A 72,089-nucleotide genomic window follows, 5' to 3' on the forward strand; every position below is an offset into this window, starting at 1 on the left:
CTTGTGTCCCAGCACAATCCCTTCCTTAACCATGAAGTGACACTTCTCCCAATTCAGCACAAGGTTGGTGTCTTCACATCTCTGTAGGACCCTGCACAAATTTGACAAACAAGCAGAAAACAAAGATCCGTAGACAGAGAAATCATCCATAAACACCTCCACAACATCCTCAATTAGATCAGAGAAGATTGACAACATGCACTTTTGAAAGGTGGCTGGAGCATTACATAGACCAATTGGCATTCTTAGATATGCGAAGGTACCATAAGGACATGTGAATGTTGTTTTCTCTTGATCATTCGGATGTATGGAGGTTTGGAAGAACCCTGAATATCCATCAAGAAAGCAATAAAATGGGTGATTTGCAAGTCTCTCAAGCATCTGATCAATAAATGGTAATGGGAAATGATCCTTTCTAGATGCAGAGTTTAGTTTTCGGTAATCAATGCACATTCTATGACCTGTGATGGTTCTTGTTGGTATCAATTCATCCTTGTCATTTCTAATTACAGCGATACCACCTTTCTTTGGTACAACATGCACAGGAGATACCCATTTAGAATCTGAAATAGGGTAAATAACACCAGCATCTAAGAGTTTAAGAATCTCTTTCTTTACAACATCCTTCAGGTTAGGATTTAACCTTCTTTGATGCTCGGTAGAAGTCATTGATTCATCCTCAAGATGTATCCTATGCATGCACAAAGAGGGTGATATTCCTTTGATGTCATCAAGTGAGTAACCTATTGCTTTTCTAAATCTTTTAAGTGTTTTCAAAAGTTCAGATAGCTCAGTTTCAGTAAGTTCACTACTCACAATGACAGGATAAGTTTCATTAGGACCAAGGAATGCATACCTTACACCATGGAGGAGAGGTTTAAACTCCACTTTAGGCGCCTTAAGCTCGCTCCAGTCATCTTGCTGGGTGTCCTCATGTTGAGTGACTGGGCTTCTTGATGAACCACTTGTGGCAGCTCCTCATACTGATCCTTACTAACAAACCCTTTGTGTGAATCCAGGATCATCCCATAGGCAGTACTCTCCAGGTTCTCAATCAACTCAACCTCTCTCTTTATCGTCAAAGCATGCTGTAGAGGGTCTTCTAGTGACAACTTTTCAAGGAGTTCATCAGCAAGGGCGTCCATCTCTTCAATGTAGAAGACTTGCCCTTGAACCGTTGGTTTCTTCATTACCTCATTGATGTCAAAGTGGAGAATGTGCCCTTTACCCAAGTGGAGATCAATCTTGCCCTCTTTCACATTAACAATAGCTCCTGCTGTAGCTAAGAAAGGCCTTCCAAGGATTAAGGGATCTTGAGCTTCCTCACCCATCTCAAGCACCACAAAGTCTGTAGGGATCTCATAGTTTCCAACCATCACGGGGAGGTCCTCCAAGATACCCACAGGGTACTTCACTGAACGATCAGCCAATACCAGAGAAAGTCTACACTTCTTGTACTGAGTTAAACCAAGCTTCTTAGCAACAGATAAAGGCATCAAGCTGACATTAGCTCCCAAATCGCAGAGACATCTCTCAAATACCATAGGTCCAAGAGCACAGGGTAATGTGAAGCATCCTGGATCTTCAAGCTTCTTTGGAACAACAAGCCTCTGGATGATGGCACTGCACTCATGAGTGAGAATCATCATGCCCTCCATCTCTTTCTTCTTTGCAGCTACATCATCTTTCAGGAACTTGCTATATTGAGGAATCAGCATGAAAGCATCAATAATGGGCATTGTGACTTGAACTTCACTCATCTGCTTCTCAAATAGAGCTTTGTACTTCTCTAGCAGCTGCTTCTTGAATCTACCAGAGAATGGAAGTTTGGGTTCATAGGGAGGAGGAACAAAAGAATTCTCACTTGCTGAAACAACAACTTCACCATCTTTCACTGTTTTCTTCTCTTTCCCAACCTTTCCTTTACCTTTGGCTTCCACAATCTTCTCCAAAATCTCATCATTGATCTTCTCATCAACAATCACCGCTTCATCATCTATGTTGATGGCCACCCCCTCACCTTATTTCTCAGCATCCTTGGTGAGAGCTCTATGAGGTAACTCCTTACCACTCCTGAGGGTGATAGCTTTCATGGTGTCTTTGGGGTTTTGCTCAGATTTTCCAGGTAAAGAACCTTGTTGGCGATTTTGGTGAGTGTTTATGGCAGCAAACTGGTTCCCCAAAGCTCTGAACTTGTTGTTGAGATCATTGTAGCTCCCATCAATCTTTGAGTGAAAGTTCTTCAACTCATAACCAACATGCTTCTCACTTCTAGTCTGAGACTCCAAGATTTGTTTTAGTAGGGCATCAGTGCTGCTTTCTTGAGGAGTAGAGGTAGAAGGATTAGCTTGTTGTTGGGAAGAATGGTGTCCTTTGTTGTTGAAACCAGGAGGTGGGTTTTGCTGAGGTTGATAGCTGCCTTGCTGGTTGTTCCTAGGCTGATAACCGCTCTGTTGGTTGTTGGAATAGAATTTCTGTTGGTAGTTGTTGTACTGAAAGTTTGGCCCTTTTTTATACCAGCTACCATTGTTGTTAATGAAACACAGCTCTTCTTGACCTTCCAAACCCTCAACCTCATGGACAACAGGTGGTGTCTCTTGGTTTGGGTTACCAACAAAGTTCAGCTGCTCTTGGGTGGATTTATCAGCAATGGGTATGTCTATCTTATCCTGTAGAGCCTTTAACTCCTTCCTCGTCTGCTTGTCATCTGTTCTACTGCCTCTGTCGTGGTCTCCACTGTAGACTGCGTCACTCTTTACCATGTTGTCAACCAGCTCTTCTGCATCTTCCTCAGTTCTTCCCAAGAAGAACCCATTGCTAGCTGTATCCAATCTGGCTCTGTACTTAGGAAGAGCACCCCTGTAGAATGTGCTCAGCAAGCTTTCTTTAGAGAAACCATGGTGTGGGCATTGAGCTTGCTAGCCCTTGAATCTCTCCCAGGCTTCACTGAATCCTTTCAATTTCTTCTGTTGAAAGCTGGAAATCTCATTTCTCAGCTTAGCAGTGCTTGAAGTAGAGAAGAACTTCTCCAAAAATGCTTTCTTGCTGTCATCCCAGGTGGTGATAGAGTCGCTGGGTAGAGACTTCTACCACTGACGTGCCTTATCCCCCAAAGAGAAAGGGAATAGCTTGAGCTTTAAGGCATCCTCGGACACACCATTGGTTTTTGACAACCCACAGTAGCTGTCGAACCTGTCCAAGTGATCAAATGGGTCCTCTACAGCCAAGCCATGATACTTGTTGTTCTCGATCACATTGAGGAGTCCTTATTTGATCTCAAAGTTGTTAGCTACCACAGCCGGCGGATTCCCAGTCTATGACCATGAATGTTTGGGCGGTCATAAGTGCCAATGGGTCGAGCTGCTCGCTGTGGGTGTTGTGGAACGTTGTGGCTCCATTGGCGTTCGCATCATCTTGAGGTTGGTCTCCCATATCAATATCCAATCTCTGCAAGTGAGCATGTTGCTCTTCTTCTCTTCTCTTTCTAGCACACTCTCTCTCTAAAGCTCTGATGTCTGCAACTCTGGGAACTAGGTTTGATGGACCCCTGCTCCTCAAGTTCATACACCTGAAAGTTAAAGGGAGGTGAAGAAGGAGAATCAGTAACAAAAGAAAAAAATAAAAATGACTTAGTCTCAAGCAAGTAACTAAATCTCAATGTTCAAATCTACTCAGAATTTGGCAATGGCGCCAATTTGATGTTAGGAGTTTTCAAGGCTCCTAAGACAAATGATGTAGTATAAAAGATTGTCGAACCAATTCTAAGGGATTTCAAAGCACTGAGAATGCAAGTACTCACTTAATCTAAGTGCGACCGGTGATTTAAAAGATTTCTAAACTAATGATTAATGCTAATGCAGTTGCAGAATAATAAAAGCGATAAATGAAGTAACTTTCTTGACTAAGGGAAAAGAGAACTCATGGGTATAGGGATTAGACCTTGGGTGATCAAGTTTCGAACTAAGGATGGCAAACGATCAATCAAACTATCAACCTTAAGCTTAGACACAGTTCTAAACAAGCTCTATATCTAGATGAATGTTCATTTACTAACATATTTCAAACATCAAATGTCTTTGGTTGAATAATATGAAAGCAATCATTACTAACAAGTCTAATGGCTATCTTAGCACCTCTAACAACAAATGTCTTTGGCAAAGTATGCTAAAAGCTTAGAAGAGTTGTCTCAGGCATTTCATCAAACACCTTTTGGGTGGAAAATGCCTAAAGATCAACTTTTGAGAGGTCAATTCAGAAGATGCATTATGAATACTCTACTAGCAAGGACTAAGAATGATCTACACTAAAAACATCCTAGCTCTAACCTAATCCCCCTTAATCTCCCTAACCCATGAATTCAAAAGGTGATTACTCACTAATCTCCATGATTCCTCATAAACCCATATTGGATTTCAGATTAATCATGTACAGAAATACAGAGAATCGATATGAAAACAACAGGATTGCAATTACAAAAATGATCAATTGAATCAAAGAGATGAACTTTTCAAGAGGTTTTTGGTGGTTTTCTTAAGATAAAAGATAATCTGCCTCCAATGGATTACAAAAGGTACTTAAACATAGGTTTAGAAAGTGTAAAACATGCATAACAAATGACCAAAAGGCCCTTGATTAATCATAAGTTCGACCAAATAATTGAAGCGCAGCGACCTCGGCACGTCGCTCCAGGAGGTCGCTCTGGGTGTTGGGAGCGACCTCAGGTCGTCGCTGCGAGACGTCGCTCCGGGTCTATTTTTGCACTCCAAAACGATGAAATGGCGAGCGACCTCGTGAGGTCGCTCTGGTAAGGTCGCTCTGGGAGGTAGGGCACAGCGAGTTCATGGCGTCGCTCCGGTAGGGTCGCTCTCATGCACGGCTCGTCCAATGATCACCTTTATCACCTCTTTTGAACTCCAAATGCACCCAAATGTCTACAAGAACTCCATGTGGTACTCCAATACCTAATAAAGACTCATGTGTGAAAAATGCAACCTAAACATGGCTAAATCCTAGTCTATATGATCAAAATGCACATGGGTGAATGGATAACACAATGGAAATATGCATGATATCATCAACTTTATAATATTTTAGTCAAATACAAAACTAACTTATTCAATGCAGTCAAAGTTTTGGTCAAATGCAAAACTGACCTTTTGTAGACTTCCCTAGCAGTCTACATAATGTAGAATTCATGAAAAGTCAAAAGTTTTCCAAAGTTTGGTCAAATGCAAAACCTAAACTCTTTTGCGTAGATTTCTTAGTAAGTCTACTTACTTTTTTGTTTTTGTTTTCAAAGGTTAAGACGCAGACTTCCAGGGAAGTTTATTATACAAAAAAAATTATTTTGGTCAATTGAAAAAATAACATGTGCGTTGAAAAGTAGACTGCATCGTAAGTCTACACATATGCGTAGACGTATAAAACAGTCTACTATCGCGACACAGATCTAAAAAATAACGAAAACCATGTAAATAGTTACTTTTTCTGGTGTAAACTCGTTTCCACCCTTTACTATCGTCCAAGCTCCAAATATGAGCAAAAAGAGCCACCTTTCTCGACTCACAACTGAATAAACTCGAAAATATGAAAATTTTATTATAAAAATAGAAGTTATGGGAGTTTTCTAAATGAAAATGGAGAGGAAATGAGAGAAATAGAGATTTGTTGGTTTAGAAAGAGAAAAAATGGTTATAAATTGAATTCTTGAGCTTTTAAGAGCTCAAAAATGGTGGTTCATGGTGGTTGAAAAATTGATGATAATGAAATTGTTGTAAATAAAAAGAAATGTTTAGGGTGTAATAGGTTTTTGCTATTTTCGAAATAATTAGATAATTAATTAATAATAGTAATTTTGTAAATAATTCAAAAACATAAGGAGAGTTTGAAACTTTCAAGAGTGAATAGTAATGACAAAAAAGAAGTTGGTTTTGGAGTGTACTCCAAATTGTAGGTTAGTTTTGAAAAAAGCCCAAAAATTAAACAGTAATAAAGAAAATAATAAATAGACTGGATTGTCCAGCGCCACATGTTTTCAGTTTTTAATAAAGTTATAAATAACAATATAGATTATTCAAATTAACAACTTAGCTAAAAATAATAAAAAAAAATTGAAAAATAAGCAAATTAACTAAAGAAAATGATTGAGAGCAAGACAAATAAGTAAAATTACCTAAAATCATAGAGAACATATAAATAAGCAAAATCACTTCTCAAATAATAGTATAGATATGAAATCTCTCAATATGTATTCATCATCGGAATAATATACTATCTAAGGATACTCATAAAAAACTAAAATACCAATTGTTGGGGAAAAATCGAGGAAAAGATTACTCCAGCTTCCGAGCAAGACGCCGACCTTCCGATCGTGCTCGGAGAAATCCCAGCTCAAATTCGGCTCCATTCCTGCATTCGGATAAAAATGAAAAAAATTCTACTAAATGAGATTCTTCCATATTTTTGAATATGGAACTCTGACCTAATAACTGACTACGACAAAGCTATAAGAAGGGAGCCCAAACCCTAGAACAAGGGATCAACATTCATAAACTAAGAGAATAGAGCTAGGCGGCTAGAACTAGAGTTACACCAAACGTTGTAGTTCCTATTTGATTGATCAAAAAAGCATCTCTTTCAGTCTCAATAAAACATCTCTTTCAGAATTAGGGTTTATACACCAAACATTGTAGTTCTTTCAATCAACATGCTAAAAAAGTGCATGTAGGATGTCCAAGGAAGATGGGCTGAAGAGCTACATGGAGTCTTGTGAGCCTATCGAACTACAACTAAGACATCCACCTGGGAACCGCCTTACTCCTTGGTCTACGGCATGGAAGCGGTTCTCCCAACTTAAATACATGTCAAAATGGCTGTGTTTGATCCTCCCTCTCAAGAGGAAAACGACTAGTTAATGACTCTAGACCTTGATATACTAGATGAAAGGAGAGAGGCGGCCAAGATAAAGAACTGGTATTACCAGCAAAAAAATCGCAAGAAGTTACAATAAAAGGATCATAACCAAGACCTTCCAGTAAGGGGACGGGGAGCACGGGCCTATAGGCTGCAAGGCAACAACAGCAAGACCCAGTCAAACTACTGGAATGCCCTGCACTTTAAAACCTACTTCTCCTAATAAGATCTTAGGATCACATTTTCTATTACTATTATTTAATTTTGGTTTCCTACTCCTATTTATGCTCAACATCTCCAGACTATTTTCATCTAATAAAATATGAGTTCGACTAAGGGAATAGCTGGAATACCAATACTTAAAGGGGCATATAAGTTGGATCAAGTCTGAACTGACTTTCGATCATGTCAAACCCTTCATCTGAGTGGCACACCCACAATGACAATCATAACGGTATACGAGTTAAGTAGGAATAGACATGCGCAAGCTTCAGTATGGTGTCAAAAATACATGGCTCATGCGTAAAGTCCACAAGCCAAAACACATGCAGGAACCCTCCGTACGAAATGTGCATATTCCTGCATTAAAACGCTACGTACTAAAAACAAATGCAGGAAACATGAAGTACACGCTTGTAAAGTACTGTAAACGAATCCCATAGTCTATACATGGAGCAAAATTTAAAAATTCTGGATCACATGAGCACCCTAAAAATCTCTGCTTATCCAGACGTGAAAAGCAGTAAGACTGGCGCTTGAATCATGATATCACACAAATTACCTTATAAGTGATTTTTACTCTCTCAAATAAGAGGTCGAGTTGCAGTGTCGCTTGTTTGTCCTGAGAAAGTAGGGGTGGGGATTTCGGTTATTTTCTCGGTTCGGTTCGGGTTCGGTTTGGTTTGGTTAGTTTGGTTCTAGTTTTTTTTTAACTGAAATAAACCATAGTTAGTTTGGTTTGGTTCGGTTCGGTTTGGTTTGTATTCGGTTCGGTTTATATTTGGTTCGGTTTGTATTCGGTTTGGTTCGGTTCGGTTTGTTTTTTTGGATCAGTTTAATTAGGTTCTTCTAAGTTAATTTTTTGTAAGAAAAATTCTGTTTTAAAACATAAATTATGTAAATATAAACTATGTGAACTAAATTCAATATAAAACTAAAACAAAAACCTTTAAAAAAGTCACAAAAGTATATAAAAATTAAAACAATTAAAAAAAACCCAACATCTTTAGTAATGTTTCTTTTATCATTATTAAAAAGCGAATCATCTTTCATGTGACGCTGTGGAGAAGAACTTTTGTTTTTAATAAAATTTGCTTTAGGTTTTAGGTTTAGATTTAACATCCAAGTTTACATATATAAGAATATAAAAATATAGATTTTTCTTTTTTATTTAAATCAAATATTTTGATGATTACTTATTAGGTTAGAAGAATATATGTTAATGAATAAAAATGAAAAATATGTGGTTTGGTATTAGAATTTTAGTATATTGGTATTACTAATATTTTTAATTTAAATAATTACAAAAACACATCGGTTTCTCGGTTCGGTTAAAAACCAAACCGAACCATTCGGGTTGGGGAAATTTTCATCCGAATGGTTTGAAATAGACTTTAGTTCGGTTTAAATCGGTTTCGGTTCGGTTGGTTCGGTTTGACCCGGTTCGGTTTGGTTTTTTTGCCCAATCCTATGAGAAAGTATCGAACAATACCAACAATGGGTTATCGGTCGATACACATTTCAGTCCGTCGATCGATGCAACTAATGAGTTGTCGATCGATGAACCTTCCAGGGAGCGTTACACATGGGTTTGACGTGTTCACTAGGTTTAACTAAATCAGCTTCCCGCTTGTTTCTAGCAATCCTAGCACAATCCAAACTAATTCAAACAGAGAACCAAGCTTCCGCTTGCGTCCTAATATCTATAGGTAAGGTCCTAGTTAGCTACTCTAGAACACATGCATTAGGAACAGTTTAATTGATGGATATCCTAATACTTTGATCTTCTCTGAAGGGGTTCTTTGAATATAGTAAAAAAATGAGTTCCAATCACAAATCTCTGAAGGGTTTCTTTGATCTTTTCTCCAAACCTAAGACTCTAAGTATTTTTCTGTATGAGAGTAAGAAATCATGTGTCGCCTAGAACAATGGCAGATCACATAAATATTAGGTAAAAACTCATCAGGGGTAATCTGGTAATTCTTGTGAGACTTGGGCTTAAAGTCGGCTGGAACCAATCTGGCCTTTGCGCGATTCGCCTTCGATCGATAACACAGAGTGTGTGTCCATCGATTATCATCCTCGATCATCGATCGCTAGGCTGGTCGATGGTCAGCTACGGGTCTATCATTTTATCTCCAAAATACACCAAAATCACCACTTTCCTCCAAATCACTCCAAAACCTGAAAACATACTAAAAAGATTCCAAACAACTATAATGTATTTAAAAACATCTATATACCATGGCTAAAAGTGGATAAAATCCATGGTATATCAACACTCCCAGACTTACTATTTTGCTTGTCCTCAAGCAAAACAACAAACAGTCTCTCTCGAAGCGGTTTGGAAACAGCAGGAACTCACACAATTTAAGAACTTACTATCATCACCTCAGCAATATTGCAAACCACATCAAATCAATCCTAACTTAGAAGTACTTTCTATGCAATATCCTAGTTTAGCAGCCAATTCCATTCATCCAACAACTTAACCAATCATGTCTGACTAACCCCTCTACTGACCTCATTCTCATTCATATAAATAATATAGGTGTAAGCTTTAACTTGGGAGTATCGATCACTGAACATATGGAATCAACTCAAACAAGTATCTGGACCTACAGATAAACCTTTTTCTGGTTCCCCTTCTCTCTTCTCTCTTCTCTGAATCCGTTTTTTTTATTTACTGGGCAAAGTTGTAGGCGAAAAGTGGGGTCGTCGATAATGTATCTACCCCTTGCTTCCAAACAATGTGTGATCATTTTATTAGAGTAGAATAGTGGGGTCGTAAGAGACACTCCTACCCCTATACATCGCAAGAAATCATTTCAATCTTTTGTAAATATATATGGATGCCAAAGAGAGGTGGAAGGAAAACCAGGGACACTAAGTCTAATACCTTCCAGACTTGCAGGAGGATTCCGATCCAATGTATACCAAGCTCCAAGATAAGCAAGTTGAGCTCAATTTGGTTGGAGGTCAGCTTGGTTCTTTCAAACATTCTCAGCAAGTGTGAATAACTGGCAGGATGATCCACTTTAGCATCTATAGTACAATATGCAGTCAATAAATCTAAGAATGGTGCTAAAGAGTGGTTAGATAAGTAAGGAAAATTGTAAAAGTTCATTGTCCCTTCTTGACTCAATAAAAACTTTTTGAAATCTTTTATAAAACTCATAGGTAAACATAATATCAGTAAACCTCCCCCCAGACTTAAATTACAATGTCCCATGTGTACATTTAGTCAGAGTTTGGTGAAAACATAAATCATATGGGCAATATGTAACAAGGAGTACGATATACCTGATCGCTGATGTAGATGTCGATCGACACAGAGAAGTGTCTATCGATCATTTCTGGTGTTGTGCTGTCGAACGATGTCGACTAGATCTCATCGGTTGATGGCAATAACGGCTTCTTGGGTCTCTTTTTGTTTTTTTCTGGTTTTTCTATTATTTTTTATGACCTGTAATAGAATTAAAAGCGAAAATAAATAATTGTAAACACTAAAACTTTAAAGAAAAAACATAATAGTGGGTTGCCTCTCACTCAGCGCTTTGTTATAGTCATTTAGCTTGACTTTGGAGGTTGTTTTTAGCTAGTAGTGATCAAAGTGACCACTTTGTTGTATGAAAGTGTCCACTTCATCTTTGCTCATCTGAAACCAAGTGCTAATGAAGCTTCTTATGGCCTCATCTCCTTTGGTCCACTGATTCTTTAATATTTCTCTAGCAACCTCACTTGCATTCATCATATGCTGAAGATTTCCAATGTTGCGCTGTTGCATTCCAATTCTTGCATTTGTCGATTCTGAGATGTCTTTCAATTCCTGGTAGACATCTTCTTTCAGCAAGTCTTGAGAGAAAGTGATCTCATCAAGATTATCCTATAAGGCCTTCTCGGTTACCAGCTCGCCTCGTAGTGATAGACGCTCGATGTCGATCGATGGGCATGTCCGTATGTCGATCGATGGTAACGGTTCTGATTGAAAATCTAATTGTCTATGAATCGTGTATATCTCCTGCTGCAACGCATTCATGTGTGTGGTCAATGAATCGATATCGTCACGGAGCGGGTAGTAGACACCATCAAGCCTGTAGGTGAATGATTGAAGCCTATCTTCGAATGATGCAAGTCGAATCGTCGATCGATGTTCAAGTGTGGGCGTCGATCGATGGCCGAGTGTGATCGTCGATCGTTTTCAATGCTCCTGCGCCGACTGCATGCTGTTTCTGAATTATGGCTATGTCTTGCTTCATCTCATATGTGTGTATGGTCAACCAGCTGATAATGTCGTTGAATGTATAGTAGATGTCATCGATCCTCTTTGAATGATAATCATCTGAAGTTTGAATAGCTCTGTAGATCTCTGCTACCATCTCATCAATCTCTGCTTTGTTGTAACTGGCTTCGTCTGGCACGGTAGGTATGGGTATCTCTGTGTACTCCCAGCGAGGTTTCCGTTTCTTGTTCTGATAAAGTGTTCCTCGTCTGACGTTGAACTGATCGTCAATCGATGGTGCAGCTGCATCGTCGATCGATGGTGCAGCTGCATCGTCGATCGATGGTGGATCCTCAGCTCTGTTTTGCGTGTCCAAGAAGTTTCTGGACCAATTCATGGCAATGATTTCAGCTATGTCCTCCTTGGATATGTTGAGAATGTGTCCATCCATAGCTTGTGTTTGGCCTTCTTGATCACTGAAAATATCAAATTTGATATCACTTAAATTATCCTATAAGTGATTTGTACTCTCTCAAATAAGAGGTCGAGTTGCAGTACTTAGGAATCGAATTCACAGGGAGCTAAGGCACACAATAGATGTATATGTGGTTAAGCTAGGCAAACAGGTTTAAATGTAAATAGCAAGGTTTTGAACAAGTAATTGTTCGATTGATTGATTGGGGTTTTAAGACAGATATGGAAAGGTGTTAGACTTAGGGTTTCTATTCAGACAATGATGATTATAGAGATATAGATACTAAGCATATATTGGATATTCTAGAACTCAAACAATAAGAATAGTCGATCAACTTCCGTATTTTTAGATTATCTATCGCCGGATCTAGGACCTCAGATATTGCTTGTTGGTCATGAGAAAGTGTTGATCGATATCAACAACGTGTTATCGGTCGATACACCTTTCAGTCCGTCGATCGATGCAACTAATGAGTTGTCGATCGATGAACCTTCCAGGGAGCGTTACGCAAGGGTTTGACGTCACTACAAAAAAAGTCCACATTGATAGCACATTATTATAGCCCGTTTTATTGAACTGCTATCGTAGATGAGTTTAAAATTTTTGTACTATATAATAGCATTAGATAAACGGTATGGTAAAATTTTACTAAACGGAAACAAAAATCTTAACTCTAAATTTAATTTTCAAACTTAAATCCATAATTTTGAAATAAACTCCAAACCCTATTTTCTAAACCCTAATAAAGTACTAGACCACACAATTTATAACACTAAACTTCAATTAATTATAAATTCCAAAACTCAAATCCTATTTCTCAAACTACAAATTCTATATTATAAACATATAACATTAAACCACTAAACAACATACGTTTTAAAAATTCTATATTATAACCGAATCTGACGACATGGACTAAGCCATCGAGTAAGTTCCTCACCGGGGCTCCAATTAGGGTTTAGATTCGGAATGAATATTCATTCCTTTTGATCCATTAATGGTTAATACGGATCTTATGTCATTCTAATATTATTTATGTATGTTCTTATAATTTTATTCCTACCACAGAAAGGTGGAATCTTGAGGAAGGTGGAAGAGACAGATGAAACTTGATGAAGGTGGAGGAGTCACAGAGCTTGAGGAAGGCGGAGAAGGTTCGGAATGTGCGGCCGGAGCTTATGGAAGGCGGCAGCTGAGAAGGTTCGGAATGCTACCAAAGAGACACACAGAGCTTGAGGAAGTTTAGGTTTAGGTTTAGGTTTAGGTTTAGGCGGAACGTAGGTTTAGGTTTTGGTTAAATGTGGTTTAGTCTACTTAATTTTTTTTAATTTTGGTTTAGTTTTGTAAACTGATATTTAATTTTAATAAAATATATTTTTAATTGTAAATTAATTCTGATTTAAATTTTAATTATTTAATTAAAAAACAGTTATAATCGAATATTTAAAATCAATAATAGGAAAAAAAAGAAGGTTATTGTATTATAACATCATATCATTTAAAATTACCTATAAATTGGACAATCATAACATCTGAAGCTATAACCAAATTTAATATAGGAATTATCAATAGCTATCGTAGAATGACATATCATAGCTCGAATTATGAATCGTAAACAATTTGTGTCGAAAAATAGTCGTGTTATAGTTACGTTAATAATTGCATTCATTTATCGCTATTGTATCTGTACATTTTATAGCGTCAAAAAAATGCTATCGTAGGGAGAGTACCTATGATGGCAATCGATGACATAGCATATGAGAAAACGCTATGAAAGCCCTACTATAGCATTTTTCATAAGCTAGGAATGTACATATTTCTTGTAGTGATAGTTTTTTTTTTGTCAGCAACATATACAGACTCATATAGACTCTGTAAACCAAACTGGTAACTCTGCATCCATGTGAACGACGAAAGACGATAGTTGTCTGACACTGCGTGCTAGACTATCCGCCCTTTTATTTTCCGTTTGAGGTACATGAATGATTTCTGAATTCAGAAAACTCCCTTGTAAGATCTTGATATCTTCTAAATAATTTGCAAACGCTGGCTATTCCTCTGGTTCCAAAACCATCTTCACCAACTGAGAACAATCCATTGCAAATGTAACATGAAACTGGCGTAAATTCTTCATACACTCCATTGCCCATATTAAAGCTTCCACCTCCGCATGGAGAGGTGAAAGACTTGCTCTAGTATTCTTTGTCCCCATCAATCCATCGAAACCCTCCAAAGTGATATATCAACCTTGTCCTGAACGAATATCCTTATTTTTCCACGAACCATCTATGAAGCACCATCTTCCTGGAATTGTCGGAAGGGTCTTGATCCCCACTTGGTATTGTAGTGATAGTAAGTTTCTACCTTTTGGTATAGGTAGAGGAGCGTGTCCTGGCATGGGACTGGCCCATATTGTATTGAGCTCAGTTTAGGGTCGCTGATCCAGTGTTTGATTGGGAGAGGGATGACGACGTGGCAGTTGACATGCCATAAGGAAAGGGATGAAGACTGCCTTTAGTTGCTAAATTAACATGCATTGCATTGCTGATAATAAAGAACATTTTTATTTGTATTTCTTAAAAAATTGAGAAATTTAATTTTTTAATCATCGTTTCTAGGTCCATGAATCGAGATTGCTCACTCGATTTCTTCTAGACATTTCTTAAATCCCAAAATTATTATGCCTAGTCGCAAATATTGAAAGAAAAACGCCTCTATATATTTCTTTTCTTGCTCCATTAAGATTCCACGTAACAAAAAAAACATTTCAAACTCGTGTCCTAAAACATTAGTGTATCTACTTTTCTATAAAGTTGTATAGTGCAAATAGATCGTCTTCAGTTAGGAGAGGAAATCAGGAAAAGCGACAAGATGTTTAATTTGCTTTCATTCGCTCTAGTCCTCGTATTATTTGTAGCGGCTTATCTTCTCCGAGCAAAGCAAAATTTACCACCAAGTCCGGTGGGTTTTCCGGTGATCGGACACCTCCACCTGCTCAAAGATCCTGTTCACCGTTGCCTAAGTGACCTTTCTAAGAGCCTCGGTCCCGTGTTTTCTCTCAGGCTTGGCTCTTGTCGAGCCGTAGTCGTCACGTCAGCTTCCGCAGCGGAGGAGTTCTTATCACACGAAAATGATATCGTTTTCGCAAACAAGCCCATCACTACTTTGTATGCATATGTTCTTTACAACAACACGGCGGTTAGCGTAGCCCCCTACGGAGACCACTGGCGTAACCTCCGCCGTATCTGCACCGTCGAGATCTTTTCTGCCGCTCGTCTCAAAGAATCATTCGAGATCCGGAGAGACGAAGTGAGATCTATGCTTCAGACAATCCACGCCGCGGCGACATTACGAGGAAACAACTCTGTCCGAATGGAGCTACGACCGTTGCTTTCAGGGTTTACGTTGAACGTCATCATGAGAATGGTTGCTGGAAAACGTTACTACGGCGAGGAAAACGCGGAAGCTAAGGAATCGAAGGAGCTGATCAGCGAGACGTTCGAGCTCGGAGGGTTTACTTACGTCGGTGACTTTCTTCCGATTGTGAAGCTGTTTGATTTCGATGGATACGTTAAGAGGACCAAGAAACTTGGCTTGAAATTAGACAAGTATATGCAGAAACTGGTCGACGAACGCAGAAGAAACAGGGGAAAAACAGAGTTTAAGAACACAATGATCACTCATTTGCTTACTCTTCAAGAAACGCAACCCGAGCTCTACACCGACCAGATCATCAAAGGGCTCGTACTGGTTCGTGAATATTTTATATATTTCTTTGATTTAAACTCATTTATTAATCAAGATTGACTCGTACATTATTTGCAGGTGATGTTATTCGCCGGGTCGGATACAACGTCGGTGACATTAGAGTGGGCTATGGCTAACCTTCTAAATCATCCAGATGTGTTAGTGAAAGTCAAGACGGAACTAAACAACATCGTCTCAAGAGAAGGGCGTTTGGTGGAAGAATCTGATACGAGCACTTGTACGTATCTCAATAATGTGATCTCAGAAACTCTTCGTCTGTATCCTGCAGCTCCATTGCTTGTCCCACACGCGTCGTCCCGTGACTGCAAAGTTGCTGGGTATGATATTCCACGTGGCACATGGCTATTCATCAATGCGTGGGCTATTCAGCGAGACCCAAAGATGTGGGATGAGCCAGAGGTTTTTAAACCGGAAAGGTTCGACAGTGAAGGGTGGAAGACCCAACATGGTAAGTTTCTACCTTTTGGAATGGGTAGAAGAGCTTGTCCTGGAATGGGGCTTGCACAACTTGTATTGGGCTTGGCTTTAGGCTCATTGATACAATGTTTTGATTGGGAGAAGGATGAAGACGTGGCAGTTGACATGTCGGAAGGAAAGGGTCTTACCATGCCTAAAGCTTTGTCTTTAGTTGCTAAATGCAAGTCTTCTTCGATCCTAGACAGCGTTGTCATTTAGTTTCATGTATTTTATCAGGCGGTCATTAACGTTGCTAATAAGAACATTATGGTCATCAACGTCCCTAATACATTATAAATTCCTAATGTTCAACATTCAGAACTTATAGATAAGAAAAAACTAATGTTCAGAGAAACCTAGAGTCGTAGCAATACAAAAAAAAAAGATCTAAAGGATCATGCACCAATGATCCTGAAAACTATAGTTTGTTTCGTGCAATCGGTGAAACTCTAAGATGAGTTCAGAAAATCCCCTAAAATAGGTCCGCATTCGTAGAACCAGACAATGTCATTCACAATTCGAACCAAATCCAAAAATCTGTTGAATTAAGCTTGAAAGAAAAAGAAACTTGAATTTTAAGTCAAAGACCTAATCCTACCGAGTTATAGTTTTGTAAAAAGATTATGAAAAGGAAATATGAAATATGTTAAGTTCATAGAGTTTAGGAGAAATCTAATCTCTATATATAAGGAGATACCAATGTGTGGTATAACTTATGAGTTTGTGAAAAATTATGAATTGTGTGAGTGATTGAGAACTTAAGGTTTTTGAATGATTTTTCCTTAAGAGATTAATAAGAGAGTTATTCTTATTAAGTTTGTTTGTGCTTCATAATCGAGATTCAATAAAATGTAGCCTGGAAGAGATTGAAGGGGAGAGATAACAGAGAAGGCTATTCATTGTACCTAATTCCTTAAGATATCTGATACCACTCAAATTACCCTAAGGAGTGAATTACTCTCTCAAATAAAAGGTTCAGTTACAGTACTTAGGGACCGAATCCACAAGGAGCTAGGGAACCTATTAAATCTAGTCAAATTATTAATTCTAAGTGTTTGTTGTTTTATGGTTTTAAAGTAAATAGCAATCCTAATTGAGCAAGTCTATTGCTCGACTAACAAGATGATTGGGGGTGTAACTTATTGGAAGATATTAGATGCAGGGTTTCTATTCAGGTGTTGGAGATTATAATCCTATAGATGCCTAACAGTTGCATGCATGATATATTAAAGCTCAACTCCTTAATCACAGTGATCAGCGATGGCAATGTTTCACTGGTTAACTAACTAGATCTTGGATCTCAACTGTCGTCTTTTGATCACAAGACAGTGTCGATCGATGATCCTATAGGGATATCAATCGATACACCTTTCGCAATATCGATCGATTGTCAGAAGACAATATCGATCGATGCTTCTAGCTAATCCCTAGGCGCAGGTTGATAATGCTCACTAGTCTCCTAGATCAGCGGTTAGCATCTCTCTAGCAGCCCTAGCATGACATATTAGATTCAGGACAAGATGGTCAAGGATGCTTGACTCATGCTAATTCCTAGGTTCATATTCTAGTTAGCAAGGCTAAAACAAGCATTAATGAACAATCAATCAATGAATATCACAACTTAGCAAATCTATAGTTGGGGCTAATCCCTCTAACCTATTTGAACCATGAATCTAACAAGTGAACTACTCAGACATAGCTAAGCAATTCATGACACAAAATATAAATAAAAACTGCATAGAATAGAATAGATGAATGAGTGGAGTTCCAATCACAAATCTCTCTATGATTTTCTCTCCTAAAACTCTCTGCTGAAAATAAGAATACAATGGTGGCCAAAAGCTCTCTTGCCTCCTAACACTTAGGCAAGTATATAACTATTAGGTTAAAAACTCGTCAGGGGTAATCTTGTAATTTGGTGAAGCCTTGGGTTTAAAGTCGGCTGGAACCAAGTCGCGCATCTCGTGTCTTGACATCGATCGATGGTACAGGATGTACATCGATCGATTATAATCTTCAATCGTTGAGGCTTCTCTTCTATATCGATCGACGGCACTGGATGTGCATCGAACGATTGCTTCTTCTTCATATCGACCTCTAATGGTCAGCTTGGATGAAATCTTTTTTAAGCTCCTAAATGCTCCATAATCATCACTTTACTCCAAGATACTCCTGAACCTGAAAACATACCTAATAGGATAGAATATATAATATATAGATAGTAAAACACTTATATATCATGGATGAAAATGAGTCAAATCTATGGTATATCAATATCGGAATATCAGAAAATTTCATTCGACTGAGGTCAGTGAATACATCTCCAACAGCCAAAGTCGATGGAGTTTGAGCAGGACCTGGTCAAGAAATTTTTAGCCTCTTGGCAAAATAGATTTTTTTTAAAAATACATATATCTATTCTATAGTAGCTTAAAAAAATTTAGACCTTTATATTTTATTTTGTTTTATTTTACAAAATTGAGGTTTTTCAAAAAATAATTGGGCCCTAGAGCCCACGCTCTCTTGCTCATAGAGTTTAGGAGAAATCTAATCTCTATATACAAGGAGAAACCAATGTGTGGTATAACTTATGAGTGTGTGAGAGATTATGAATTGTGTGAGTGATTGAGAACTTAAGGTTTTTGAATGACTTTTTTTTAAAGATTAATAAGAGAGTTATTTTTATTAAGTTTGTTTGTGGTTCATAATCGAGATTCTATAAAATGTAGCCTGGAAGAGATTGAAGGGGAGAGATAACAGAGAAGGCTATTCTTTGTACCTAATTCTTTAAGATATCGGAATATCAGAAAATTTCATTCGACTGTGAGGTCAGTGAATACATCTCCAACAGCCAAAATCGATGGAGTTTGAGCAGGACCTTGTCAAGAAATTTTTAGCCCCTTGTCAAAATAGATTTTAAAAAAAATATTTACATATATCTATTTTATAGTAACTTAAAAAATTTTAGACCTTTATGTTTTATTTCATTTTTTTAATAAAATTGGGGTTTTTAAAAAAAAAATTGGGCCCTAAGAGATATTAGTTGTAAATTTATATTGAGTTTTGGATATATTTTAACAAAGTGAAAATTTTTAAAAATCGATTAGAACTATTTAAAAGGTATGCTCTAAGTTAGGCACTAACATTATCCAATAACTAACGAGAAATCGGCCAAAAAAACACTGAACTTTGCGGGAATTGCCAAAAGAAACCTGTACTCGAACCTGACCAACAAAACCCTGATCTTTTGTTGACTTTTTTAGTTAATTCACAAACTTACGGTTGACTAACCAAATTAACACACCGTTAACGGACAGTTAAGACAGTGTTAACTCACCGTTAATTACTGCCGTTTAGTGAAACTACGTCGTTTCATTCAGTTGTTTTGTTAAACACAAAATCTCAAGACGACGTCGTTTTGCTTAATTAAAATTGTTGTTGCCTGGACTCGAACCCGTGCACTCGTGGTCGTAAGGGGGTATTGCCACTGAGCTAGTGGACTTTTCGGAAGGCTATCACACATGTTTATTTTTATTGATCAAAAGATGTGTTTGATTGCAATCAAACAAAATGAAACCCGTGTTTGAACGTAACCCTAATTTCTCAAATCGATTTGGGGATTTCTCTTGTAGAGATGGTAAAGACGAAGTTCACAAGGAATGGAAGGGAGGTAATGATTTTCGGAGCGATGAGGAATTTCGATTACGGGAGTGACGAAGCGGTTCAAGAGTCGAAGAAGGGTGGAGAACGCGATGCTTCTGTGAGTTTGCCATCGCTGGAGAGATCGAGTATTCGTAAAAGTGTTGAAGGGATATCGATGTTGGCATCTACAGAGGTGTCGAAGGCGTCGAAGACTAGGCGGGGAACTTCATATGGGTCGCCTGCGTCATCTCCGGAGAAGACCACGAGGAGGGGAACTTCATATGGGTCGCCTGCGTCATCTCCGGTGAAGGCCACGAGGCGTGGTTCAACTCTGTCTCCTAGAGTTTCGAAGAAGCAGAAGGTAAATGTGGCTCCTTCTGGTGATGACAGAGAAGAATGGCCAGAGACTGAGATGTTGGCATCAACAGTTGCGAAGAAGACAAGGCGGGGAACTTCATCTGGCGGGTCGCCTGTGTCTCCTAGACAATCGAAGAAGCAGAAGGTAAACTCGGAGAGGAGTCTAGGTGATGATGGTGATGACAGAGAAGAATTTCTCCAGATTGAGGAATTTGGGGATATAGGTGATGATGGTAGGGAAGATGAGAACGGTATTGCTGGCATTGAGGAAGTTGGTTGTACAGATTTGAGTCTTTATTTTGGTGATAAAGCAAAAAATGATGACTGTGAGGTTGATGAAGACGAAGGCGATGATGATGCATGGGATGATGATAAAATCCCTGATCCTCTGTCATCAGATGATGAGAATGAAGAGGAGATGAGACTTGCGCAAGCTTACAGAGAAGACACTGATCCAGAGGAGCTCCTTCAGCTAGGCAAGACATTTTCAGATGCTGAGGACTTCAAACATGCTTGTCTGAGGTATACCCTGAAAACCAGATACAACATCAAGTACTACAGATCCAGTAGCTTGAAGATGGGTGCAAAATGTGCCGCTGAGATGAGAGATGATGAGGCTCCTTGTCCCTGGATGGTCTACTGTTCGTATGATAGGAGGAAACAGAAGTTGATGGTAAAGACATACGTCAATGACCATAAGTGTGAGAGGACAGGGTATTCGAAGATACTTAAGAGGTCAGCAATTGCAAGTCTATTTGCTGAGAGGTTAAGGCTGAATCCTAAGCTCACGGCAAAGGAGACACAGGCTGAGATATTGAGGGAGTATAAGATGGAAGTTTTAGAAAACTCATGCATTAAGGCCAAGACGAAGGTGATGAAAGAAAGGAGGAAGACCCATGAGGAGCATTTTGATAAAATTTGGGATTACCAAGCAGAGATATTGAGGAGCAATCCTGGATCAACCATGGAAATTGAGACCATACCAGGAGCCACGGTTGGAACCAAGCAGCGGTTCTACAGACTCTACATGTGTTTCCAAGCACAAAAGGAAGCATGGAAGAAGACTTGTAGGCCTGTTATTGGCTTAGATGGAGCCTTTTTGAAATGGGACATCAAGGGACAGTTGTTGGCTGCGGTTGGAAGAGATGGAGACAATAGGATTGTCCCTATTGCTTGGGCTGTAGTGGAGATAGAGAATGATACAAACTGGGATTGGTTTGTGAAGCGTTTGGCCTTGGATTTGGGATTGGAAAATGGGAACGGCTTTGTTATAATGTCTGACAAACAAAAGGTAAACATTTTGCTTTCATGATACTCAATGAATGTTTGATTCTTGTTTCTGATTTTTTTTTTTGATCTTATAGGGATTAGTGAAAGCAGTTCATACCCTCCTTCCAGAAGCTGAGCATAGACAGTGTTGTCGCCATATTTACGAGAACTGGAGGAAAGGTGGAAAAGATCTAAGGTTACAGAGGTTCTTCTGGTTCATTGCAAGGAGCTACACTCCTGGTATGTTCAACTACAACATGGACGAGCTTAAGAACTATGATCCTGGGGCACATGCATCTCTGATAAAGACAAAGCCAGAGACTTGGTCTAGAGCTTTCTTCAAGATAGGCTCCTACTGCAATGATAATCTGAACAACTTGTGTGAGTCCTTCAACAAGACCATCAGGGAGCCTAGGAAGAAACCTCTGCTAGACATGTTAGAGGAGATAAGGCGTCAATGTATGACTAGGAACTACAATAGGTCTAAGATGGCTAATGACAGGAAGACTAGGTTCACCCCGAAGACACATAATGAGTTAGACAAGGTTGAGAAGAAGTCAAAAGAATGTAGTCTGCGTTGGGCAATTGGGCCAGAGACTGAGGTGGAAGATAGAGACCAGTCATATGTGGTGAATTTGGAGAATGAGACTTGTGCATGTCGAAGCTGGCAAATGAATGGTATTCCATGCATCCATGCTGCTAAGGTCATCCTTGGCGTGGGAAGAAAACTCTCTGAATTTGTTGCTCCTTTCTACACAACCTCTAAGTGGCGTGAAACCTACAGTTTTGGGATCAGACCTGTAAATGGGATGATAGAGTGGCCTCGGACCAATAGATTAGGTGTGATTCCACCACCTAATCGAAATGGCAAGCCTGGTAGGCCTAAAAACCATGATCGAAAGAAGGGAACCAATGAGACAGTGTCTACTACCAAGCTGAGTCGTGCGAACAGGGTAATGACATGCTCTAATTGCAAAGAAGAAGGGCACTACAAGAATACATGTCGGAAGGCTTTTGTTGAGAGCCCACCTAAGAAACCAAGAGGCAGACCAAGGAAACCACCGCAAAGTTCAGTGTTTTTTTGGCCGATTTCTCAATAACTAACATATTGGCACAAGCCCATTTAATACGTCATCGCTACGGTAACAACCACAAGTGTTTTCTTTCTTTTTCTATATTGTTCACCGATCCCAAGGGCTGGAATTATTATTCAAAAAGTATGGATTTGATCAGCATCCGTTCCAAAAATCTGAATATCCGAGGGACAGGATCCGAATCTAGATAGTAAAATGTTGGATCCGTCAAAACCGAATTCGGATATCTTGATTTTTTTGTCCAGATATCCGGATACATAATTTTAAATGATAATTATTTTAAAATAATAATATATATATATAAATTAATTTTATTTATTATATTTTCATTTTATAGTAGTATATAGAAATATTGTAATAGTATATATATAAATATTTAAAACATCATATACATTTTTATTTTTAAATTATTGTTAATATTATTTGTTATTTATTTTAAGGATCGGATATCCGCCGGATATTACAATTTTTAGACGGAAACTCCAGATCCGGGTAAAGATAATAAAAACATGGATCTACCGGATAATGATCCGGATACAGATACCTTAAAAAAATTTCGGATACCCAATCCATTCCACCCCTGCACGACAAAACACAGCATGGAACACGTGCTATATTGTTGACGTTGAGTCATGGACTATTTTAAATCTGTATATGTGAACCTGAAGCAACGAAAGCAGAAAAAGCAGACAAGATGTTTAATTTGCTTTCATTCGCTCTGGTCGTTACATTGGTTATACTGACAGCTTATCTTTTCCGATCAAAGCAGAATCTTCCACCAAGTCCGGTAGGTTTCCCAGTGATAGGACACCTCCACCTTCTAAAAGATTCTGTTCATCGTTGCTTCCGTGACCTCTCTCGAAACCTCGGTCCAGTGTTTTCGCTCAGGCTTGGCTCTTGCCGAGCTGTGGTCGTCACCTCAGCTTCCATAGCCGAGGAGTTCTTATCTCAAGGAAAAGATATCATCTTCGCAAACAGGCCTATCACTACTTTGGGTGAGTACGTTGCTTCAACAACACGGTGATTACCGTATCTCCGTACGGAGACCACTGGCGCAACCTCCGCCGTATCTGCACCCTGGAGATCTTCTCCGCCACTCGTCTAAGAGAATCATTCGAGATCCGGAGAGACGAAGTGAGGTCTCTCGTTCGGACGATCCACAAGGTGGCATCAGGAGGAGGAAAAAACTCTGTCCGAATGGAGCTACGACCGTTGCTTTCAGGGTTTACGTTGAACGTCATCATGAGAATGGTTGCTGGAAAACGTTACTACGGCGAGGAAAACGCGGAAGCTAAGGAATCGAAGGAGCTGATCAGCGAGACGTTCGAGCTCGGAGGGTTTACTTACGTCGGTGACTTTCTTCCGATTGTGAAGCTGTTTGATTTCGATGGATACGTTAAGAGGACCAAGAAACTTGGCTCCAAATTGGACAAGTTTCTGCAGGAACTGGTCGACGAGCACAGAAGAAACAGGGGAAAAACAGAGTTCAAGAACACAATGATCACTCATTTGCTTACTCTTCAAGAATCGCAACCTGAGTACTACACTGACCAGATCATCAAAGGACTCGTAATGGTTCGTTATATGTAGGTGATGATGGATGCCGGGACGGACACGACCGCACTGACATTGGAATGGGCCATGGCTAACCTTCTAAATCATCCAGATGTTCTAGCGAAAGTCAAGACGGAGTTAAACAACGTTGTTTCAAAAAGAGGGCGCTTGATGGAGGAATCTGATACGAGCACTTGCACATATCTCAACAATGTGATTTCAGAGACTCTTCGTGCTGGGCCAATGCTGGTCCCACACGCGTCGTCGGTTGACTGCAAAGTTGCTGGGTATAAGATTCCACGTGGCACATGGCTGTTCGTTAACGCATGGGCTATTCAGAGAGATCCAAAAGTATGGGATGAGCCTGAGGCCTTTAAGCCGGAAAGGTTCGACAGTGAGGAGTGGAAGACCACCCAACATGGTCATTTTTTACCATTCGGAATAGGTAGAAGAGCGTGTCCTGGAATGGGGCTGGCCCAAATTGTATTGAGCTCAGCTCCAGAGCATCATTATCCTGCATCCCCTAAATGGGTCTCTTAATTTTATTCTAAATAACAAAATATTATTATTTTAGTTGATTATGTTTAAGCAATTAAATTTAAATGTAAATAAAATGTCTAAGTTATTATACATACTTTGACAGGTGGAAGAAGTGGGTCAGAGACGTTTTCTATAGTAGCAAAATAAGAGCAGCATTATCGCTGACTCTTAGCCCAACTTTTTCCCCCAAACCCAATTAAAAAACAATTAACAAAACACATAAGCCCAAGACTCGCCTCTTGCAGGAGGTGCCAAAGGCCCGCCTCTTAGTGACAGGAGTCAACAAATGAGAGGACGAAGCAATCGGTTACGCGTCTCTCTCGATCATCTCTCTTTCTCTCTCTATCTCAATCATCTCTCTCTCGAAACTCTCTCGACGAAAGGCGATTTCGTCTCCTTCGGTGTCCCTCATCGGCGACGTCTCCTTCGGTGGCTCTTGTCGGCGACCTCTCCCTCGGTGGTTCTCCTGGAGGCGACATAGCTCTCTCTCGGTGGCTCTTTCAAAATCGAAAGGTAAGCGGTTGTTGTGTTCTTGACTATGCATGTGTTCGATTAGGTCTGATCTGTTGTTTTTCTATGTAGTTTGTTGGTTCTGTCTCTCGGTGGTTCTTCTCCTCAAAGCTTTTCCTCGGTGGCTCAAATCGAAGCTCTCACCTCAAATCGAAGCTCTCTCACCTCAAATCGAAAGGTAAACCGGTTGTTCTGTTGTTTCATTATGCATGTGATTGATTATTGTAGTTTGTTGGTTCTGTTTGTTTCACCTGAAATCAAAATTTTGATGTGTTTGATCTCTGGATATGTTCTGTTTGTTCTTGGGTTTTAATTTTGTTTCAATTAATACGGATGGATCAAAGTTGATTTGCTATGTTTCAATCCTTGCTCTATGTCTGTTCTTTGATTTGTTTTCGCTTTTGATTATGTCTTTCTGTTGGATTATGGTCTGAATCATTTTTTGTTTATGTCTTTCTGATGTCAGATAGAAGGATCAAAGTTCATCGAGCAAAGGTTCATCTAGCTCAGGAGTTCACTGCAAAATAAGGTTAGTGTTACTCTTAACTGGTTCTTCTTACTAGAATTGATTTAGGTTGTGGTTAGAATTGAACCGACTGTAATTAATGAGTTGGTTAAAGTTATGATATGGTTGTGTGATTAATAGAAGTGATGGATAGCTACAATTGATTAACGCTTAATGTGATGAAAGTAGCAGATAAATGTCAACACATTTTTGTTTGTTGGTTGTCATGAATGCATCCTCTCTTCCTTCTATGCCATCTATAAACACACTTTCTTCCTTCTCTTTCTTATCATCTCCTTCATCTTTATTCTCAACTTCTTCTTCTCGGTATGAATCCTAATCAAAGCCAGTCCTCTAGCTTTTTAAACTTACTAAACAGTCAACTCCCTAACAATGAATATCGAACTCAGTTTCTGAGTTTTTCACCTACTCCAGACGTTGGAGGATCTGCTTCAAGTGCACAAACTGGTGAGGACCGTAAGCAAAGGTGCAAGTGGTCAACAGCTGAAGACCTGGTCCTCATCAGTGCATGGTTGAATACCTCCAAGGATCCACTCGTTGGAAATGAGCAAAAGGCAGGAACCTTTTGGAAGAGGATTACGGCTTACTATAACGCAAGTCCCAAGGTGGTTGGTTTGGCTCCAAGAGAGCAGACCCACTGTAAGCAAAGGTGGGGGAAGATAAATGAAGGTGTTTGCAAGTTTGTGGGGTCATTTGAAGCTGCAACAAAACAGAGGACCAGTGGCCAGAGTGAAGATGACGTTTTGAAGGCTGCACATGAGATATTCTTCAACGATTACAAGGTGAAGTTCTCATTGGAACATGCGTGGAGGGAGCTTAGGAATGATCAGAAATGGTGTGGGACTCAAGGAAGTAGTCAACAGAGCTCAGGTTCGAAAAGAAAGACGGTGGGTGTAACACCCCCGAACCGTCCTAGGCATAGGTCGACCCACCGGCCAACAATCAAACAAGAACATGACCGACGGACGACCCACACCAAGGGTTAGAGATGAAAGGCCAACTGGCCAGCCAACAATCGAACAAGAACATGACTGACCGTCCAACCCAACATCATGGTCCGGAAGCGCTACATGACGGGTTAGGGACGATCTGGCCAGAGTCACAAAATTTACTCCACGACCTCGACCAGTTCCTCAACTAACTTGACCCGCTGCGTCAAGGCGCAAGGCTTTGCAACCCGTACCTAGAGTTATCGTTTTCCGTTAGATTGAGGCCTAAGGCTTTTCAACCCGTACCACGATCTAACGTTGTGTTAGACCGGACTAGTCAAATATCAGAGTACTCATGAAACGCATATAAAACATTTACTTTGTTGATTCAAGAAATATCCATACATTGAAATAATTCAAGACTGGGTCCGGCCTAATGCCAAATCGAGCCAACAAAACACATAACACAATACCGTTTACAAAAGGCATGAAATCTACTCCGGCGGTCCTAACGTCCAACACCAAGCTATCTGATCATCCTTACCTAAAGCAACCTGAAAAAAGGACAACGGAGTTGGAGGAGTAACCTAATGTTACTCAGCGAGTTACAATCCCTAACTAACAAATACAACCCCTCGCTATCCCACCCCAAACAATCTAAAGCGAGAGATTCACCTAATAGCACAATTCAATAACATAAGCAATATCAGAATTACGCAGCGGTAAACGATAGCAAGATAACTAGCATTATGCTAATTACTAGCTCATCACCAAACTCAAACTCGACTTAAACCAGGGCTCAACAACCCGAAACACAATATAATATATATAACAAACTCGGGCCCTGGTGACGTTATGTTCCTCCTTCACTATCGGCAATATCCTATCTTCCTACCACAAAGGCCAGAAGAAGGAACTTTCAACCGACTGCGGCCCACAGTCCTTCGGGTCACCGCGCAACAGCCCATAGTCCTTCGGGTCACTGCCACATTACACCGTCGTATAATCACTCAGCCATAGGCCATGACCCCGTCTATCTGAGTCTTCCCGATCCAGCGAATAAGGGGTTTCCTTGAACCTGCCGGGTACGAGGTCTGAAGGAACACTAACTCACCCCAATATGCCTAGCATTGTGGGTTACACAAATGCTATCGGCCAATATATGATTAATATTAAACCCGGTAAAAATAACACAAGGTTCCTAGTATTAATCTCCACACAATCAACACATTTCACCTCAAACATGCCTAGCACTGAGGGTTACACAAATGCTATATGGCCAATATATGATTAATACTAAACCCGGTAAAAATAACACAAGGTTCATAATATTAATCGCAAATTAACACAATCAATCATATTTCAGAATCTAGCATAAAGACTAATTCCAGAATACCTAACTATCCACAACTTAGCGATATCATCTAAGCATTCCGCATTCTCTAACTAACCAATCAACCTAACCATTAGCATGCTACTACGGTTCTCAAGCAATAACAAGCATGCCATCAACTCAATCAACATAGCCTCAATTATTAACTAGTCAAACCGTTACGCAGTTAGACCTGGCCTCCTGCCATGATCCAACTTCCAAGTAACGGGATCCCGCGTGAAAACAACTCAGGAATCAATTGATTATAACTCAAAGCGTTCTTTGTCGATAAGCAGCTTGTTGATCGGAGAAGACTTGGGAAAAACCCAAGATGAACATCTTGATTGGAGTGGACTGGACTAATCTTGTCTTGTACACAACCTCGGCTTCACCATGAAGAAACTGACAGGCCTCGACAGGCTGATCTGGACTCGGACAGAACCTCCTCTGGCTTTTGGACAGTTCTCCGGACTTCCCAGCGGAGTATCGAGCAGAACTTCGACTGATCTGAACCCGTGGAACTGAACTAACTCCGGACAGCACCTCCACTTGATCATCAAAGAATATGACTGGCTTGGACGGATTGATTTGGGCAGAGCTTCTGCGTCACAATCGTAGATAATCATCGATTGGACGGAACTGGCCTTCTCGGTGGAGTATCGGTCTTCAGAATCGACCATACTTTAAAATCGACCACTTTCTTTTTTTTCTCTCTCTAGCCACGTTTTTAAAGTGGATTTGATGTGGTAATGAATATCTAAAACTGAAGGGAGGGTTGGGTATTTATAGAAACCTTTGGCCAGTAATATCGAGCCACACCGGCGACTGTGTGTCAGCCCGCATGCTTTCGGTCGCATGCGCGGTGACACACGGTGCACACATGTCATGAGGCATGTCTCAGACACATGCAGGAGGATACCACTCACGTCCAGATGGCTTGCTGCATGGCTGGACTGCATGCGTCGCGACACACAACTCCCTACATGTCGATCAACATGCATCGGTTACATGCGCGGCGACACCTCGTGCTCCGACATGTCAAGCTGCATGTGCTGCTTCCATGTATGGTGACACCTCAAGCTTATGAAGACACTCAGCTAGTTGGATGGTTGCCACCACGTCCTGATCCCTTAGATCAAGCCACCTCGAGCTTCTCGATCAATTTTGCCTGATTTTGGTCTTCCCGGCAAATTTCTGACCCGTGATCAATCCCGAATATTTTTCCGCTCCGGATCTGATGGTCTGAATATTTTTAATAAACTCCAGAGTATTTCTGACCTTGATGAAAAATATTTCCCGAGCCTCCGGCTTCCTCGAAAAATTTCATAATACCGAAATTAGGATTTTTGCCCAATTTCGGGTTTTTCCGTCATGCTTTGATCCCGTCGTGCTTGCTTCCCATCCTGCTTAATTACCATCCTGCTTTCATTTTCTTCGAAATAATATTCCGCTGATATGAAGTTTCGCGGAAAACTTTGTGCTGAAGAAACGTCATTCTTCCAAAACGTCGAGCTTCTAAACCGTCGTGCTTCCAAAAATGTTATGCTTCCAAAATGTTCGTCTGATCAATCTAAGATATCTTCTAACTATGGTCGAGCAACTTATTCGACTCATAGTTCACTCACGATCAATTATTCGACCACCTCGTTCTTCGCAATTTCCCGATCGATCTTTATCGCCCGCGATTCGACCACCAAGTTGATGTTCGACCAATCTTCTGTCTCGACCATTTTTATCCCGAAGGGCGGGTTATCACATTCTCCCCCCCCCCCCCCCCCCGCCTTCTTAATATAATTCGTCCTTGAATTCTTAGTTGCGCATTTGCTCATCTTCACGACATTCTCCACTCGTCTCCATATATCTTTTCGCTGTTCATAACTGTTCCTTGAGTGTCCTCTTCAAAGCCTCCACAATCGTCTTCATTCATCGTAACTGGAATGATCACTGACTCGTCCTCTTGCTTTTACTCTGCCATAACACACTCATTGCCCATGATACTATCTTGTCATTTCGATAGATATCATCCTTGTCCAGATTCCTCAAATCCTTCTCGATCTTCGTCTTTCCAACTACTGATGAAGTCATTCCCCAACTAAGTCTTGTTTCCTCCCATCTGTCCAGTCCATACCACTGTCCAACTCCTCTGAATCTGTCTCTCTTCTTTTCGGGTTTGGGATTGGCCTCGAACTCCCTCCACTTTTAGGTTTTCATCCTTTAAAGTTCCGATCAACGAACACACTTACTCGCTGCAACTCTAAAGAACACTTCTCACGCAAGTTAGTAGACAACTAACCAAATAATCTACTAACCCAACAAATTCTAACAATTCAACCTAACCACGATTCTAACCAGCAACCTAGCAATTCTAACCAAGCAACCTAGCAATTCTAGATTCCACTATTTCAATCCTAATTCCTAAAACCACAAATTCTATCGCTGGACGTGACCGGTTTCCCTAATGCATTTTGCGACTCTTTTTGACTCGATAAAATATTTAAAACCGATTAAATCATGAGTTCCGGAAGCATGAACGAAACCATGCTCTGATACCACCTCTGTAACACCCCCGAACAGTCCTAGGCATAGGTCGACCCACCGGCCAACAATCAAACAAGAACATGACCCACGGACGACCCACGCCAAGTGTTGGAGACAAAAGGCCAACCGGCCAGCCAACAATCAAACAAGAACATGACTGATCGTCCAACCCAACATCATGGTCCGGAAGCGCTACGTGACGGGTTAGGGACGATCCGGTCGGAGTCACAAAATTTACTCCATGACTTCGACCAGTTCCTCCACTAACTCGTCACGCTGCGTCAAGGCACAAGGCTTTGCAACCCGTACCTAGAGTTAGCGTTTTCCGTTAGATCGAGGCCTAAGGCTTTTCAACCCGTACCACGACCTAACGTTGTGTTAGACCGGACTAGTGAAATATCAGAGTACTCATGAAGCGCATATAAAACATTTACTTTATTGATTCAAGAAATATCCATACATTGAAATAATTCAAGACTGGGTCCGGCCTAATGCCAAATCGAGCCAACAAAACACATAACGCAATACCGTTTACAAAAGGCATGAAATATACTCCAGCGGTCCTAACGTCCAGCACCAAGCTATCCGATCATCCTTACCTAAAGCGACCGGAAAAAAAAGGACAACAGAGTTGGATGAGTAACCTAATGTTACTCAGCGAGTTACAATTCCCAACTAACAAATACAACCCCTCGCTATCCCACCCCAAACAATCTAAAGAGAGAGGTTCACTTAATAGCACAATTAAATAACATAAGCAATATCAGAATTACGTAGCGGTAAACGATAGCAAGATAACTAGCATTATGCTAATTACTAGCTCACCACCAAACTCAAACTCGACTTAAACAAGGGTTCAACAACCCGAAACACGATATAATATATATAACAAACTCGGGCCCTGGTGACGTTATGTTCCTCCTTCACTATCGGCAACATCCTATCTTTCTACCACAAAGGCCAGAAGAAGGAACTTTCAACCGATCGCGGCCCACAGTCCTTCGGGTCACCGGGCGACAGCCCACAGTCCTTCGGGTCACTGCCACATTACACCATCGTATAATCACTCAGCCATAGGCCATGACCCCGTCTATCTGAGTCTTCCCGATCCAGCGAATAAGGGGTTTCCTTGAACCCGCCGGGTACGAGGTCTGAAGGAACACTAACTCACCCCAATATGCCTAGCATTGTGGGTTACACAAATGCTATCGGCCAATATATGATTAATACTAAACCCGGTAAAAATAACACAAGGTTTCTAGTATTAATCTCTACACAATCAACACATTTCACCTCAAACATGCCTAGCACTGTGGGTTACACAAATGCTATATTGCCAATATATGATTAATACTAAACCCAGTAAAAATAACACAAGGTTCCTAATATTAATCGCAAATTAACACAATCAATCATATTCCAGAATCTAGCATAAAGACTAATTCCAGAATACCTAACTATCCACAATTTAGCGATATCATCTAAGCATTCCGCATTCGCTAACTAACCAATCAACCTAACCATTAGCATGCTACTACGGTTCTCAAGCAATAACAAGCATGCCATCAACTCAATCAACATAGCCTCAATTATTAACTAGTCAAACCGTTACTCAGTTAGACCTGGCCTCCTGCCATGATCCAACTTCCAAGTAACGTGATCCTGCATGAAAACAACTCAGCAATCAATTGATTATAACTCACAGTGTTCTTTGCCGATAAGCAGCTAGTTGATCGGAGAAGACTTGGCCAAAACCCAAGATGAACGTTTTGATTTGAGTGGACTGGACTAATCTTTTCTTGGACACAACCTCGGCTTCACCATGAAGAAACTGACAGGCTTCGACAGGCTGATCTGGACTCAGACAGAACCTCCTCTAGCTTCTGGACAGTTCTCCGGACTTCTCGGCGGAGTATCGAGCAGAATTTCGACTGATCTGAACCTGTGGAACTGAACTAACTCCGGACAGCACCTCCACTTGATCATCAAAGAATATGACTGGCTTGGACGGATTGATTTGGGCAGAGCTTCCGCGTCACAATAGTAGATAATCGTCGATTGGACGGAACTGGCCTTCTCGGTGGAGTATCGGTCTTCAGAATCGACCATACTTTAAAATCGACCACTTTCTTTTTCTCTCTCTCTCTCTAGCCACGTTTTTGAAGTGGCTTTGGTGTGGTAATGAATGTCTGAAACTGAAGGGAGGGTTGGGTATTTATAGAAACCTTCGGCCAGTAATATCGAGCAACACCGGCGACTGTGTGTCAGCCCGCATGCTTCCGGTCGCATGCGCGGTGACACACGGTGCACACATATCATGAGGCATGTCTCAGACACATGCAGGAGGACACCACTCACGTCCATATGGCTTTCTGCATGGCTGGAGTGCATGCGTCGCGACACACAACTCCCTACATGTCGATCAGCATGCATTGGTTACATGCGCGGCGACACCTCGTGCTCCGACATGTCAAGCTGCATGTGCTGCTTCCATGTATGGTGACACCTCGAGCTTCTGAAGACACTCAGCTGGTTGGATGGTTGCCACCACGTCCTGATCCCGTTAGATCAAGCTACCTCGAGCTTCTCGATCAATTTTGCCTGATTTTGGTCTTTCCGGCAAATTTCTGACCCGTGATCAATCTCGAATATTTTTCCGCTCCGGATCTGATGGTCTGAATATTTTCAATAAACTCCAGAGTATTTCTGACCTTGATGAAAAATATTTTCCGAGCCTCCGGCTTCCTCGAAAAATTTCATAATACCGAAATTAGGGTTTTTGCCCAATTTCGGGTTTTTCCGTCATGCTTTGATCCCGTCGTGCTTGCTTCCCATCCTGCTTAATTACCGTCCTGCTTCCATTGTCTTCGAAATAATATTCCGCTGATATGAAGTTTCGCGGAAAACTTTGTGCTGAAGAAACGTCATTCTTCCAAAACGTCGAGCTTCTAAACCGTCGTGCTTCCAAAAATGTCATGCTTCCAAAAATGATCAATCTAAGACATCTTCTAACTATATTCGAGCAACATATTCGACTCATAGTTCACTCACGATCAATTATTCGACCACCTCGTTCTTCGCAATTTCCCGATCGATCTTTATCGCCCGCGATTCAACCACCAAGTTGATGTTCGACCAATCTTCTGTCTCGACCATTTTTATCCCGAAGGGCGGGTTATCACAGTGGGGGAAGAACAATCTTTTCAGTCATCAGCATCTATGCCCAGTGTTAATGGGGAGGATAAAGCAATGGATAGGCCTATTGGTGTTAAGGCTGCAAAGGCGAAGGCTAAAAGGCCAGTGGGAGAAGAAGTGAAAATTCCGCAAGGGTTTAAGAATATGTGGGAGATGAGGACGAAGGACTTAGATTTCAAGGATAAGCTTAGCAACAAGAAGCTGCTTGACAGTTTGATTGCAAAAAAAGAGCCACTTACTGAATTAGAAGTGGCGCTTAAGAACAAACTGATAACCGAAATGTTGTCAATGTAATCTTCTTTGTCTTGATGTGTTATATAAGTAGTTGATGTGTAATATAAGTATTTCATGTGTGTTATAAGTAGTATTTCTGATCAATGTTATCAATCTTGTGTTTATGTTATCAGTCTTTGTGATCAATGTTCTACTGCGTTTCTGTTTTGTACTTTTTGGTTTTTAGGGGAACAAGTCACACACCACCAGCAATGGAAGCAAGAAAGCCGATTGTTTGTGGCCTCTCAGCGAGAGGTATGATACCACCACCTCTCCCACAAGAAGACACGGATGATGATGTTGCGGATGTCACACCAAGTGAAGTAGAAGTAGTGGAGATATCAGATGAAGAAGAAGCTGATATGGTGGAGTTATCAAGCGATTTGATTAGGGTGGAGGAATCGGAAGATGACCTTGAACCTGAGTTCAGAAGGCTGCTGCAAAGGATGCATGAGGAAGAGAAGAAGCTGAGAGAGGAGAAGTTCAAAGCCATGAAGTCGGGAATCAAGCTAGAAGAAGGACAATCCTCTAAGGTTGATGGTAAGAAGAGGAAGAGAAGAAGCTGAGAGAGGAGGTCACGGACTGTGGTGTTGTGTCACGGGTCATGTGTGTTTGTGTTTTGTCTTTGTGTTCTTTGTGTTCTAGTGTCACGGATGCTTATAGTCAGGTCACAAGACATGTATGTTTGTATGTTTTCTCTTTGTGTTATTGTGTCACGGATGCTATGTCAGGTCACAAGACTTATGTAGACATGTTTAATAATTGTCTTCTATGTTTGTATTATTGGTTTTCTTCTATAAATTAAGGCAAAATTTTCATTCTTGAGCACAGGACTCTTCATCTCTTCTTCCTCTCTCAACAAACACAACTCTTTATTCTCAGTTTGGATTCGAGAAACATTTGATCAAATAAAACATTAGATCAATTAAAACATTCCCCACAATTCTCTCCTCTATTCTCTTGTGGTTTTTCCTTTCCATATGGCATCTTCTTCTCAAAATCCGTTTGATGGATTTGATGATCAAAGTTTTGATGATGCATTTGATCAATATGTTGACCAACAATTTGATCAATATTTGGATCAACAATTTGATCAAACTTTCGAGAATCTTACCATAAATTATGGTCATCAAGAAAAAGCAAAGAAACAAAGAAAAAAACAAGCTTATATCGAAAGAAATCGTGAAGAATGGCATATTCGTTTATGGAATGATTATTTCAGTGAAACTCCAACGTATCCCGCAAATATGTTCCGGCGACGATTTAGAATGAACAGGCCGTTGTTCATGCATATTGTTGAACGACTCTCCAATGAAGTTGAATTCTTTCAACAAAAGACGGATGCTCTCGAAAGGCTTAGTCTCTCTCCACTTCAGAAGTGTACAGCGGCCATTCGTGTCTTGGCATATGGGACTGCGGCTGATGCTGTTGACGAATACCTCCGACTCGGTGAAACTACTACACGGTCATGTGTGGAACATTTTGTGGAAAGCATAATATATTTATTCGGCGAGGAGTACCTAAGAAGACCAACACCGGCTGATCTTCAACATCTCCTTGATATTGGTGAGCATCGTGGATTCCCTGGGATGATAGGAAGCATCGATTGTATGCATTGGGAGTGAAAGAATTTTCCCACCTCTTGGAAAGGTCAATATACACGTGGTTCGGGAAAACCCACCATCGTTTTAGAGGCGGTTGCATCGTATGATCTATGGATATGGCATGCATTTTTTGGACCTCCAGGTACCTTAAAAGATATCAATGTTCTTGATCCCTCACCTGTTTTTGATGACATAATAAAAGGTCAAGCTCCGCAAGTCACCTTCTCTGTCAATGGAAGAGAGTATATCTCACCGACGGTATTTATCCGAAATTGGCAACTTTTATCCAATCAATTTCAATACCACAAGGGCCGAAAGCGGTTTTATTTGCTCAACACCAAGAAGCTGTCCGAAAAGAAGTCGAGCGTGCTTTTGGAGTCTTGCAAGCTCACTTTGCCATTGTTAAAAATCCAGCATTTTTTTGGGATAAAGGCAAAATTGGGAAGATAATTAGAGCATGTATCATACTCCATAACGTGATAGTAGAAGACGAACGAGATGGATACACTCAATATGATGTTTCAGAGTTCCAACAAGGAGAAGACACCGGAAGTTCACATGTCGATCTCACATTCTCTACTGATATTCCTACAAATATCGGCAATATGATGGGTGTTCGAACTAGAATTCGTGATAAACACATGCATGAACAACTCAAAGCTGATTTGGTTGAACATGTATGGTGTAAATTCGGACGTGGTCAGGACAACAACTAAGCTCGCATGTTTCTTTCAAATTATTCTCGTTTATTTTACTAATCTTAGTTTTAGTGTTCTTTTTAATAATTAATGTTTAAAATGTTTTATATTAATATGTTATATTTAATAAATAAATTGTATCTTTAAAAATATTTTAGTTTAATATTTTTTTTTCTCAAGAACCCAAAAATAAGAATCCCCATTGGACCTAACAAATTAAGTGTCTCTTAAGTACAACTTCTTAACTATTATTAATTACTAAAAAATCAATAAGAACCCAAATTAACCTCTTAGGGTTAATGGTGCTCTAAAAACATTTTTCACTTCTCTTTCTAACTTTTTATGTTTTTAATTTTTCTTTAATTACAATTATCCTAACAACTCATTTAAGAACCCAGCGATAAAGATGCTGGTCATTGATCCAATTGTTTTGACTGGGAGAGAGATGAAAACATGGCAGTTGACAGAAGGAACGGGTCTTAGAGCACCTCTAAAAGTTTTGTTTTTAGAACCTTTGGGTAGGAGTTCTACACTATTTAGTGGACCCCACAACTACATACATATATACAATATATACATATACACATATTCATTTTTAAAACTCCAATGGGTAGAACCCCTATTGGAGGTGCTCTTGGTATGTCTAAAGTTGTGCCTTTAGTTGCCAAATGCAAGTCTTTTCCTATCCCAGACAACGTTGTCATTTAGTTTTGTGTATTTTATCAGCTTTCATTAACGTTGCTAATAAGTACATAATGATTTCCTCGTTCTTGATTTCTTTAAATCTTTCTATGTCCTTCTCTTTATCCCTCTCTTTCCTCTTTCTTTCCCTCAGCATCTCCTGCACTTATTTACATCCTTTGAGATCAGATCCAACGGTCGAAAGAATGAGAAATCCTCATCAATGTCCACTTCTCCCTGTGAGTAAAAAGACAACATAGCTTATAGCATCTCCAAAATAAATTCTATAACTTTAAATATAGAAATTTTTGTTCTCCAAAACGGAATTTCAAAACTTCAAAATTTATAATTTTGAGTAGTGAAACTGCAAATATGAAATTTCACTACTCAAAACTCTAAATTTAAAGTTTCGTCTTTTTAATTGTATTTTGGTCCTTATAATTAATTATACATCACATTTATGATTCTTAAGTATTTTTTCATTCATCGTTTTAATCTTTACAACTTTTGTATATTTTAAATATTTCAAATTTATTTTTATAAATTTAAATTTTACACATAAAATTTAAAAAAATGAAATTTATAATATTTTAAAAGTGGAATTAGACAACAAGAATATTAAAAAAGAAACTTAATAAAAGAATTTAAAAGATACATGAAGACATAATTATTACACAAATTTAAATATTACAACAACGCTAATAGTCTAGTAAATTTGCTCTGGAAATTCTAAAATATTGTCCAAATAATTTATGTAATAATGTGGTATTTTGCTTGTAGTTTAATATTTAATTATGTATTTATATTTATAATTTTGTATTTTAGTGCAAGATTTTATTAATTAATATTACTATGATATTTTTATATATGTGCTAGTTTTATAAAAGTTTTATGGATTAATATTAATTATGATAAATATAAAAACCATAGTGTAAATTACAAATAATTTTGAAGTTAAATTTGAAGTTTTGATCTTAGTCTAACCAGACCAAAATATATAAAAAATTTCACGGTCTCTATGAAATAGTAAATATGGGTGCATCAAGTTATCCAAAAAGGCTTTTACCTTAAGCCCTCAATATGTATAAAATTTTCACGGTCTCTATTTTCTAAAAATAGTTAGTAACATAGTGTTTTTTGTTAACTGTTTTATTCATTTAACCCAAATTCAATCCCCTAAATTGAGTGTAGATATTTTTTTAAAAGGAGCATTTTATTTTATTGTCAATTTTCCAAATTTTTAAAAGAAAATATGTTTCGTGTCTTGTCCGCGTACGTGGATCACATAATCAATTTATAAATATTTACTAATGCAAAGGAAATATGAAATTGCATCCATCTCATCCTAATTGCATCCATCTCAGTCATATGACTTGTTAATTGTGCTACAAGTAACCTTCTACCATTGCTAAAATTACATTTATGTTTATATTCCAAAAGAACATGATAGGAGAGAATTGATTCTCGACTTCAAATCATGATTTAGTAATCTGGAGATTTAATGATGTTTAGATGTACTTGAGTGTACAATATCATCTAGTTTGCTTGTACAAAAAGTATTGATACTATACGAACCAAGATCTTAACATTTTTCACCTTTTCAACTATCAAACAAAAAATGGTTAACGACTTAACGTGAATGAATGGAGATCAACACAAAAAAAAAAAAAAGTAAAATAAACCTCGGGCCAAGGAGTTATCTGCTTTTTGGGCTAACATATGTTCATTTAACAAATCGACATCTTGCATTTACGAACTTAATTTTAGCCCATATCTTTGAAATAGTATGGGATTACACTCTCTTGCAGAAGAATGTCATGCACCTATTTAAAAACTCGCAAGGGATCATGACAATCAGTCATCGATAAATTTTCAGGAATATCAATGTCTACTCTCGAGCATTAGGCTCATTAATATTTATATTGCCTGTATCCAATATTCCTTCTGAGAACATCGCAAGCTCACTATCATCTCTGCCAATAAGGCGCAAATAGTGAATTCCCTAACTTTGTAACTCGACCACAAGTAAAAGGAGTTCAAAGTTGATAACACAATTTCAATGCTATTGCCTCCAACTATAACTGGTAACATGCATGTACCAAAAAGAATTCACCAAAGACGACAACCAATATTTTGAAAATCAAACTGGATCAGTCAACCAGTCCCATCTTGACTTGTTAAGTCAGCCGAGTTCAGTTAGATTTAAAAATCGGATCTGAGGGAAACCGGCAAAACCAGCTAAACCCAGTGAGCACGATCAACTTGAAAATCCAGTTCTAAAAAATTCAAAACAATAGTTTTCGTTGTTATAATTCTATAATATAATTGTAATCAATGCTTGGCTATCACCGTTTAGTTGTTTTCATATATATACTAAAGAAAGAAAGTCAGGAATCCCATCTTTAGCTTCCATATTAGATTTCCCACTTTTCCATGGTTACAATTGGGATTTTAGTTGTAACTTCTAAGAAGAAATAAGAACGGTAACTTGAATGTTCAATCATGTATTTGTTATCAATTTCAATTTGCATAGTATTCACTTGTTTAGAAAGTTGTGTTAACTATTGTATACATATAGCTATATTATTTTTAGAGTTTTATTGTTTTTGACAGATTTTGTTTTATTCGTTGACTGTACTATAGTCAAATACCCAGATAATCTAAAACACTAGACCTGAAAATCATAGAGATAAAAAGCCAAAAAAAAAACTATTATTTTGATATATCTTAGCAACTGCTGTTTATTTTCTTTTCAGTTACATGCAAGATATATAGAGTAATTTATTCGTCATATTTTATAAATTATTTAGTTATTATTTAATAATTTGAATAGATTCAATTATTTACAGTTATAAAAGTTCATTCTTTTATTATTTGGTTTTATACCATAATTACAACTCTTAAAAATATCAGAAATATTACGAAACCTAATAGGACATGACTTTGTCATGTTCAAAAGAAAAAAAAACTACATGCCTTTGTAGAGTCCAATATTTCTGGTATTGACTTTCTAAAGTACATAATAATAATCTTTAGACATTATTTACCGCGATTTGTATATGTGTCATCATTACAATCATTCTAAGAAAAAATAATTACATGACTAATAAAAAATATGACATAGATCTTTCTTCGTTATATGTATAAAAATATGAAGTAACAAGTACATAGCCCGTACCCATTACCATAATTATAAAACAAAAGAATTAACTGTTTATTAGAATTTTATATATTTTTAATGTTTCAAATGAAAAATGTAAATGGTAAAAATATATTTTTTTATTGTATTTAAGTTTTCTGAATGAATTATTTTGTATACCGCTCATGTTTATGATTTTATTAAATGTAATATATATGTGGTATTATAATTAATATTTAAGATATAAAATAATAAAATATAAATAAAAATATGTAAATAGTTTTTACAGTATTTGTATCCTGTAAATAAAACTTCTATGCAAACTACTTATATTTTATATCTACAAAGTTTATCAACTTTTACAAAAAATAACATAAAATATATAATATTGCTTTTAAATAATTATATTATTCATTTTAAATAATATCATATATATTATTTACCAATTAATTGTGTGTCTAAAATCACTATAAGAAATAAAATGATGACATAAATTTTTAAAAAATGTGATATATCTATCTTCTCTATTAAAAGAGAAGTATCATTTTTATCTACCATAAAAAAGTCATGGTAGGTCAATTTTCTTAATTACATATATTTGATTATTTACATTAATCTATTGAATATATAAGATTTATAAAAAATATTAATAATTATAAAGATATTAAATTACAAATCTGTTGAGAAAAAATCTAACAAAATCTTACTAAAATTTTAAATATTTTTTAAATTAATAAATTGAATAATTCCTAAATTAATAATATAATATCATTATAATAAATTTTAAATAAATATTTATCATAAAACAAAATAAAATAAAATTATATGCTATTTTTAATAAATTTTATAATTATTGACTATATTATATTAAAATAGGAGTAACATATGCATTAAATATGAAAATGATATTAAATTGGTAAATTAACATATTTTTAAAAAATATAGCTTCATTTAAATAAATAAATAAAATAGTATCCACCATTTAAAAGATTAAAAGATTATATAACGTTTAAAAGGAGTAAAATTTGTAAATTATGTAATATTTTTTATATAAAATAAAATAAAACTGCTAATATATGTTAAACTTTAATATCTACAAAATATATTACATATTTATTTATTTCAAAATTAGAGCAATATATTATCTAAAAATGATTATATACAAAATATAATATAATATAGCTAACATTTAATTTAAGTGCTATTAACAAAATATGCTAATGGAAAACTTTCTTTTTTTAATTTATTTAAGATACTAAAAAGAAATAAATTTTAATTATAAATTTACTGGTTATTTTTAATTATGACAAAATATGTTGAAAAATTTATAAATAATCTTATCAAATTTTCAGCTTTTTATATAAAATAATGCATTAGTTTAGTAACAAAAAAATCAAAAATATATATAATTTTTTAAGTCTAAAGTTATAAAAATGAAAAGTTATCCGCACAGACTTGCGGATCAAAATCTAGTTGATCATTATAGTACAACAATAAAAAGACGTAGAACCTTGACAAAAAGAAAGATGTATAAAATATTACTTCAAAAAATAAAATAAATTTTATTTATTTAAACTAAATGCCATGGTAGATTAAAAATTTCATAAATTTCAAAATTGTATAAAATTACTTAATTAAAAATTAATGTAATAAATATTTTTTTAAGTTATTATGTAATCGCATGGTGCAAAAAAATACCTAATAGGATGATGTTTTCGTAGTGTTTTTGTAGAATGCATAGTAAAATATCCTTGTTAAGAATCAAATTTTTTTACAACTAAAAATTCCTTTTTTATTATTTGGTTTATCTGATAAACAGCATTTTTAAAAGTATAAGAAACATAAGAAATTTAATATGATTTTACCAAAAAAAAGGAAATATAATATGATGATGTTCATGGAAGCAGATACATGTCTTCCTAGCGGCCATTATTTATGGTATTGTCTCTCTAAAGTGCATAATAAATATACTTTTGATAATAGATAGGTCCCAGACCTTTCATAAAAACACGTTTGATAAGAACATATCTAACATTTTTGTTAGTTTGAGAATAATATAAAAAGAAATTATAGTAATAAATAAATTTAATTATATGTTAGGGGTAATTGTTTATTAAAGATATCAACGATATTACTGTTTTAATTTACAATGTGAAAATTTGAAAATAAAAGATTATTCCGCAAATAATAGTATAAACTAGATGATAAGTCGCACACATGTGCGGAGTGAGTTCTTATAATAATGTTTGTTTATGAAATGATTTTAACATTTTGCTACACTACAATCTTTATCAATTATATAATGATGAATACAAATGTTGGTCTCTTAAATATATCATCATTGTTGAACAGTTAACGTATTACATCTCATTTTAATTATTTTTAAGATTTCGTATGCATAAAAGAAAATTAAGTTTTGCGCCTGACACAAATCACCAAAACCAAATAGTCAACATCAATTGTATAATGACGAAAGGTGATTAGGTTTTCTGTTTTCGATTTGTTTACTATTGACTCTGCATAAGTGATTTCATTTTTTACCTCTATAGAATTGTGATTTCGTTTTCGTATTTGTTTTATTGATATGAGTTAAGTTTTTTTTTTCACTTTTTTTATGAATTTAATGAATTGCATAAGTGTCAATTAGAATAATGGACATCTTTAAAAATTAGTTTCACTCCATATACATATCTAATAATCAAAATTTTGAAATAAAATCACTGACAAACTATATTAATAGGTTAGTGTTCAAATCTAATATATCAAGCTGTTATAAAATATAAGTGCAGACTCGAAATATAAATGTTTGTCTAGTATATATTCACCAGCTCGGTCTAAAAATCATCTAATTAGAACAACAAAACATATTACTTATTTCACAAGTTCGGGTAATATCTGAATCTGAATGGTAATATCCGAACCTGAATGGATATCCGAAGATAACCAAACATAAGTATATTTAACTTATTTCTAGTATATTTCTCTCATTTTATTCAAAATATTTATATTAATGATTCTTATTGCTCAAAATTAGATAATATACATATAATTATTGACAAAATCAATTTCTACTCAATTAAAATACATATCAAGTTCTCGTTTCTTGCAAGTTGCATCTATTTTCAAAACAAAAACTAAATTAGTGTACTTCTATTTTTAAAGTTTTATCCCCAAACATATTAATAGTTTAATCTTTTAAAAATTAAAAGAAAACAGTTAAGTTAAAATATATTTAAATACAAAAATCTTAAACAATGAATAATTTATTTATTTTTTCTTCAAAATTTAAATATCTGAACCCGAACATAAAATATCCGAACCCGACTCGAAGTGTAGAAATACTCGAACGGGTTCTATACCTTTATACTGAAATATCTAACACAAACCCGAACGTGTATCCAAATGCCCACCCCTATGATATATGATCATTTGTATCTTGCTTGAACAAAAAAAAGTTAAACCATTGATCACAAAATTTTTAATGTGAAACTTTTACCATTTTTAGTAATTTATAGTCGTTTTCAAAAATTCAAAATATAACATATAAGAAAAAATCTAATTGTTTTTATTATATGTTTAATGTGACTGTTTAACTTTTTTTAATAGTAAATTAAACAAAAAGAGAGAGGTTAGAAATTGTTTTATCAAATATGTATTATTCATAATTATTAATTGTCATATATATGTTAACCACAATAAGAAATTTTGTAGCTTTTATTTAAATAAGTAAAAAATATTCTTTTGTATACTATTAATTAATTTGATAGTTAATTTAATAAAAAACATAGTATATGTTTATATGGACCAACTTATTTTTCTACCAATTCTAAAAATCATTTTCGTGATAACACGTGGCTACGAAAACATGTTGTAATGCTCCAGGATTAATATATAGGGATAGGAGATATCAAACTCTTAAATAAAACGAAAAAGTGCGATTACTTTCTAGATTTATTTTTATATATTCCTAAATACTATACATATAATCTTCGATGGATCTATTTCTCAAGCTAATACATGTTTTCTGTTTGTTTTCAATTGTGTGCTATATAATTGTTTTTTTTCTTCCAAGGCATGGATCAAATTAGATTATTTATTCCTTTAAGACAAGATTTGAGCAATTTCAAAAGTAGGAATAAACACTTAGCTTTCTGTTTGATTTGGAATGAAGTCAATAAGATAATTTGATGGTATCATGTACCAATCTTGAAACCGCTTTAAAGCATGAAAGTCATTTTGATGTTATTGGGGATGATTTGTGTTTTAAATTAATGAATTAAAAAAAAGTCTTTACCACAAGATTACAAAGAAGAAAAGAGTTTTATCCAAACTCATAGTTTTGTATCAAATATTATCGATACACCAGATTCAATCGGCACCGTTGAAATAAAATTTTCAAGTTTAAAGTTAATAAAATTTTATTTACGATCAACTATATCACAAAAAAGATTAAATGGTCTACTAATCATATCCGGTTAAAGAGAATTAGTTAAGAATATTATAAACTTTTGGTAAAAGAGTACTAAAAGAGAAGTTTACTATAATAACACTAATTCATCTTTTTATTACTAAATTAGCTTATAATTTTTTTTAATTACTAGACTGTTTTTCATATCCATAAGCGAGTATTAACTGTTGTAAATATTTGATATATTTTTTTAATTATATCTGTGTCTTCAAGTTACAGTTTTGGTTTTTTATTATGTTTTTCAGATCTATACTAATATTTGCGAAGTGATTTTTCGCAATCGAGTTTTCACGTTAAAAGTTGGAGTGGTTAATATTGTTTATACCTTTAATGAATTATTATGTTTATTATTAGCTAATCAAAAATATATGTAAGAACGTGTTTTAAGGAAAAAATATATGCTCATGGCTTTGCTCTTTGTTGATGTGATGATGTCTTATCGTTAGATATGATATCCTAATGTTTTATAATAAAAATTTATATCCCCAATTTATTAAAATTGAAAAAGAGGATAAATCTGCATTGTTTCAGTTTCCTCTTTTCGGTATATTCGAATATTATAGATCAGGATGTTTGTGTTAACTTATGACACATCTAAATATTCATGATAAAACTTATTATCTCACGTATAGTTTAAAATTTTATTTAAACATTTGAATTTAAAAAAAGCTACCACGATGGTACTTATAGTATACTAATATACTCATTTATATTTACATATACATAGGGAAGTAATAGATGTTATATTTTGTATATATATATATATATAAGTGTTTCCAAATTTATTTTACCCTATTAAAATTATTTCAATTACGATAAAATTATTAAATTAAAATAGGATAAACCTTCATTGTTTCAGTTTCCTCTTTTCCATATATTTGAATACTATATATCACGATGTTTGAATTGATAATATATCCATATATATATATTTTTTTTTTGTCATCAATATATCCATATCTATTTGTAAAATTATTGTGTCCGCATGTGCGGACAAAACACCTAGTTATAAATATTTGAGACCTCGGTTTTTTTTTTCTTTTTTTTAAATCACCGATCCCTGTGCTTAAAAAAACAATTAATATTAAAAATAAAAAAACGTGGTGCACAGCCTGGCTTATGCAAAACACGTCGGCTGCTCGCGTTATAAATCTTTGACTTTAGACTCCATAAAAGCTCCAGGTAGATGTGCAGACAAAGCAACAAAATCAGAAAAAGCGACAAGATGTTTAATTTGCTTTCATTCGCTCTGATCGTCGGATTCATTGCAGCGGCTGCTTACCTTTTTCGATCAAAGCTGAATGTTCCACCAAGTCCGATAGGTTTGCCGGTGATCGGACACCTCCACCTGCTAAAAGATCCAGTTCACCGTTGCCTACATAACCTCTCTCGGAACCTCGGTCCAGTGTTTTCGCTCAGGCTCGGCTCTTGTCGTGCCGTGGTCGTCACGTCAGCTTCCGCAGCGGAGGAGTTTTTATCTCACGAAAATGATGTTGTTTTCGCAAACAGGCCGATCAGTACTTTGGGTAAATTCGTTGCTTACAACAACTCGATAGTCAGCGTCTCTCCCTACGGAGACCACTGGCGAAACCTCCGCCGTATCTGCACCGTGGAGATCTTCTCAGCCGCTCGTCTCAGAGAATCGTCCGAGATCCGGAGAGACGAAGTGAGGTCTCTCGTTCGGACGATCCACAAGGCGACGTCAGGAGGAGGAGACAACTCTGTCCGAGTGGAGCTACGACCGTTGCTTTCTGGGTTTACGTTGAACGTCCTTATGAGAATGGTCGCTGGAAAAAGATACTACGGCGAAGATAACACGGAAGCAAAGGAAGTGCGGGAGCTGATCAGCGAAACGTTCGAGCTCGCTGGGTTTACTTATGCCGGTGACTTTCTTCCGATTTTGAAACTGTTTGATTTCAATGGATACGTTAAGAGAGTGAAGAAACTTGGCTCGAAATTGGACAAGTTTCTACAGGAACTGGTCGACGAGCACAGAAGAAACAGAGGAAAAACAGAGTTCAAGAACACAGTGATCACGCATTTGCTAACTCTTCAAGAATCGCAACCTGAGTACTACACTGACGAGATCATCAAAGGACTCGTAATGGTTAGTAAATTTTTTGATATATTTCTTTGGTTTCAACTAGGCATGGACGTTTTCACCCCAAACCGAAATTCCTACCTTGACCCAAACCGAAAAAAACCAATATTCAATCCGGGTGGTTAAAAAAAATATCTGAACGAAACTAAAAGTTCTAAATCCAAACTAGGATTCGAAAAATATCTGAAATTGTTTAAATATGTTAATTAATTTAGATATTTTAGAGTAATTTTTATTTGTTATTTTGAATACTTCTTAAGTAGTTTAACTAGTTTTGATTAAAAAATTTGAATACTTTATTTTGAGTATTTTGGTCAATTTTTTAGTTTTTTTAAAAAAAAATTGGGTGATTTTGGACATTGTTATAATCCAACCCGAACCAAAAATTAATAAAACACAAATGGAACTTATGAATATAGTACCAAAAACCGAAAATCTGAATCAAGTCAACTGAATCTGAACATCTGAACGAGACACAGAACACTAATGCATAGTTTCAACTCGTTATCCGAAAAAATAAATCAAGATTGAATTGTTTAATTATATGCAGGTGATGATAGTTGCCGGGACCGACACAACGGCAGTGACACTGGAATGGGCAATGGCTAACCTTCTAAAGTACCCAGATGTTCTAGCGAAAGCCAAGGAGGAGTTAAACAATGTCGCCTCCAGTAAAGGGCGTTTGATGGAGGAGTCTGATACGAGCACTTGCACATATATCAACAATGTGATCTCAGAGACTCTTCGACTGTATCCTGCTGGGCCAATGCTGGTCCCACACGCATCTTCCGTTGACTGCAAAGTTTCTGGGTATGATATTCCACGTGGTACATGGCTATTCATCAACGCGTGGGCTATTCAGAGAGATCCCAAGGTATGGGATGACCCTGAGGCCTTTAAGCCGGAAAGGTTCGACAGTGAAGAGTTAAAGACTCATCATGGTAAGTTTCTACCATTCGGAATAGGTAGAAGAGCGTGTCCTGGAATGGGGCTGGCACAAATTGTATTGAGCTCAGCTTTAGGATCATTGATCCAGTGTTTCGATTGGGAGAGGGATGACGAGATGGCAGTTGACATGTCGGAAGGAACCGGTCTTACCATGCCCAAAGCTGTGCCTTTAGTTGCCAAGTGCAAGTCTTCACCAATCCTAGACAACGTTGTATTCTAATTTCTCTTAATGCGTGAGCCCAGACAACGTTGCCAATCTTAGACAAACGTTGGATGGTCATTTACATTGCTAATAAGAAAATTCTTCTTCTATTTTGTTTGAATTGTCGAGAAACTTAAATATTTAATCATGAATCGAGATCGCTCACTCGATTTCCTCTATACATTTCTTAAAACGCAAAATTATTATGCCTAATCCCAAATGTTGAAAGAAAAAAACAGTCTTTTCTTTTCTTCTTCCATAACGATTTCATGTAACAACAGTTCCTAAGTTCACATTCGTCTACTCGATTCTTCCAACACCAATTTGACTCATCGGAATCATTCCTTTATCCCTGAATCCTCCGACAACGAATCCACCACCATTGTGGTTTCTCTGCATCTCCGCCATGTAACTCCTCACCTCCGCCTTAATCATCTCCTGCACAACCGCCATAAACTCAACGCCGTTCCCCGCAAACGATCTGCCCATATCCTCAATTGCACCTCTAAATCCGCCAGAGAACTGCTTGAACGACATCGTGTTGGTGTTATGGCGCATCAAAGTGTTGTTACTAGTTGACTCGTGACTACGGTTTGACTCCTCGCTGACGTCAGCACCAGGAAGCGACAAGCTCAGCGAAGTCGCTGGGTCATCACAAAACGATGACGTTTCGATGGGAAGCGGCAACGTAACACCACCAGCACGTGGAACAGGTTTAAAAACCTCAACAGAGGGCAAAACGGGGAGTGTGCTCGAATCACTGACGTCAGATCCAGTTGGGCTTCCTGGGCTCATATAAAGCCCATTAGCAACAGGAGGATAACCGTCGCTCACCGATCGCTTCACCGGTCGTTGATCCTCCGCCGGAGCGTAGAAACCACCGCATTTCCTCTTGAGCGTCGAGTTCCAGTGATTCTTCACCGCGTTGTCCGTACGACCGTTGAGAAGACGAGCTATAGTCGCCCATTTATTACCAAACTGCGCGTGCGCGCGCGCGATCGTCTCGTCTTCCTCCGCCGAGAACGGGCGGTGCTCAACCTGTGGCGAAAGCTGGTTGCACCACCGCAACCGACACGATTTTCCCGATCTACCGGGAATGGATTTGCTAATCACCGTCCAATTTCTCGGACCGTATTTAACCACGAGCTTACGAAGCTGCTCGTCCTCTTCAGGACTCCATGGACCTTTAATACGATCCGCCATTGAAATCTAGAATATAGATAATGATGATGAGAAGCTCTGTTTTGTTGTGAGAAAGATGATGAACAAAACGATTTCGAGAAGTTATAGAGAGGACGAACTTATTTATACACAAGTTTTAAGAGTCAGTAACCGGGAACCGGTTCGGACGGTGGAGAAGTTATGGGCAACGCTTCTTCCACGCAAGCGGTTTTTCAAAGTTTGGGATACAGCTGTTAACGGACACGCGTCGTGACATGACTACGTCGATGTGTTTTCCTTTTGTCGTTTTCGTAATGATTTTTTTGAAAAGCTTTCAGATCTTTAGGTTTCGTTGCGTTAAGCGTGGAGATCAATCGAGGTCGATGTAAGGATGTTGTGTGTGCACGCGCATGTGGCTTGCGTGGCGAAAGTTAGAAGTTAAAAGAGACAAAATCACGAAACCCAACTAGCAAAGGTAGATAATATTCGCACTATTTTCCGTTAATTTAAATTTTCAGATGAGGATGAAAATGTTTTTAAAAAATATCTGAAATAAAGACGAAAACGGTTTGGTTTAGGTAACGTAAGTTTTTTTTCTAAATGTTAGTCTGAGTCTAGAATAGCATAAGCCAGGCTGTATACCAGTCCATGAGATTTGTATAAAATGATACAAATTGACTTTAAAAAATGAATTAAGCATACCTAATCCATATGTATTTGTCTTCTTGACAAGACTAGTCTTTTGTTTGGTTTAACTGAACAAAGCGAACGGTTAGCTGTCTGATTGTTCTATATATAACTTCTTTATATATCTAATGCATCCAGATGAACCAAATCTCGAACCAGATTTTTTTTTTTTTATTGATTGACCCCGGAAACAAAACAAAGAATCTAGAACCCATTAAATGGTTAGATATTTGTGACACGGTGAACTAGTATGTGATATGTGTAAATATAGTTAGAAATTAATGTTAAGTTTGAGAAACGTGATGTAAATTGAGCGGCTATCAAAAGATAGATGATGTGGGAGGGAAAGCGACAAGATAGGCTGCCGAATTGGAACGCAAAATCATCATTACTTTTATTTCCCGAAAATTGGATTTAATTTTTTTTTGCTTGAAGCAATTTTTTTTTTTCATCTGCTTTATTAAAATGTTGAGACCTAAAGACCAAGTCCATGATATAAAGATAAAACCATAAACTCCAAAACAAAATGGTGAATTAAAAAAAAACATTTTGGGCTTTAAGTCCATCAACCTAAAACCCGGAAAGCACCACCTCATTCACGCGTGTTGCATGGACGAGACACGTGTTGACTCCCTCACCAGCGAGAAACACGCGCCACAAGGCCACCACATCTTCACCAAACCCCAACTCGAGGGACATGTGTCCTAAGATCGGAGCCATCTTACTTCACCGGCATGCAAATCACTGTCGCCGCACTAATCGGACATCCACTGGAATATGACATCATCTTCTGCTGGAGACAGAGAAAAAGTGCGACCAAACTCCACCATGAAAACCAGTCAAAACCGTTGAAGACTATAAATCTCGAACCATGGATCTACGCTTCCGAGAGTTCATCAACCATCTGCGATCGTTCCAAGAAAACAACATGGATTCTCAGATCGAGAGTCGATTGGGCAAGGGGAGATCATAAGCATGGATCGGAAACTGATTCCAGAACAACCCGGAGAGAAAGCCGGCGAAAGAACAGTGATGTCAGAGACACCGCTTCCCATGAACGAAAGCCGACGAAACTGATGCAATCAGAGCAACTGTTTCCCGGAGACGTAAGCTGGCAACAACGGTGTAGAAGAAATCATTGTTTCCTAGAATCAGACTCGATAACCGGATATGGAGTTGAAAGATCTCCGGTTGAGGTTTCATCTCATCTCTTTCTCTGTGTCGGATTTAGGAGAGGGAACATAGCAGAAGTAGAGAGAAACTCAAAAGAATAAAATTTTGCTTGAAGAAATCCAAGGTGTAAACCCGCTGATTGATTAAAAACAATCTAAATAAATCTCTTAACTGTAATCCATAAAGCGGCGGTCAGATAACGTGTTTTTAAGAGATGCACTTGATCTGTACAATACGAATAAAACGTCAGATATTCTTTATCAACTGCAGGCTCCTCATCGCCATCGCACCTTCTCCCTAACCTTCCTCCAACGGTTTATTATTATATAACGGTAAATTGTTTTATTACATAATTAGTTTTATGTTTTTTTATATCTAATGCTAAAAACAAAGAAACTTAAAATAGTTTCCTTCTCCTTCTGCTCTGTTCCCTCTCCTAAATCCGACACAGAGGAAGGGATGAGATGAAACCTCAACTGGAGATCTTTCAACTCCATCTCCGGTTATCGAGTTTGATTCTAGGAAACAGTGATTCCTTCTACACCTTTGTCGCCAGCTTTCGTCTCCGGGAAATGGTTGCTCTGACAACACCGGTTTCGTCGGCTTTCGCTCCTGGGAAGTGGTGGCTCTGATAGCACAGTTCTTTCGCCGGCTTTCTCTCCGGGTTGTTCTGGAATCAGTTTCCGATCTACGCTTATGATCTCCCCTTACCCAATCGACTCTCGATCTGAGAATCCATGTTGTTTTTTTGGAACGATCACAGATGGTTGATGAACTCTCGGATGCGTAGATCCATGGTTCAAGATTTATAGTCTTCAACGGTTTTGGTTGGCTTTTATGATGGAGTTTGGTCGCGCTATTTCTCTGACTGCGGCAAAAGATGATGTCACATTCTTGTGGATGTCCGATTAGTGCGGCGACGGTGATTTGCATGCCGGTGAAGTGAGGTGGCTACGATCTTAGGACACGTTGATACACCCTAAATTAAGGATCACTCTAAGGTTGGTGGATTGGATAAGCCTTGCAACGAATGAGCTAAAAAGCACAAACGATCAAGGGATGTGGATCGAACGGTGATACAGGAGGTGCCGAAAGTCTCTTGATACTACCGACTTCTAAGCCCGAAGATATGACACACTCCGACGACTCAGAAGATAAGATGTTCGATGAAGAACAAATGATTCAACAAGTTAAAAGGAAAGGTTTTTATTAAAAAGTTGTATGATTAAAACAATGCAATAGTAAACCTTTATATAATAGGCTGTGGAAGAAATAAATATTCTAGTCAATCCTAGAAACTATAAAGCTCTTAAAACCATGAAGACTTGACTATGAATATTGACTTGACCAAAGACCAAGATTGTTGAACGAATATTGACAGTTTTGGTCACAGAACTCTTCGGCTGATTGCGTCCTTTCGCATGGTTGAAGATCTCGGAATTGCCGTCCGATTGATATATTATACGACCATGGCTTGTATTTTCTTGGTGGGCCTTTCTTGGACAAATCCAAACACTGATTTCTTATTGAGCATAAGGCCTCCCCGTTCTGCATCAAGCCCATTAGCTTCTCTCGGTCTAGAACTTCATAGATCAAACCGATAAGGCCCATAAAATGCTCATTAAGCCAAGCTATGATCAGTTGCTTAGCTGGTTCGTACCTTAAGCTCCTCGTTGAGACATACCTGCTGATTTGGTTGCATCATCCCCACTTCTTTTACAAGGATTTGTCCTCAAATTCGGACTTTCTAGGATGAATGAACCGACATTCTTATGCTCCACTTTTGCTATCTATTTCGCCAAGGACTGGTTATTGTTGCTTTGATCACGTGCCTTTTCTCCTGGCTCAAATATGAAGTGTTGCAGACCCTCTTCATGCCTTAGTAGTTTCACTGGGTTGTACTCCTTGCAAACGAATGGCTGAACCAGTTTATCACATGAAAAAGAACGAGAATATCACCTGAAGCATAAGTGGTTGTGAGATCGTTTTCATGATCAGCTTCTGGTCCACTTTCAACCACGTCTTAAACCACTTTTTGGACAGACAAGAGAACGCTTACAGCCTCTGGTTCTTTCTCCTCATCAAAGAATAGACCAGAATCATCGTCCAATTGATCGTCTTCCTCATCAAAGATGGGACCAAGATCATCGTCCAAGTGATCATCTTCTTCATCAAAGATGGGATCAAAATCATCATCCATCGTCCATTGTTTGAATGGCTCTTCCTCTTTATCAAAGATTGGACCGAGATCGTCCTTAGATTTTGCGCGGACATAAACAGTCGATAGCTCCGGTTCGATATCTTTGGCCTCCTGATCTTCTTCTAAAACTGAAGATGGACGTGGGTTTGTGATACTTTGATGGATCCTAGCCTTGGAACTCTCATCTATTTCTCAAAACCTTTATTCCTCTTCTCTTCAGTTCTCGTCGTTGGAGTCTCTACAACTGGTTTCGATTGTGGCTTTTGGACTGCCTTTTTTGGATTGCTCGGTTTAACTTCATTTGATCTAGAACCAAGGTAAGATCGTGTGGCCTCTTTGTTGACAGGTTTCTTCCATTTGTCTCTCTCAGGTCGTGACTTTTTGGCTTCTTTCTCTTGGCCACGCTCATATTCTGCTATCATCTCGGTTGTGCGTTTGCTGTAACTCCATTCTTGCAACTTGTCTTCTTGTGCTTTGCGTGCTGCCTTCTCTTCATGGTTGATCAATAGTCTAAACACATGTGATCTCTTAGAAGATGAAGAGTTAAGAATGGTTGGCGTCTCTTCATGGTTTCTCTTCAGTAGTCCAAAAGACACAGAAGATCTCTTAGAAGATGATGACTTAAGAATGGCTGGTTGTGAAGAACTCTGAACCTTAGAGTGCCTCTGATACCACATGATACGCCCTAATTTAAGGATCACTCTAAAGTTTGTGGATTGGATAAGCCTTGCACCGAATGAGCTAAAAAGCACAAACGATCAAGGGATGTGGATTAAAAGGTGACACAAGAGGTGCGGAAAGTCTTTTGATACTACCAACTTTTCAGCCCGAAGATATGCAGCACTCCGACGACTCAGAAGATAAGATGTTCGATGAAGAACAAATGATTCAACAAGTTAAAAGGAAAAGTTTTTATTAAAAAGTTGAATGATTAAAACAATGCAATAGTAAAGCTTTATATAATAGGTTGTGGAAGAAATAAATATTCTAGCCAATCCTAGAAACTATAAAGCTCTTAAACCAGGAAGACTTGACTATGAATATTGACTTGACCAAAGATCAAGATTGTTGACCGAATATTGACACTTTGACAGTTTTGGTCACAGAACTCTTCGGCTGATTGCGTCTTTTCGCATAGTTGAAGATCTCAGAATTGCCGTCAGATTGATATATTATACGACAATGGCTTGTATTTTTTTGGTGGGCCTTTCTTGGACAAATCCAAACACTGATTTCTTATTGAGCATAAGGCCTCCCCGTTCTGCATCAGGCCCATTAGCTTCTCTCGGTCTAGAACTCCATGGATCAAACCGATAAGACCCATAAAATGCTCATTAAGCCAAGCTATGATCAGTTGCTTAGCTGGTTCATACCTTAAGCTCCTCGTTGAGACATACCTGCTGATTTGGGTCGCATCACACGTGCCCCTAGAGTTGGATTTTGGTGAAGATGTGGCGGTCTTGTAACGCGTGTTCGCTGGTGAGGGAGTCAACGCGTGTTTTGCCACGCAACATGCATAAATGAAGTGGCGTTTTTTGGGTTTTAGGTTGATGGGTTTAAGGTTCAAAATGGTCTCTTTTAGTTCGCTTTTTTGTTTTTTTATGTCTGTGGGGAATCCCATACGGTAAGCACAGACTAATCCCCACGAGACCTTCCATCTGGACACGCACGGTTATAGGCGGAAAAGTGGCCAAGACGACTATAACCCAGAGCGGACACTCTAGCTGGAGTTTCATTACCATTAGACCAAAAACCCTTGGTTTCACGGTAATGAATCATCAACCAGGGTTAAAAGACTGTCTTTTTAGAAATCAAGGATACAGAGGTACATCCTTTTGTTTTGGCTTTTATGGTTTTATCTTCGTATCTTTGACCCTTTAATAAACGAGATGGAATAAAAATGTTTTCTATATCAACAAGTCAAAGGAAAAAACAATATAGACTCGACAAACATTCAATATGGGTAACACCCACAGTATTATCGTGTCTTAAATGTCTTAGTTTTAAAACTAATTTCTGAAATCCGGATGGTGATTTGATGAACATTTTATAAATGTTTTCACCATGCGTACATCTAGCATTAAATACGTAATATAAAAAAAATACTACTTGTGGTTACGAGCAAGATAGAAACTGGATAACTTTAATGTTCTTCTTTCGGTTTTTGTGATGCTTCTACTAAATTTAACACTAAAAGACAAGAATTACTTTTGATGTATTAGGAAGCATAAGCTCCTCTTCCGATCTCATTTAGAACGCACGCCATCTTGAAGACTACTGTCTTCGTGTATTGCTTTTGCGTTTGTTTTTGTAATATTTTGATACTTTTTGCTCATGTGGCTTATTAAAGATACATAGCGTTAAAAAAATAAAAAAATTAACACTAAAAGACAAGAATGTACTCGCTGGTTTTAGTTTATAAATAAGTCCTATGGTGTACAATACCCAAATTTAAAGCTCATCTGCTAAATTATGATGTAGCTGTAGCTGTAGCTTGTGAATCTTGTGTCGAATTCTTTGAAGTAATTTGTGTAACGAGTGGGTAATAGATTAATTATTGTGATGGGAACAATAAGATGTAGTTGTACCTTGCTTGCTTAAACTTAACATTGGACTCGTACAACCGTGCGGGTATTAATTTTGATGTTTATATATATTTTACATAATTAGAATATATTTTTAAAGTTACTTATATATTTAAATGTTTATATATAATTCTTTTAAATATAACAATTTGATAGTTTTAATGATGTAAGTTAATTGATTATTTCAAATCATCACATATATTTGGTATTTTTTATTATATATATTTTAAAAATTATTTTTTATTCAATTATTATGATCCTGAACCATAATTCAAAGCGCTATATTTTCTTTATCAATATTTTTTTATGTTTATTCATTTAAGATAATAACTATATATATATATATAAAAGTTTAAGATAAGTTAATTTTATACATGAATTATCTAATTTACTAATGTTAACCCGTTCTACCAATATATTATATTTCTAGCATAAATTTTAAATGTTTGTGAAAATAAAATATATTAATTTATCAGTTTAAAATATTTTTACCATATTTAGTTAAATACAATGTTTTATTTTAAAATGATAGATATAACTATAAAATAGTAAAATTTGATATAAATTTTTTCATTTTATAAAAGATAACTGTATATATATATATATATATATAATGTATAATAATGTATAATAACATTAATTTCATTACTAATTACAAAATTAGTGAAAATATTTATATACAATTTTTGATAATTAAGATATTGTTATAATGTTTTTCAACACATTTATTAAAAAAATTAAATATATATATTTATATTTTAAATTAAAAGATATCAAATTATATTATGATTTAAGTAGTTAAAAGATTATATATTAGCATTAAAGAAATATATTTAATAAAAAATTTAAATGATGATCCAAATAAAAATATCACACATGAATCAAGGTGAGTTTGCATGTTAACCAATCCGGGTTTTTAGGAGTAGATGTTATATTAGGAATGATATATTATTAATCCGTATTATTAGTAATAAATGAATGATAACTGATTTCTAGTTAGAGTTCATTTTTTAAAAAATCACACATGAATCAAAGTTGTGACTTCTGTTTTAATATATAAGATTTCTAGTTAGAGTTCATTTTTTTTTAAAAATCACACATGAATCAAAGTTGTGACTTCTGTTTTAATATATAAGATATGTAGCAAGTGATGAGGCACGAATCGGATATCCAAATCCTTGGAAGTATTCGTGATCCAGTCCATAATAATTATTTGATTTGTTTTGATCTGTTTTTACTTGAATATCCGAAAAAATTTAGTTTTTTTTTACTGGATATCCGATTCGATCCGTAAAATTAAATAAAAATAATAAATCCAAAATAATACTCCCTCTGTTTCTATTTAATTGTCGTTGTAGAGAAAAAATTTCGTTTCGAAATAAATGTCGTTTTAGAGTTTCAATGCAAAATTTATTAATAAGATTATCCACTTTATTTTTCTATTGGTTGAAATATGGTTATGTATATAGGTAATTGTGTTTTTATTTTGAAAATATACAAAATCATATGTTTTATTAATCTTTGTACATTAACCTAGAACGAAAATTAAAATGTAACGGAAATAATACTCCCTCAGTTTCACTTCATTTGTCGTTTTAAGTTTATGCACACAGATTAAGAAAACATTTAATTTTGCATATTTCCAAAATAAAACCATCATTATCTACACACATAACCATATTTCAGCCAATAGAAAAATAAAATAGAGAATATTGTTATTAAATTTTGCATTGAAAGCATAAAACGATACTTAAAATGAAACAAAATTTTAACTCTAAAACGACAAATTATACGAAACGGATGGAGTAAGTAATACTTTATTACAAAATTCAAATTTTATTTACTTTTTAAAATTTCAAATATAATATAATAAATTTAGTAAATAAAAATATTATGAAATTTATATAAATATAATTTTTTTATATATAATTTTTTAATATATTTATATATATGCATATAATAGATCAGATCAGATATTCATTTTTAAATATTCGTATTTTTTGTTTGCTTAGTTTTGTATGGATATTGCATATTAGTTTTGCTTTGTGTTGTAGAGTTACGGAAGTCCAAATTTTTCGATTAAAATCGGTACAAATAATGAATGAAATCAAAATTTAATGATATTTCGCTCAGCCCTATTTGCAGTATTGGTTTATGTTTTTGTGTTTCCAACCTGCCAAAATATTATACTCTCTTTGCTTGTTGTTGCTACGATCAATGGTCGGAGTGTCGGTTATGGTCTGCTAGTTTTCAAAGTTTTTACATAAACAAAAGAAATATATATGAATTGATGATGGCCGATCGACGATAACGATGGTTGATTGGCGATGCCTTCTTGCTCACGAATCTTGGGCAAGTTCATAGTTCTGAATATTTTAATCAATTTTTTTGTCAAATATTTTAATCAAATTTACATTCGAAATTGTAATGAATGAGTTTTTCCTTTGTTCTGATAAATCATAATTTCATGACATTTTAGGGAAAATCGCATTTTTAACCTTCAAAGTGACACTTTCTAACACTTTAAACCTCCAACCTTTTTCACTGGCACTTCAATACTTCAACCCTCAAAACTTATCATATTAAACCTTGAAGTCATTTCCCGCGCTTAAGCCTCCAGGCGATTTGACGGTAATGTTCACGCAGTTATCCTCACTAAAAACGTGTGTCGTTTTTTTAATTAAAAAACACCAGATACATTTTTTTATCTTTTTTATCTGTTCTAAATCGAATTGGGGATCTAGGGTTTACTCAAAATCAAAATCAAAAGGAGAAAGCTCGATACTTGGCGACGAGTAAGAGATTCGAACAGAGTAAGTCGTCTCAATTGATTTGTTAAGCATCTTAGTATAGCAAGTTGTTTCTGGGCTTTGTTTTTCACTTCGTAAATCATGTATATGTGTAGATCGCGATAATTGTCTGAGTTAGAATTGGTTTCACTTCGTGAATCATGTATATCAAGTTGTGTAGAAGCTCGTTTACATGTTTATATCAGATAATGGTGTTGTATATGTGTAGATGGCACACAGTTCAAGTTCATCAAACGTTGTGTACAAAAACGAAAAAGGTGTGGTTTGCAATTGTAACTGCTTAGCAAACGTTGTTCAAGCTTGGACTGATGACAATCCCGGGAGGAGGTTCTATAGCTGCGAAAAACGCAAGACTGGAGATGAATATGATTGTTGTAACTTTTTTCAGTGGTATGATGTTGAGAAGCCTCATGGATGGCAGCGTGATGCATTGATTGGTGCTAGAAATGTTAATCGCCAACAAAGAGAGGAGATTAAGAGTCTGAGGAACAAGATAAGAGCACTTAGGGAAAACATGGGACCAAATTCAACAGATTTGAAGGAAAAAACTGAAGCATGTGACGCATGTGAAGGGCTCAAAAGGGAGGTGCTGATACTAAACGAGAGGAGCAGAGTGTATCGCAATGTTCTCATAACGTCATCAGTTGGATTCACTGTTGTTCTTGGTGTTTTCATTGGTGTGTTGAAGTGGTAGAAGGTTATTCAAAGTTGTTTGATGATTTTATGACTATGTTATGACTATGTAAGCTATTTGATGTTATGACTATTTATGCTTGTTTGAAGGTGTTAAGACTAAGATGATTATTATGTTTCAATGTTATATTTTTGTCATATAAAGTAAAAAAACATCAAGATCATAAAACCGAACCAAACAAACTACATTAAGTCATGTCATGAGAACAACAAAAGACAAATTTTAAGTCATGAGAACAACAAAAGACAAATTCAAGTCATGTGAACAAAAAAAGTCATTGACAAAAAAAAAGACAGATTCCGAGAAGACACAAACAACATCAAGATCATACATAGATTTAATCACTCTTGTGGAGGAGGTTGTGGGTTTAGGTCGGACCTATCATAAACTCGATCTCCAAGCACCTCAAAAGGTCGATTTGTGAATGGACTCCATAATGTCCCAACACCATGATGAATATTAGTTGTCTTCCTTACCTTCAAAGGAGGTCCTCTTGGAGCTTTCTTGGCATGTTTGCAAGGTATACCAGTAAGATCCCATCGCCTGCAAGCACACTGATGTGTTGCCAAATTCACTGTGTAACCATTATCACACTCATTAACCTCATGCAAACTTGAGCTGCTTCGTAGTGTTGAACAATATTTCTTGGCAATCCTTGCTTTCTCCAATAAAGCAAGTGTGATTGGTGTAACAATAGTATCCCACTTATCTGCCATAAACCACCGCCTTGAATTCCTCTTCATAGCTTGTCTTCGAATGTCCTCCAACATAGTTATCACGGGTTTCGCCCTTGCCATCTTTATGGTTCTGTTGAAGCTCTCAGATAAGTTTTTATGCACGTCAGGACAGTGTGAATCAACACTGAAATATGCTCTACACCACCTCTTAGGGTCCGTCTTGAGTAACTCTTGGTGTGCTACAACATTATATGCCTCTAATAGACTCAACTTCTCTTCATACTCTCCTTCAGTGTAGCTGTAAGCAACTCCCCAAAACAAAGATTTAAACTCTGATCTCGCAAACCCAAGCTTCTTCCAATTCGCATAAATATGTCTAGCACACATGCGGTGTTCTGCATCAGAGAGTTCCAACTGTATGGCATGAACAAGACCTTTTTGTTTATCCGAAATGATGGTCAGATCCTTGACATTTCCCAAGTCGAGATCCATCTTTAGCTTCTTCACAAACCAGCCCCAAGTTTCTTTGTTTTCCCCTCTTACAACTGCCCAAGCAATGGGAAACATTCTGTTATCAGCGTCTCTACCAACTGCTGCAAGCAAATCTCCATTTAAATCCCACTTTAAGAAGCATCCATCAAGACCTATTACAGGTCTACAACAACTCTTCCATGATTCACGTAATTCCTTGAAGCAAATATAAAAACAGTCAAACATCTGAACACCGTTAGCCTCTCTTGTGCATAATTCAGTGCTTATACCACCATTTGATCTATGTAACTCTGCTTCATAATCCCATAACTTGCCAAATTGCGTTGTCTGTGCTTCAAGGATTGTACCCAAGGCTATGTGTCTTCCTCTATAACACTTACCTATAGGCACCACGATATCATATCTTTCCTTTATAGCATCTTTAATCGCTGATGCCGGGAGGTTGACATTCCTTCGCAACTCTTCTCTAAACAAACCAGCAATCACGCCTTGCTTCAACATGGAGATTCGACTTGATTTACCATGATTGTGTTTCATGTGACACACTTTCACCATCCACCTATTAATAGGCTTCTCTACTGAGCAATATACCCGAAATTTACATTTCTCATTGCAACAAACAACCGCAATCCTCCAAGATTCTGACTTCGCCATCTTCACATCATACTGTGTATTCATAGAATACTTTAACAGTTGATCCTTGAACTCTAACCCACTGTTGAACTTCTGAAATAGCCATATGTAAGGTGGCTTCTCATAATCTCCATGGTATTTGTCCTTCTCTTTGACTTTCCCTTTCCCTCTTCTCTCTCTATTCCATTCTTCCCATTCATCCTCTAAATCTACGGGCGTATCAGGATATTCAACATCTACAGGAGCTCTTTCATCTTCACTGTCATCATCCTTTTCTTCCTCATTTATGCCTTCTCTGTATGCTTCTTTATCTGGCATTGCTTTCATACCTTCATCAAATATAGACTTGAACCTGCTATCGCTACCACCATCTGCTGCATCAACAACAAGCTCATCACCCACATCATCATTTTCATTTTGATTCTCACCAGTGGCAGCTTCGTTTCCAGTCATAATCTCAGCCGGAATATCTTGAATAGTCGGATTTTCATCCTCTGATTCTTCAGGCTCATCGTCTTCCTTTGGTCTGTCAACTTCTTCATCTTCATCACTACACGAACGCTCGTCTTGTTCGGTGTTTGGTATGTGTTCCACAAACACTTCAACAACATCTACTCCTAGCTTCCCCGCAGAACGAAGTATACGCATCTCCTCATCCAAGTAATCATATGCATATCTCAGGTCTTTCATCTCCTCTTTCTCAAACTTGAACCAAAGCAGTCCAATTGGTGCTCGTATCAGTGAATCTTCCTTGCAAAACAGACTGAACCTCTCCCATGTGATCTCGTCAATCTTCCACTCCACATTTTTGGTGCCCGTTTCACCAACATACGCATATCCTTCACCATCCTTCTTCATTGAACCTCCAAAATGAATCTTTAACTTCATTTCTGTTGCTTCCCTGTAATCAATTGCTTAAACTTTAGACAATTTCGAGAGACAAAACGAATGTAAAACTCGAAAATTTTGAAAGAATAGATCAAATCGATGACTCGCGGACCCTTACCCCATATTTGCTTTGATTCATGAAATTTTCTATCACTTAATCGAGCTTTCTCTTTCTGATTTTGATTTTGAGTAAACCCTAGATCCCCAATTCGATTTAGAACAGATAAAAAAACGTATCTGGTGTTTTTTAATTAAAAAAACGACACACGTTTTTAGTGAGGATGACGGCGTGAACATTACCGTCAAATCGCCTGGAGGCTTAAGCGCGGGAAACGACTTCAAGGTTTAATATGATAAGTTTTGAGGGTTGAGATATTGAAGTGCTAGTGAAAAAGGTTGGAAGTTTAAAGTGTTAGAAAATGTTACTTTGAAAGTTAAAAATGCGATTTTCCCTGACATTTTATGAACGATAATGCAATATTTAGAACAATAGTTGACTGATTCATTAACTATCGTTGCAACATATAGTACCCGAGAATATAATGTACTTAAAACATAACATGCCAAAATCTTCGATAAAAAACATACAGAAATACATGGAAACTTGAATACACAAACGTACATATAGTCAATTATTGGAGTGTAGATATTTTTTTCTGTTAATGGTCTATTTATCTTGCAACGTAATGACCACCAGGAAATTCATCAGAATATAGGATAAATTATAAAATAAATACCGTCCATATATTATTTTATAAGTATATCACACACCGTCCAATATTACAACTGTGTTTTCTCAAAAGAAAATCATGGGCCCCTGGTGGAAAAGAGAGAGTGGTGCAACAAATAGGCACGTGGAACATGCACTACTTCAGCACTACATTTTTAAACTTAAAACTACTGTTTTTGACCCAAAAAAAACTTTAAACTACTGGACAAAAACTCAACAGCTGTGTTCCATTAAGTCAACGTGTAAATGTCGTATATTCCCACGTGTAACTTTGATGACATGCCATGTTCACTATTCTTAACAAGGAAAAACTACTCCTCTTATGGTCGTTTAATCTGCAACGGTAAATCTGTAATTCCTGTTGGTCTTTACGTGGTTAGTTTTTTTTTTTTTTTTTTTTTGTAGACTAGGATGGGTTCGGGCCTTCGGCCTTAATCCCACCCCAGGCCCGGGGCCGACCGGCGCTGATACCGATAACATGGCGTAAAGCACCCCTCCCCATGAGAATCGAACTAGGGGTGCAATGGAACCTACTCCAAACACTAAACCACTAGCCCAACGCAACTTGGGTAGTGGTTAGATATTCTTTATTGTAAACTTTTAAAGGCTTTATGCATTATCTATCTTATTAAATTCGAAATACATTTAGAAAACATTTGAAAATATAGATAACAGTAACAAAAAATATTGTTTAAAAACATAGATAACAGTTATTAAAAAAAAAGTTATAGGCTTATGTTATTAAAAAAAATTGAAAGTCCATTATATTGTGAAAAACTATATATTCGGACCAGTTTTTAAATATATGAAAAATAGCACAATCTAATTACTTAAAAACATCTTTTGTCTTAAATTATCATAAAACAAAATTTAAACTTTATATGCATATTTCAAATCAAAATATTAATTTAAAATTGATTTATATTAAAAATTGATTCAAAATATACATATATTCAAAAATTGATTTTATTGAAATATTTTATAATAATCATTATAAATATATATAAGAAAAATACAATACAAAACCCAATTTAAAACACCAACTTAAATTTATGTTTTTAAATTTCACATTAAGCTTTAAAAATATAATATATATGATTATTTATATGATGGTACGTATAATTTTTTAATTATATGATTACTTATATGATGATACATATAAAATACGATTAATTATATGATGAGATATATATGATATATAATATTGATATGAAAAATAAATAGCAATTTTTGAAAAAAAATATTATATGAAATATTATAATATACTAATAAGAAAAAAAAATAACATTTAATACAAAATAATAATATAACTCTTTCTACATACAACAAATATATATTTATATAAAAGATAAAGCAAACATTCGTGCGGATGCACGGATCAAAATCTAGTTTAAATTAAATCACAGATTCATTTATACGGTTTCAGGTTTAAATTTTTACGACTTTTCCTTCTTCCCCCATTACTTTTGATTGTTCTCTCTGTTCTGCCAATTCAAATTGTCGATCACAGCCGCAAAAAAAAAATTAGGGTAAAAACACAGCCCCAATTTTGTTACCGAATGTATTAGAATGTCCTTCGCTTTTATTGGTTAACTAGATTTTGATCCGCGCTTTCAAAGCGCGGATTTTTTTTTTTTTTTTAATGGTCAAAATATTTAGTAAATGTCATATTTCATATATTTGTGTTTTATTTTATAAAAGACTTAAACTTTTTATCTTTCTTTATCGTGTTTCATTTTAAATGACTATTTATGTTTAAAAAATTAAACTTTATTTTTTTAATGAATTGAGTTGGTATAACTCTAATAAATTAATTTTATTATGTGGTTAATATTTTTAATAAAAATAATTATATACTTTTAATAAAGATTTATACTTTTCAATGAAAAATCAATTTTTTTATGAATGCTTAAATTATATTAAGAAAAGAAAAAAAAATAATTAATAATGTTTGAAAAAAATTATTTGAACTTGGACTCAATGGCCAAAAGAAAAAAAAATGTAAGAATTAGATCTGATTTCTTAATCGGTCCAAATGGCCCAAGAGAGATCTGATGTGGACAGTGGGATGGATCCAAAAAAAATGGCCCAATATAGATGTGTTATTAATATTACTTGATTGCCCTTAATGAAATATGCAATATTAGTAAAGAAATAGCAAGCTAAGGTAAAAAAAACAATATAATCCTCCTTTAATAGTATAGATTACGCGAAAAACAGCTGATAAAGTAGTTAAATATTAAATTACATATGTTATGAATTAGGATATCAAAATTGACCATATATATTAATCTCGATAAAACGATTCTCTAAATGTGAAATCACTGTTTACATTCGAATCTGTAACTTTTGTATATTTGGAGTGACTAATATAAAAACAGTAATGCTATCAAAAAGCTATAATAAAAAGACGCGCATGTGGTCCGTTTACTTAGTTACATACTAGGGTTACTCCCGGGCCAACGCACGGATCAAATTCATTTTAGTTATTTTTATCATAATTTTAAATTAAGTAAATTAGTGTTTTACACATTTTATAAACATGAATAATATTGACGCAAATCGTTTGGAAACTGTTTTACAGAATTACTGATGTTTTTAAAATATACGTGCTGATATATGTTTGTAAGTATTTTATGTCAAGTTTATTTTTACATTTTATATAGTATTATTTTCTCATGTCTATTTTTGAGTCATTATTCTACATTTCCTCTTTTTCAGTGATGCTCTATTTGCTTTTGCATTTTTAACGAGAGAAACTACAAATTTGACAACGCTGTATAAGAATAACAAAGACAAAAATCTTTTCTGAACCGAAAGTAAAGAAAAATATTTCACCACGTTTTTTAAGATTTTAAATACACAAAAATATGGAAGACTAGCCTGCTGAGGTTAGGTCTTCATCTAAATAATATACCTGGTTCTTCTCGTTTCCCTTATCACCCGAATCTCTTAGACCCATTTGTTGTTTCCTAATTATCACTGACATTTTTTTTTTCTTCTCAGTACTTCTCAAGTTTTTAGGGCTCTGTAAGTGTGATTTAAAATAAGCCTCTTACCCTCTTCTTAATTATATCACCAGCAAATTGAGAATTAGTTAAATCTAATATCTAAAATAACAAAAGGAAAGAAATATAGTATCACTGTATCAATGACATTTTTTATTTGAAATGCTAAAATGGATGAAAAAGCTAGGTACATACTTTTAAAAGTAAAATCACGGAAGAAGATTTGTAAAATAGCCATTTTGTATATAAAAGAGTTGAAGATGCGTATTGTCTTATTGATACCTTTGTTGCTGATAAAGCTTTCATCTCCCATTCTTTATTGAAGAGTTAAGCTTTGAAGCATGCGTACACAGGGCAGAGCCATTTACAACTTAAAATATGTGAAACAAAAAAAATTAAAAGATTAGTAATTTAGAATAAAAACAAACTAACGAACCACGGCCACTGATGGAGCTTTTAATCATAAACCTATATGGATATGTTGCTTTCATCAAAGATCTAAAGAATATGAAAACATGGAAAAGCAGAAAAAGAGATGAAAGAGTGAGAAAAAGAGATTAATAGAGAGTAAAACTAATAGATCAACATTATATAAATAATAAAACAGTTTTTAATCGTGATTTCTAGTTTTGAACGTGGAGGTGATATCTGAGAAAATTTAGGGATTTTCAGTTATTTAGAATTTCAAAAATTAAGATCAAAACTAACTTTCTGTCGACATTTTTATTTTTTATTTTTTTTTGTAAAATTTGGCCACCTGTTAAATTTTGATTTACCAGACGACTTGCGCTTTAGTATATAGAGGATAATAGAAAGTTGCGCTAGCAAAATATCCTAACGCCCTCTTATCTTTAGCCGCATGCACATTGTGTACCTTCACTCATCCACGCGTCTGCATGTATGTATCCACAACGTATGCATCTGCATTTAGTAACCTTCGCTGAAACGAATGTGTTCAGCGAGCTTCGCGCATAAGAATTGAGATAAATATTATTGGTCTTCGGATGTGTGCTTAATCCATACACATGGCACACCAGTAACGCTTTTACTAGTTGGAGTCAAAAGTAATTCTTTGTTGAACGAAATATAAAAGTAACTTTTCTTTTTTGGCGTAGAATCTAATCGTTTTTCTTTAGTACCTACTAAGTACTCTTTGCAAGGAATGTATTGATCTTATTATGTAATGACAATAGTCATGAGAATATATACAGATTCGAGACTTGGAGACTAAGTTAAGTATATATAGAGTTTCCTAAAGCAGAGTCTTCGTATATTATTTTACACGCCCCCTCAAGATGGAGTAGGGGATCTTACTCCAATCTTGTTCCGAAGTTCCATGAATCGTGCTCGAGCAAGAGGTTTCGTTAGAGCGTCTGCTAGCTGATCGCGAGTGTTGACAGAGCAACTCGAAGAGCTCCTTGTTGAACTTGATTGCGGACGAAGTGATAGTCAATAGCAATATGTTTCATGCGTGAGTGGAATACCGGGTTGGCGCAGAGGAATGTAGTACCAACATTGTCGCAGTATACTACCGGTGGTGATAGGAGGGTTATGCCGAGTTCAGATAGAAGATTGCAAATCCAGCTGAGTTCCAACGCAGCATTGGCAACAGCCCGATATTCTGCTTCAGTGGAGGACCGAGCTACACCATTCTGTTTCTTGGATGTCCAAGATATGGGGTGACGACCAAGATACACAATGTAGGAGTTAGTGGAGACATAGTCATCAGAGTCTCCTGCTCAGTCCGCATCCGAATAAGCATGGAGAATAAGTTTGTTGGAAGCTGAGAAGAATAAACCGTGTGTAGGGGTGCCAGCGAGATAACGAAGAATTCTTTTAGCGGCTTGCCAATGATCTTCAGTAGGCATGTGCATGAACTGAGATAATTTGTTGACTGCGTAGGCAATGTTTAACCGAGTGAACTATAAGTATTGGAGACTTCTTATCAGGCGCCTATATTTGGTTGGATCAATGAGAGTGACACCAGAGTGTAGGTGCAGCTTTGGTGAGGACGCCATAGGAGTGGTCACTGGTTTTGCATTAGTCATGCCATACTTGTGAAGAAGATCTATAACATATTTCCGCTGAGAGAGATGAAGACCTTGTTGTGTACGGTGTGCTTCGATGCCAAGGAAGTAGTTAAGGTCTTTGGCATCTTTGACTGAGAACCGTTCAGATAGTATAGTTAGGACTTTTGTGATTCCAGAAGTGGTGTTCCTCGTGATTAAGATGTCGTCAACGTAAATGAGCAGATATATGAACTGTGAGCCCTTACGCAGAACAAACAAGGAAGTATCAGCGAGGGAGTTGACGAAGCCAAGGCTGAGTAGAAAGTTCTTGAGTTCATTGTACCAGGCCCTTGGAGCTTGTTTAAGCCCGTAAACGGCTTTGTTAAGTTTGCATGCATAGTTTGGTTTGTCAGCGTCAATGAAACCTGGTGGTTGGTCCATATAGACCTCCTCAGTTAGTGTTCCTTGAAGAAACGCACTATTGACGTCGAGCTGCTGGATAGGCCATGAATAACTTACAGCAATATCGAGTACAAGTCGCACTGTAGTGGCCTTGATGACAGGACTGAAAAGTTTCCGTATAGTCACGGCCATATTGCTGATTGTATCCCTTAGCAACTAGACGACACTTGCAGCATCGATGAGAGCCATCAGAATTGAAATTGTTCTTGTATAACCTTCTGCAGCTAACGACATTGTGATCTGGTTTATGCGGAACAAGATAATAGGTACCGTTGCGTGCAAATGCATCAATCTCCGATGACATAGAACCTCTCCAACGCTTGTCTTTAAGTGCCTGAGCTAGTGTGTTTGGTTCTGCGGGAAGTATTGAAGAGATGGCAGCAGAGCAGTTGTATTTGGAGTTCGGTTTGTTGATTTGATTCTTTCTTCTTGTGACCACGGGGTGCTTATTTTGCGGCGGAGCAGGAACTGGAGTTGATGACGATGGTGGGGTTGGGGATTTTTGTGCTTGTGATGGGGACGACGTTGATGCTGCAGAGGTATCTGACGTCGCCGGAACATAGTGGTGTGAATCTGGTGACTGCTCTGCACGTATACTGTCATCGTTAGTAGAACTAAGCAAAGTTGAAGAAGAATTTACCTGTCCTGGCAGAGAAGGAGCTGAGTTCGGAATCCCCGTTTGATGTACAAGTGGTTGTATTGGGTTTGGAGGAGTGGCTGTTTTTGTTTGTGTCGAGGTTGGTATGATTGTAACTGGCGGTGAAGTGTTTGGTGAGGGAGGAGTTAGATCAGGAGTAGGTTGTTTGGTCTGAGGTGTGGTCTTAAAGGGGAATATGGACTCGTCAAAATGCACATGGCGCGATACATAGATTCTGCCAGTCTGAGGTTGCAAACAGAGATAGGCGCTTTGTGTTGGGGAATAGCCGAGAAAGACGCAGGGTGTGGAACTGTCTTCGAGTTTATGAGCTCTGTATGGCCGTAGCCAAGGGAAACAGAGAGACCCAAAAACCCTGAGCTTGCTGTAGTTTAGTTGAGTCCCAAATAGTTTGTTGAATGGTGAGTCCATACGAAGAACTTCAGTAGGTTGGCGATTGATCAGGTAAGTGGCGGTGGAGAAAGCGTACGACCAGTAGGATTATTGATGCGTGAGTGAGAAGAGTAAGGCATGTTTCAACTACATGGCGATGTTTACGCTCAGATATTCCGTTGTGCTCCGGTGTATGCGGTGGGGAGGTAAGATGAGAGATACCTGCGTCTGCAAGTAGCTGTCGGAGTGCTAAGAATTCACCACCGTTATCAGAAAATAGAGTTCCGATCTTGAGTGAGAAGTGGTTCTCAACGAGAGCTTTGAATGTCTTGAACACTTCTTTAACTTATGACTTGAGTTTCAGTGGATACAACCAAGTGTCTGTAATGATCTACTAGTACTAGGTAGTACTTGTAGTTATCAACTGAGATAACTGGTGAGCTCCAGAGATCAGTGAATATATATTGTAGAGATCGGGAAGAAGAGATGGTTGTTTGATTAAAGGGTAACTTGTGAGTTTTATTGATAGCACAATCTGAGGACAAAGTGTTTCGGTTTACAGATTGAGAACATGGTAAAGAAAATTTTGAAATGAAAAACTTAAGAAAGGTCGCTGATGGATGGCCAAGGTGAAAGTACCAATCCGACAGTATTATTTTGGGAGGTGAAGAACCAAGAAAGGACTGGAGGGTAGAGGTTTTGGTTGGCCACTCGTACAACTCATCCTTGGTCTTGCCTTGGATTAACGGGATTCCCGATCTGAGATCCTTCACCTGAAAGGAAGCAGAGAAAAATTCAACCGAAACCTTGTTAGCGTTACATAGACGATAAACATATATGAGATTCTTTTTAATGTTGGGAACGCATAAAACATCATTTAGACGTAAATTGCGTGCAGATGGAGGCAGTGAAATGAAACCGGTGTGAGTAATGGAAATACCAGATTCATCGCCTATTAGGTCTGAATCATCACCAAGATAGGGTTGGTGCAGTGCCAAGTTGTGAAGATCGCTGGTTAGATGGTGAGTTGCTCCTGAGTCCAGGAGCCAAGCGTTGGTGGGATGTTAAGCTGCGACATCCATATTCGCTTGCGGTTGCCACATGCGGAAGGGAGAGGTGCCGTTTTTGTTGTAGTGCTGAGACATCTGAGGGCAGCGGAGAGCACTGTGACCAAACACACTGCATATTTGGCATTTTCCTTGATAGTCATTTTTGGAGCGGGAATCTTGGTTTTGTGGTGAGAAGTTGTTGTGTGGTCTGTAGTTTGTGTTCCAGTTGGAGTTGTTGCCTCTGGTGTTCTGCGACTGATGTTGTTTCGGACGAGTAGACGCAACGTTTGCAGTCATCGGGAGTGAGCTGGAAAGTGCGACCGAGACAGTCAGAAGTTTTGCTTCTTTGTTGATCAACTTTTCATGGATCTCAATTATCGAGGGTGTTGTGTCACAGCCTTCAACTTTCTCTGTAACCGACTTGTACTCCTCGGGGAGTCCATCGATTATGTACTCAATCTTGTCTTCATGATCCAAAGGTTTGCCAAGGAGACGAAGTTGGTCGAAGCGAGTCGTCAAGCCCCTCATGTACTCATCGATACTCTTGTCTCCTTTTGTGAAGTGTTTCAGTTGAAGCCAGAGTTGTTGGATATGGCCACGGCTGGGAGTTGCATAGGTAGCACTGAGAGATTGCCAAACATCACGAGATGATTTTGAACTCGTGACCAGCGCCTGGATTGGGGGAGAGAGAGTACCAAGGATAGCACTGTAGATAAGGCAATCTTGACGACGCCATTTAATGAAGTCGGGATTGACGGTTGTGTTGGCATCAAGGGTGATTGTTTCGTCAGGTGCGGGGGTCGTGCCGTCAATGTGTCCAGCCAAGTCGTAACCGTCGAGCAAGGCATGGACTTGTAGGCTCATGTAGTCTGTGGAGGTGAGTTTCATGATGTTGTTCAACAATGGTTGAGTTGCATTTGATTACTTCAGCATTGGTTGTAACGCCCCTGAACCGTTCTAGGCATAGGTCAAACCACCGGCCAACAATCAAACAAGAACATGACCGACGGCCGACCGTCTACCAAGGATCGGGAGTGCTACATGACGGGTTAACGGCCGATCCGGCCAAGGTCACGAAAAGTGCAATTCGTAACTAGGCCAGGCCGCCCACTAACACGTCCCGTCAGACCAAAGCCTAAGGCTTCTCAACCCGTACTCCAATCTGACGTTGTGTTAGCTCGGACAAGCTAATATCAGAACAACAAGGCAGTTTCACAAAACATTCGCTTTATTTATCTTAGATAATATCTGGTTTATAATACACAAAATATTATACAAGTGGTGGCATGCCAAGAAAGCGAAAGTACATACTTATAGTCTGAAAGCGTCTTAAGCAAAAAGATGCAAATCTACACCAGCCAGCCTAGCCTCCCGCGCTTTCTACAAGCTCACTACTGGTCACCTGAAAACAACAACGAGTGAGGAGTGAGTAATCTAGCATTACTCAGCGAGTTACAATCCCCCACTAACAAATACAACCCCTCGCTATCCCACCCCAAACAATCTAAAGCGAGAGGTTCACCTAACAACACAATTTAATAACAATAAGCAATATCAGAAATACGCAGCGGTAAAAGATAGCAAGATAACTAGCATTATGCTAATTACTAGCTCATCACCAAACTCAAACTCGATTTAAACCAGGGTTTAACAACCCAAAACACGATATATATATATATATATATCAAACTCGGGCCCTGGTGACGTTATGTTCCTCCTTCACTATCGGCAATATCCTATCTTCCTACCACGAAGGCCAAAAGAAGGAACTTTCAACCGACCGCGGCCCACAGTCCTTCGGGTCACCGCGCGACAGCCCACAGTCCTTCGGGTCACTGCCACATTACACCGTCGTGTAATCACTCAGCCATAGGCCATGACCCCGTCTATCTGAGTCTTCCCGATCCAGCGAATAAGGGGTTTCCTTGAACCCGCCGGGTACGAGGTCTGAAGGAACACTAACTCACCCCAATATGCCTAGCATTGTGGGTTACACAAATGCTGTCGGCCAATATACGATTAATACTAAACCCGGTAAAAATAACACAAGGTTTCAAGTAATAATCACAACACAATCAACCACATTCCAGAATCTAGCATAAAGACTAATTC

General features: G+C 37.3%; 5 protein-coding genes, 1 non-coding gene and 1 pseudogene across 6 annotated transcripts; 6 read left to right on the forward strand and 1 right to left on the reverse strand.

Moving 5' to 3' along the window:
• Positions 1–2,892: 2,892 nt before the first annotated feature.
• LOC125590837 lies at positions 2,893–2,999 on the forward strand. The gene has a single exon (XR_007326839.1). It is a non-coding gene; the product is annotated as a small nucleolar RNA R71 (small nucleolar RNA).
• A 9,428-nt stretch (positions 3,000–12,427) lies between these two features.
• Positions 12,428–17,247, forward strand: LOC106390320 (cytochrome P450 81Q32-like). The gene is made up of 2 exons (XM_013830757.3): positions 12,428–15,578; positions 15,654–17,247. The coding sequence occupies exons 1-2, from the start codon at positions 14,700–14,702 to the stop codon at positions 16,269–16,271; spliced, it is 1,497 nt and encodes a 498-aa protein (XP_013686211.2). The 5' UTR covers positions 12,428–14,699; the 3' UTR covers positions 16,272–17,247.
• Positions 17,248–19,165: 1,918 nt separating this feature from the next.
• Positions 19,166–22,437, forward strand: LOC111198344. The gene is made up of 2 exons (XM_022706684.2): positions 19,166–21,342; positions 21,416–22,437. The coding sequence occupies exons 1-2, from the start codon at positions 19,687–19,689 to the stop codon at positions 22,418–22,420; spliced, it is 2,661 nt and encodes an 886-aa protein (XP_022562405.2). The 5' UTR covers positions 19,166–19,686; the 3' UTR covers positions 22,421–22,437.
• Positions 22,438–22,872: 435 nt separating this feature from the next.
• LOC106391547 lies at positions 22,873–24,598 on the forward strand (annotated as a pseudogene).
• A 21,002-nt stretch (positions 24,599–45,600) lies between these two features.
• Positions 45,601–47,875, forward strand: LOC106390323 (cytochrome P450 81Q32). The gene is made up of 2 exons (XM_013830762.3): positions 45,601–46,548; positions 47,093–47,875. The coding sequence occupies exons 1-2, from the start codon at positions 45,628–45,630 to the stop codon at positions 47,708–47,710; spliced, it is 1,539 nt and encodes a 512-aa protein (XP_013686216.1). The 5' UTR covers positions 45,601–45,627; the 3' UTR covers positions 47,711–47,875.
• On the reverse strand, positions 47,784–48,895 carry LOC106393512 (transcription factor MYB44). Its single transcript, XM_048762489.1, has one exon. The coding sequence runs from the start codon at positions 48,893–48,895 to the stop codon at positions 47,993–47,995; it is 903 nt and encodes a 300-aa protein (XP_048618446.1). The 3' UTR covers positions 47,784–47,992.
• Positions 48,896–56,225: 7,330 nt separating this feature from the next.
• LOC106393513 lies at positions 56,226–59,076 on the forward strand. Its single transcript, XM_048762490.1, has one exon. It carries the CDS (start codon positions 58,517–58,519, stop codon positions 59,000–59,002), a length of 486 nt encoding a protein of 161 aa, XP_048618447.1. The 5' UTR covers positions 56,226–58,516; the 3' UTR covers positions 59,003–59,076.
• Positions 59,077–72,089: the final 13,013 nt, after the last annotated feature.

This window comes from Brassica napus, chromosome C7 (genome assembly GCF_020379485.1).
Source record: "Brassica napus cultivar Da-Ae chromosome C7, Da-Ae, whole genome shotgun sequence".
NCBI classification, from domain to species: Eukaryota; Viridiplantae; Streptophyta; class Magnoliopsida; order Brassicales; family Brassicaceae; genus Brassica; species Brassica napus.

Excerpts from the sequence above, each read along its gene's own strand:
- LOC106393513 (XM_048762490.1), top strand. The coding sequence starts at position 58,517 with ATGGCACACAGTTCAAGTTCATCAAACGTTGTGTACAAAAACGAAAAA.
- LOC106393512 (XM_048762489.1), bottom strand. The coding sequence starts at position 48,895 with ATGGCGGATCGTATTAAAGGTCCATGGAGTCCTGAAGAGGACGAGCAG.
- LOC111198344 (XM_022706684.2), top strand. The coding sequence starts at position 19,687 with ATGGTAAAGACGAAGTTCACAAGGAATGGAAGGGAGGTAATGATTTTC. Across the intron at positions 21,343-21,415 it reads TAATGTCTGACAAACAAAAG|GGATTAGTGAAAGCAGTTCA; the intron begins GTAAACATTTTG and ends TTGATCTTATAG.
- LOC106390323 (XM_013830762.3), top strand. The coding sequence starts at position 45,628 with ATGTGCAGACAAAGCAACAAAATCAGAAAAAGCGACAAGATGTTTAAT. Across the intron at positions 46,549-47,092 it reads TCATCAAAGGACTCGTAATG|GTGATGATAGTTGCCGGGAC; the intron begins GTTAGTAAATTT and ends AATTATATGCAG.
- LOC106390320 (XM_013830757.3), top strand. The coding sequence starts at position 14,700 with ATGTTTAATTTGCTTTCATTCGCTCTAGTCCTCGTATTATTTGTAGCG. Across the intron at positions 15,579-15,653 it reads TCATCAAAGGGCTCGTACTG|GTGATGTTATTCGCCGGGTC; the intron begins GTTCGTGAATAT and ends CATTATTTGCAG.